The 72,089-nt window shown below is 45.1% G+C and overlaps 2 protein-coding genes across 2 annotated transcripts in view; both read left to right on the top strand.

Annotated features, from left to right (window-relative positions):
• Positions 1–1,353, top strand: part of LOC136579791 (uncharacterized) — an 8,789-nt gene extending 7,436 nt beyond the window's left edge. Inside the window, exons 4-5 of the mRNA XM_066579851.1 lie at positions 528–609; positions 1,168–1,353. Of these exons, the coding sequence (XP_066435948.1) occupies positions 528–589 (62 nt within the window). The 3' untranslated portion in view covers positions 590–609; positions 1,168–1,353. The remainder of the gene's footprint in view (positions 1–527; positions 610–1,167) is intronic.
• Positions 1,354–15,479: 14,126 nt separating this feature from the next.
• Positions 15,480–23,964, top strand: LOC136579789 (uncharacterized). Its single transcript, XM_066579850.1, has 4 exons — positions 15,480–15,596; positions 21,296–21,844; positions 23,263–23,344; positions 23,809–23,964. The coding sequence occupies exons 1-3, from the start codon at positions 15,545–15,547 to the stop codon at positions 23,322–23,324; spliced, it is 663 nt and encodes a 220-aa protein (XP_066435947.1). The 5' UTR covers positions 15,480–15,544; the 3' UTR covers positions 23,325–23,344; positions 23,809–23,964.
• The last annotated feature ends 48,125 nt before the right edge of the window (positions 23,965–72,089 follow it).

Raw genomic sequence — 72,089 nt, 5'->3', positions numbered from 1 at the left:
TTACTGACTTCTATGTAATGCAGTAGGAGACGATATAATGGGGGGCGCTATTCTTGGATAAAGGGATTTCTTTCTTATTTTAGGTACATTTGGCTAATTTATACCATTTATGTTTAATGACGAGTTATTCTACATTGTTTTTCCATTTTCAGGATCTCTACTTGCTGTCAACAAATAGAAGCTTTTCTGTACATCCAGAGGTTTACACCATCCTGATCCTGTCCAGCTGACACAGGTGTGGTGCGTTACAATGTGTCAGAGCTTCCTCTTGGACTTGATCAGGATGAAGTTTAAGCCAGTGCTGACTGTTCAGGGACATTCCCTATGGATAAGGAAAATATTGTGCTTGTAGTCATGTGTTTCCAGGAGAATAACAGAGGAATGGCATAATTCAGGGTTTTAAAAAAAAGAAGTTACTCCAGAATCAGGAGAACTTGCAGGTCTTCTTTAAGGAAGCAAATGAGGCATCCAAGAAATGACTGTGTGGACTCGAGGCCCTGAGGTTGCTTTATGTGATTTCTCCGCAGGTTCCGCTCCGCTCTGCGCTCTAATCCTCCTGGCGCTGCTTCCAGTTTTACTTCTCAAGTGATTCCCAAGTGACGGGCGAGGGTAAGTAGTTAAGACCCAGAATTACACCCGTCTTGTGTCTCCACCGCACAGGAATGCTGCAGGCTATAGTGACCCCGACTTCCTGATGACTGGGGGTTCTGGATGTGAGCGGCGTATACCCTACAAGTAGAGGATGCTGCACCCTGCAGAGCGCTTCTGAACCCCCTGTTACACTTTGTTCCCATCCTCCCTCCTCGGTGTCGCTTCCTGGGTCATAAATACTGAGGCTGATGATGCACCGCCATATTTCGGACACATTTTGCTTCCATCCCGGCCAGAAGGATCTGATGCGCGGAGTTCAGGAGAGCTGCGGTCGGCCAGGATGCTCCTCTCTATTATGGATGGAAAAACATGCTGAGATACGGTGTTCTGTCAACGCCACAAGTGATAGATATAAGAAGGATGGATAATCTACCTCATGTGCAGAGAGCTTTAACCCCTTAATAGCAGGACCATTTTTAGCTATTTTCCACACATTCGGCCTTTGTAGCGTTTCAGGTTTTTAGGCGCTTTTCTCTTCATTGTTTGTGACACTAAGATGTGATTTTCTCTTCTCAGATCACAATGTCCAAAACCGACATCCAGACCTTCATGAGAAGAGGCGCTCCGGATCTCGGATTGTCCCCCTGATTAAAGATGTAGTGACGGGATATATCCACGGATGATGCTTATTCGCCATCCTGCATGCAGTGCCATAATATCTATATATAATAGCTTCAATAAAGATACATCCTGCTCTGCTTTCCTGAAGTTGTACACACGGTCAATGATTAGCGATTACATCCATTGTTGCGGCGTCTACTTGTGTGGTTGCTGATAACAACAGCTGACAGTTCAAAATTACAGGAGAGTCAAACAAGAATGATGATGCATCAGCCCTTTTGGGCTCTAAGAGTGGACTAGGCTCCTTCCCACCTTGCTTTAAGTGTGGTCCGGGGCTCCTCCCCTCTGGGCTCTATGTGTGGTACGGGGGTCCTCCCCTCCAGGCTCTAAGTGTGGTCCAGGGCTCCTCCCCTCCAGGCTGTAAGTATGGTGCAGCACCCGAGGAGCGGGGCTCAGCCTAGGAGACAGCGGGGTGTAGATGTAGGCCTTGTCACGGTGGCTCTACTGTCTCTCACTAGGAGGGTAACCGGTGACATGTCCAAGGGCTGAGGGCAGGTCAATAAACAGGAAACCCAATGCTGGATTACCTTAGCTCTGTTTTGTGTCACACGTGCCGCCATCGTTTCTTCTGCCATGGGCAAATTCCTAGATGGCGGAGTAAACTCACCCTCACGTGGCCTCCGTCAGGGAATTCCTAGTTGTCAGAGTAAATCCACACACACACGGGATTCTTTTAAGACACAACCTCCGGAAACGGACGGACGACTGGTTGCTTAACTTGAAGTAACTTGATTATAACTTTAAAATGCACGCCAGCAGGAAAACAATGTAAGATGTCAAAGTAGTCTGATAGGGAGGACTCACGGATGAACAGGAGAAACCACAGTCCTGTTATCTGTAGGTCCTGATCCCGTCAACACATTCTCTTCTCTCTAGCACTCTACTGGTCAACACTCACATTTGATAACAAAAGGTACACTGCATGGTGGTTCCTCACTCTCTCTCTTCTAGCACTGAAAAAGTCCTTCCATGTCTCCTGGGTACAGTAGACCCAGAGCAGGCTGTAGCCTTCTTTCAGCCTCTTGTCCAGGGCTCCTCCCCTCCGGGTTCTAAGTGTGGTCCGGGGCTCCTCCTCTCCGGGTTCTAAGTGTGGTCCTGGGCTTCTCCCCTCCAGGTTCTAAGCGTGTCCCGGGGCTCCTCCACTTCGGGTTCTAAGTGTGGTCAGGGGCTCCTCCCCTCCGGGCTCTAAGTGTAGTCCGGGGCTCTTAAGTGTGGTCTCTGGCTGCTCCCCTCTGGGCTCTTAAGTGCTGTCCGGGGCTTCTCCCCTCCAGGCTCTAAGTGTGGTCCAAGGCTCCTCACCTCTGGGCTCTGAGTGTGGTCCGGGGCTCTAAGTGCACTCCAGGGCTCCTCCCCTCTAGGCTCTAAGTGCAGTCCGAGGCTCCTCCCTTCTGTGTTCTTTAATGTGGTCCAGGGCTCCGGCCCTTTGGGCTCTAAGTGTGGTCTGTGGCTCCTATCTCCCACAGGAATTACCGCAGTTAGAACATCGGTTACATGCTCAGACCTCCCACATCAGCTCACTGGGGCTTTCCAGAGTCTGACATTTTTTGCACTACAGAGCTTAGTTTGGCATTGCTACATCACAACCTGATGGAATTAAATGTGGACGCGTGGTAAATTGCCACCTCCATCAGGTTTAGATCATCTTCCCCAGGATTCTTAGTGTTCCCTCCTCGACCCGAGACCTCCTCAGTGAGCTATACCTTCCCTCCGGCATTTCACCCACCACCGGCTCGCGCCACATTTCCTTCGCCTGTACACAGAAAAGCAGATTTCTCTCCTGACACTGAATTCCACTGACTCTGCTTCGTCGGACCAGCTGCTCCCTTTCTGCTATGCGTATATCTGGATGTTCCCTGATCGTTGGTGATGCCTATTGGAGTGGATATAAAGAGGTGATGCAGCAGCCTGTATACTAGGGGGGTCAGTACATTTTATTACAATCACTTTGTGACAATTGTGCATGTACACAGAACAGCCGCAGGCCACGTCCTGATATATATAATGGGGCAGACTTACTGGGTTTTTACACACCGGTATGCGTAAACTTCATCCGGCTATGAGAGGCACAAGCCTCTTAAAGGGATATTCCAGGTATTAAAAAATTTTTATAATGCAGGCGCAACTCCTATTGAGTTCAATGCAAAACCAATCCATGGTGATGTACTATGATCTTCCTGCGCTGACCACAATGACAGCAGCCCTGGGTGTAAACGATAGGCGAGGATTGAAGTGAAAAGTCTCTGCCCCACAGGAGAGGTTCAGAAAGAGACAGAACAAAGAACAAGCTATTCTTACGATGGAGGCAAAAAAGTGAGAAAGGGAAGATGTATCGGGGATAAGTAAACTGCTGAGGAAATTTGTAACATGAGCAATTTGCAATGTCTCTGCTCTCTGGTGGTGTTGCAGATTGAGTGGGTGCTGATTTAAGCATCCCAAGTGCTTCAGGAAGCACAGGAGCAAGGCCAAAGAGGCAGCTACCACTGACTCTTGAACAAGCTGCTCTTTATCTCACTGGAGGCTTGGCATCTTTACGTAGTTCCCCTCCAAAATATGTTGAACCTCAGCTCAGAGCAATTGCCCCTTTATACATATATCTATACTCTTGTAGTGTACAGGAGTGTCCATAATAACAATGTGCTTTGATATATTCCTTTGATGTATACATTCCTTTAAGAATGTTTAATTTTATTGTTGTCCAGCACAGGTTTCGGCCTGTATACAGACTGGAATCATGGCCTTGACAATTGAACATCTTACCCTGCCTGACTCCGCAGGGTATTTTTCAGTTGCATACCGTTGTTCCGTTCACAAGGGGACTACTGTGATATCCATCATTTACGCTCTCCAGCCGCTCCATGGTTCGGCTGGTTGCACTCTACTCTGGCTTTATAGGCCAACATATCTGAGCCTGCTGAAGGAAGAATTTTATGTAGAGTGCAGGGAGAACTTTTAATTGCTCCCAAAACAACTCAAGAGGAGTAGATAGAATAGCCGATGAACAATCCATTTGTCAGGTCTCAGCATAACGAGTTATGGAGCAATTAATACCTCAAAGCAGGATTCAGTTTACTAAACTCTGCCCAGGTGAGTTACATATCAGTCCAATTAGTAGCTGCAGTCTTCATCTCAAGCGTCATCTCAAGAGTCATCTCAAGCTTCTTTTCAACCTTACTCTTAACCTTAATCAGAACCATGCTCTCAACCGGAAATCTCAACATTACTCTGCACCTTCATTTCAACCTTAATCTCAACCTTTATCTGAACCTTAATGTCAATAGCAATCAGTACAGAGCTCAAAGCAGGATTGAGTTTAGAAAAACTCTGCCCAGGTGAAGTAGATATCAGTCCGATTAGTAGCTGCAGTCTTCATCTCAAGTGTCATCTCAACCTTAATCGGAACCTTACTCTCAACATAAATCTTAACATTAATATCAAACTTAATCTCAAAAGGAATGTCAATATTAATCTCAACAGAAATTTCAACCTTAAGGCCCATTTACACGGAGCGATGATCACTCAAAAATCACTAAAAAGCGATCGTTTGAGCGGTAATCGTTGCGTCTAAACGCGCGGCCATCATGCACTTTTGGTGCACTGCTAGCTGATCGTTAAATTCAGTCCAACCTAAAAAGCGTCCTTCAGCCTTATCAGCAGTTCTCCATGGGTAGTACTGATAGTATTGTTTCCCTTCGGAGAACAAATGAACTGAAAGCAGATAAGAGCCCCTGGGATATTAACTGCATTCAGCTAAATAATTCATTTGCACACTAAATTGTTATTAAGTAGCTGAGTAGCTACTTAATAGTTTATGCAAAATGATTGCTCAAAGCTTTCACTCAAACTGTAGTTTGAGCAATCTTTGAGCGATCATCGCTCGGTGTAAATGAGCCTTTAATCTCAATATTTTTCTCAACCTTTATCTCAACAAAAATCTCAACCTTAATCTCAACAGTACTCCTGTGGGTACATAGTTGTTTGAACACTGCAAGTCAGAACTTCTGTAGAACAAAGTCACAGAATTTTGGTCTTATAACGTGCAATTTAACAGTTAATTAATAATTATTGAACCTAATGGTCATCACAACCAAAATATGACCTAAATGTGGACACACACCACTCTCTAGAAATTATAACTAAACAGCATCCTGCTCAATCCGAATAGTATAATGGGACTCTTTCATCAGTCCATTTATATAATTGACAGCAATTTTGGCAAATTGGAGTCCCCACACTACTTATAGTTTAATAATATGGCCTTTCTTAGTGGTTCGGGTGCATCACACTCCGGTACACAGCAGGACAAATTAGGGCCATAATAGTTCCAAGTTAAAAATGGCAGTTTTTGACCACTTGGAAGTTATAATTCCATCTTAATTGTTTCAAGTGTGCACACTATACATAGTAACATAGTATGCTAGGCTGAAAAAAGGCAAATGTCCATTCAGTTCAGCCTGTTTCCATCCCCCCTTGTTGATCCAGAGGAAGGCAAAAAAAATAGCTGTCTGTCTATCACGTCACTTAATTCGCTTGGAACCCTAGGGTGTATTCCATCTGGGCCTGTCTATTTGTCAATTTTAATCTTTTTTGGCCAACTCAGTACTTCCTCCTGTGTTAGGCAGGTAATATTTAGTGGGGCGTTCCTTTTATCCCCTTACATATTGTGTACCATTTCTTTTTCTCTCATGAATATACTTGAGAAAAAAAAACTATTTAATAGATTTGCCTTCTTCCTATAATCTTCTATGTTTTTTCCTGTATTATTTGTTAAAGTGCCAGTGCTTTCACTGCAAATCCTTTATACTGTTTATATAATTGAAAAATAGTTTAGGGTTGTTTTACTCTCTTTGGCAATCAGTCTCTCTGCCTCCTCCTTGGCAGTTTTTATTCTATTTTTTCCCCTGTATGCTTTTAGCGCTTCTTCGCTGCCTTCTTGTTTTAGTAATTTAAATTCTTTTTTTTCCCTTATTGCCCCCTTAGTCATGTTGATCCACAATGGTTTCCTTCTCTTTGCAGTTCTTTTATTTTTGAATGGTATGAACTGCTCACTTGAAGTATTTAGGACGTTTTTAAACTTCTCCCATTTGAACCCTGTACTATTATTTTATTACTGTTCTATTATTTTTATTATTTAATGTTGCTGAAAGTAATTCTGAGTTGATCAAATTTTGCTTTACTAAAGTTCAGGTTTTTTTTTCGCTCTCAGATAAGGCTTCCTATTGAATGACAACTGGAAATTAATTATACTGTGGTCACTATTTCCCAAGTGTCCCTCAACGTGCACCACCTGTACCTGTCTGGTCTGTTGGTTAATACTAAGTCCAGAATGGCCCTCCTTCTGGTTGGCTTCTGTACAAGTTGGGTAAGGTAGTTATCTTTAATTGATCTTAAGAACTAATCACCCTTGTGAGATTCGCAGGTTTCATTTTCCCATATTATATCTGGGTAATTAAAGTCTTCCATAATAATTAGTTCATTGCGGTTTGACGCCTCTTCTATTTGTTTTATTAATACAGTTTCAGTTTCTTCAGTTATTTTTGGTGGCCTATAGAAAACTCTTATCAGGATTTCATTAGTCTTACCTTCCTGTATTTCTACCCATAGAGATTCCACGTGTTCATCTCCTACACCTATATCTTCTTGCGGTCTCGGCATTAAGTAGGATTTAACCCTTTCCAATCCAATTTTTTGCCACCTGCATTTTCCCCAGCTCCTATTTATTTTGTGGGCTGGAAACTGCAATCAGTGCTGGATTCTTCATTTACTGAATGCACCGATATTATTGTATCTTGTTACCACCGGAAGCTAGGGGTTTGACAGGGCTCACACCCGTCACACCCCTAGCTCCTAATTGCCTGCATTGCAGAAGGTCCTAGTAGCTGCCCTGCAGGGTTACGGTTCAGTTACAGCTAATAATGTAAAGCTATCAGGAAAAGTAACCGTAACCCTAAGGTCCCCTGCCCATGGCCGTGATGGAATATTGCTAGCAATATTCCGCTGTGGGGGAGCAGGGAGGAGAGCTGTCAGGTCTCTGCGGTGAGCCTATCTGACAGATAGGCTCACCGCGGAGAATTGCTATAATTCTCCACTCGTGGACTCCGCAGCTGTGCTTTCCATAGCAATGAACTATCACCTGTAGACAGGCAGCCTAAACCTTCAGGGCAGCCAAAGCGCAATACTGACGCACCTGCTGTAACAGGGGAGTGCTGATGCAACTGAGCTCAGCTACTCCCCTTCACTGAAGCCTCCCAGCGCTGTGCTCCAGCTGCGGGGGCAGGGCCACTAAAATGGAGTGTGACAGCGGGGAGCATAGCTCAGACAGGACTGGTGCTCACTTACCTCCTGTAGCTGCTGCACCTCTCAACTCTGGCGCTGATTTTCCCCGACACCTAGCCAGGACCAGTGAGCCTGATGAGGAGGAGGCAGCTGCCGGCCAATCAACATCAGGGGGTGTTAACCCTCTGTCAAGCTGGTCTCCACCAGGACTTCCTTGTGGCGACAAGATACAATAATACTGAATGCACCCATGTGAGTTCTTCCCTGCTGTATTGCCAGAGGATATAGAACAGCAGAGCAGGGGAGAAAGAACATCTGGCATTCAGTAAATGAAGAGCTCGGCGGTGATCAGTGCTGTTTCCAGCTCATCAAGTTATGTAAATGTGCTGAGTAGCCTCCGGCAGCAAAGCAGGGGTAGCAGCAGTCCAGAAACAGCATGTCGGGCCTGTCCCAACATCGGAGCTGTAGAGGAAAATGATGATGTCGGGAGGGGCCCGACATTGGAGTGGAAAGGGTTAATAACATACATACCCCTCCCACTTTCCAGTTTTCACGGTCCCTTCCAAATAGGTTGTTACCCTGTAAAATTCACCGCCCAGTTGCATTTATCATCAAGCCATGTTTCTGTTATTCCTACTATATCGTAGTTTTCTTCAGACATTATCGCTTCAAGCTCGGCCACTTTATTGATCAGACTTCTTGCAATTGTTGCCATACAATTTATACGCTTGTTGTTATTATTTGTATTCATTATGCCACCTATAGTCCTATTAGCTGCTTTGTCATGTCTAATTGTACTAACCACCCCTCCCCCACTCGTTCCCCATTTCCATTCTTTAATCCCAGAACTCTGTCTACATTGTCTTCCCCCCTATTTCTCTTGTTGCCCTCCCCCCAGTCCCTAGTTTAAACACTCCTCCAACCTTCTAGTCATCTTCTCCCAGCACAGCTGCACCCTCACCATTGAGATGCAGCCCGTCCCTACTGTAGAGCTTGTAGCCAACAGCAAAGTCAGCCCAGTTCTCCAGGAACCCAAACCCCTCCTTCCTACACGAACTCTGGAGCCACTTGTTTACCTCCCTAATCTCCTGCTGCCTTCTGGTGTGGCTCGTGGTATAGGTAGTATTTCCGAGAAAACTACCTTGGAGGACTTTGCCTTGCGCTTAGATCCTAGATCTCTGAAATCATTTTTAAGGGTCCTCCATCAACCTCTGACTTTGTTTTTGGTGCCAATATGTATTATGACCACTGGATCCTTTCCAGCCCCTCCCAGTAATCTGTTAACCCGATCCATGATGTGTTGAATTTCAGCACCACGAAGACAACAGACCATTCATTGATCCTGGTCTTTGTGGCAGATTGCCCTATCTCTCCCTCTAATAGTTGAGCCCCCCACTACGAGAACCTGCCTAGCCTGCCCTGCGCTCTCCTCCTTACAGGAGTAGTCATCCCTGGTGGTCAAAGGCTATATCATGCTATGTCAGAGGAAGTGCTAACCCTGTAATGGCATTCCCCTTATCTGCCAACTTTGCAAACTTGTTGGAGTGTACCAGTTCAGGACTAGGCTCCCTGGTTCACTTCCTTCTACCACTCCTAACTTTCCCCCCACTTGCTGCCTGATTATCCTGCTCTCCTGAAATACTATCCACCACCACATCTACCCCAGCGAGAGTCTCCTCAGTGAGCAGCAAACTCCTTTTCATATGGTCAATGGATCTCAGTGTTGCCAGCCGCTCATTTAGATCCAGGATCTGGGCTTCCAAATGTACAACGTGGTCACATCTCGTACAGCAGTATACACCCTCGACTGGCTGTTCAAGGATTAAATACATGGCAGAAGATGTACACTAGACAGCATTGTCAATCGTGGAGCACATTCTAGTGGGGATGCACAATTTAACTTAAAAAAGAAACAAAAAACAATTAATTTGCGCTCACTTACGAGCCTCTGCTCATTCACGCTCACTAACTTGCCCCTGCCCATTTGCACTCTCCTCTTTTTTTTTGTATCACACTCACACTGCCTGCTTACTCTCAGTCACACTGGTTCACGTGTCCACCACTCATTCACACTTACTTACACACACTCACTTACAGCACTCGTTCACACTCACAACTCTCGTTCACACTCACAACGCTCGTTCACACTTACTTACACCACTCATTCACACTTACACATACTCACTTGCACCATTCATTCACACTCACACCGCATGTTCACCCACACTTACACCACTCGTTCACACTTACTTAGGCCCCCTGCACATGATCTGAAATTCCACGGCGAGTTTTTTCCGCAGAATTTCTGCCCGTGCCCACCTGCATAGGATTGCATTACAAAACGCGATCCTTTGCAAACGGCCGCAATTTATCCGCGTGAAAATACATGCGGAAAATAAATCGCGGCATGTTCTATTTCTGTGCGGGTCTCGACTCGGCCGTCTGCAGGCGGCCTTACACACACTCATATGCACCACTCGTTCACACTCACTTACACTACTCGTTTAGACTTGCTCACTTAAGAATTATACTTATCTTCCCGACTCAGCAGCAATATTCACTGCTCCTCTTCACCTTGGTTGGGCTGCCAATGATGTCACACACCAGGCGCAGTTTGCTCCTTTCTCTCCCTGGTGTCTCCTCTCCCTGCTGGATGGATCCCTTCAGCAGCTCCTCTTCCATAGCAGATGCTGGTTCACCTGGTGGCTTGGCAGCTTTAATCCATCCCTGCTTCCCGCTCAACTGTTCCCCGCCTAACGTCACTTCCGGCCAGCTGCTACAGTCCTACCAAACAGACCAATTTCTACTTATACTTGTTTAAGTTCAGCTGCTGCATAACCACGATCGGGGTTCTCTGTAGCGTTTGAAGGTCCCTGTGGGTGATGTATGGCGTCACTGTCCCTTTTCTCTCCAGAAGTACTGACCCATCCTCTCCAAAAGCACTGACCTGCTGTTCTAAGCTCTGTTACTGAGTGTTTCTGGATCGCTCTCAGCAGCTTTTGTTCAGTTCAGGTAGCTGTCACCTTCTACTAGCAGGATAGACATGGGGGACCCGCACTCTGTATTCCTGAGCTAGTCCACAACTTACTGTCAGTTCTTTCAGAGCTATGTAAGCTATGATAATTTGTGCATTCTTCACACATCCCACCAGGGTAGCCCCCTTACATAAGGGTACAATGTAACAAAGGTAATTTGACATACACACAGAACTGTTGTAGAAACCAGAAATAGCTTCCCTGGTGCTGGAATCTTCTACCTGGCAAAAGTGCAGCATTTGAGCACAAATACTGAGGCTTTACAGCCAGTCTTACCACAAAACACTAATATTGCACAGGTGCAGTGGAATTCCCCTCAAAACAAACAGAATACCCATCCAATAATACCCACATAGGAGGATCACCCAACATAACAACACTTCCTGAATAAATGGACAAACAATTACACCTTACCAGGGCTATATAGAGACACTCTCAGGATACAGACAGTCAGAGCAAACCAAGGAGACACAGAGACACCTTCAGGAGAAGTAATAGGTACCAAGAACAGGTACAGTAACTTGCAGATGCTATAAAAATGTCCAACACAGCAAAAGCTAAGGATTCTTCTAGATAACTGTCCTAGGGTGACTACCCACTACAGTTTTTTTTCACTACGAAATTCACAGCGTTTTTTTTTTCTGCAGGGGTCTATGGGACATGTAATGTTAAAATCGCGATCACGCAAAATCGCGATTTTGCGGTAAATTGCGATTTTGCGCGATCGCGATTTTAACATTACAAGTCTCATAGACCCCTGCAAGAAAAAAAATGCTGTGAATTTCGCAGTAAAAAAAAAACTGTAGTGGGTAGTCACCCCTAGACAGAAGAAAGTTCTCTTAAAGGGTCGGGTACTCAGGTATTGGTTTAACAACTAAAGGCCCATTTAGACACAAAGATTATCGCTCAAAAGCCATCTTTTGAGCAATACTCGTTGTGTCTAAATGGCCATCATGCACTGTTTGTGCACTTTTTCGTTCATCGTTGACTTTTAGCAAGCTAAAAATAAGAGATGAGCCTTATCAGCTGCTAAGTTCGCAGTGGGATACCGGCTAATAGCATTCTTTCAGCTGGTATCCCGCATGAAGCTCTCAGTGATAGCTCCGAAAACAAAGCAGCTCCTGCTGTTCTCGGCACTATCAGTTCAGCAGGATACCAGCTGACAGCTCTAAGAACAAAGCAGCTGTTTTCATATACAAAACAGCTGCTGTTCTCGAAGTTATCAGCGGTGTCCCGCTCGGCCTGCATTTAACTCTTAAGTAGCTAATTAGCTACTTAAAAGTTTATGCAAAGATGATCGCTCAAAACTGTCACTCAAACTGCAATTTTGAGCCATCATCTTTCAGTGTAAATGGGCCTTAATTCATTGTGTGCTTTCTCTGTTCTAGACAGGAAGACCTAAAGATTAATCTTTTGTGCCTGCTGCCGAAGGGCGATAATGACATTTTTTTCAATAGTTGACATTGTGGGATAAATAATGCAACACTTTGGCCGGCCGCACATAACAGGATTTCAATTGCAGAATCCGCGATCATCACTCGTGCAAGCATTTGCATTACAGAAATGACAGGTACGCAGTGTCGCTGGCCAGGGTCAGAGCTGGATCCCACTACGGGCTCCCGAATGCGGAATCCGACATGTTTATGTGCAGCCAGCTTTAGGCCTCCTGTCCACGGGAGATATCCCATTGCGCTATTCGCAGTGATAATCCGCACATGGGTAACACAATGAATGCATTCCATAGGATAACTATGGAAGGTGCAGCCCGATGTACACGAGCAGAAAAGCACTGCGAAAACCCTCAGAAGGATTTTCCCATGACGTAAAATTACTTTGCAACCGCACCATCCTTCCTGGTTGCTTCTGACTACAGAAACTCACCACTGCGGTCAGTGATTGGCTGCCGAAGTCACAGGTCCAGGTAGGACAGAGTGGTTGCGAGGGAATTATAAGTAATTGCAAAACCCCTTAGTGATGTAGTCAAGTTCCATACTTGAGGACACAACAATTTTTGGGAGATCTTCATCTCTACTTTTCAAAAGCTGTAACTTTTTTTATTTTTTTCTGTAGGGACACGGAGAGCAGGATAGTGGTTATGTCTGCTCTCCATGTTCCTCCATATCCCCTGATGGCCCGGTTAATTACCTGTTTAGGAAAAATGCCTTGGATTTGCATGCAGTGTTGTTCTTAGGATTTTATAGGGTAACCGCAGGGTTAGACTCTGTGGACTGGGGATGCTCTTATCAGGGTGATCATAGGGACTCCTCTAGGGATAGTGTGCTATCAGAACATCACCTTCTATTTAGGCAATTTTTCCCTGGAAAGTCATCTATTAATGTGGTACCATGAATATCAGAGTTTGAATCAACAGACCGTTGACCCTGGGATTACACGCATTATTTATATTTTTGTTTATTACTATTTTGTGTGTATATATTGGAGTTAATAGCATTTTTGAATATTTGAAAATAAAGATTTACATTTTCGCAGTGATACGTGCCTTGTTGTTGGTCAACGCTACTATTTACCATTATTGCAGCGATATTTATAGGAAAGGGGTGTGACTTAAATGTCACATTGTACACTAAAAATTTTACCAAAATTTGGTGCAAAAAATGGTTTAAACTAAGCTAACCAAGGGGATTCTCTCACACGAGTGCATTTGAATTGCGGATTCTGAAATCTGTGTCCGTGCGAGCAATATGTGGTAATATGCAGGCATTGAAATGCATGGACTTTCGCGGGTTTGCTCACACTTGCGGGTAAGAATTGCAGATTCTGCAAGCGGAAGAAAAATGGAGGCAAGTTCTATTTTACTGTGGATTCCGTGAGTATGAGCTTCATTGATATGCGTTCGATCCACTACGCATACATAATTAACATTGCGTATGGACACGGATAACTAATGGTATGAAGAAAGCAGAAATTTGGGGGCCGACAATGCACAACTCTGTTGGTTCTTCTGGGCACTTCCTTCACAAGAAGAAGGGTTTTTAAAAGTGGTTTATTCTAGTTCCAAAATAAGTAGTATAAATCAGCCAAGCCTATAGAGCAGAATCCCATCCTGAAGGCTCTCAGAATCTCTTACCGCAACAACACAAGAGAATGTCACATGGACGATAGAAGGGTGTTTCCAGGGGGTTGTGCAACTTTCTAATGTAATTCCCTATTTGCGATTTTTCTTCCACATGCAACCATATGCAATTAATTTCCGTGATCATTCGCAAGTCTTCCGCTGCAGATATCCGCATAAAGGATCTGAACTGCTCGTGTGAGCCCGGACTTAAGGCCCATTTAGACACAATGATTACCGCTCAAAAGATGTCGCTTAAGCGACTTTTGAGCGATGAACATTGTGTCATTTACAGCACAAGATGATCGCTCTAGATAAGCGATCATCTTGCGCTGCCCGCGGAGGATGCAGAAGACAAGCGGGGTATCCCCACTTGTCTTCTGCGTCCAGCTGTTCCCCGCTCCAAGTGCCCGACTGTGCTGCATTTGATCCATGCTTTATTTTCTTCAGGAGGTCTCTGGCTGGTGGGTTGGGGCGAGGTCAGGTGGAGGTATTTGGTTGGAACTTCGGAGGGGTGGGGATTTGGTTGGGGGTAGGTCTTTAGTCGAGGGAAGGTCTTTAGTCGGGGAGTTGGGAAGATGACTTTGGTTGGAGGGCCACAGGAGATTTGGGGATTGTGTTTATATTTTTGAAAATGTCAATAAAAACACAAATCAAATGGAATCTATCATCTTGAACATCTTGTCCCCTCTGCAGGCAGCATATTATAGAGCTGAAGGAGCTGAGCAGATTGACTAATAGTTTTATGGGGAAGATTTAGTCGAACTTGTATTTTATTCATTTATGTCTCTGCACATTCTGAGCTAAACAGTCAAATGGGTGGAGCTATCAGTGATTGACAGCTATCTATGTAGGATTGTACATGCAGAGGCAGCTATCAATCACTAATAGCTCTGCCCATTGGACTCAACCCAGAATGTGCAGAGACATAAATGAATAAAATACAAGTTCTACTGAATCTTCCCCATAAAACTATATACAATCTGCTCGGCTCCTCCAGCTCTATAACATGATGCTGCAGAGCGGACAGGATCTTCCAGCTGACAGATTCTCTTTAAAGAAAGAAAAGATGCATGGCTGAACTTGGTGTCTGCAGCGCCATCCAACAGCCAAGGTGGGTTTAAAGGGGTTGTCCCGCGGCAGCAAGTGGGTCTATACACTTCTGTATGGCCATGTTAATGCCCTTTGTAATGTACATTGTGCATTAATTATGAGCCATACAGAAGTTATAAAAAGTTTTATACTTACCTGCTCCGTTGCTGGCGTCCTCGTTCCCATGGAGCCGACTAATTTTCGCCCTCCGATGGCCAAATTAGCCGCGCTTGCGCAGTCCGGGTCTTCTGCAGTCTTCTATGGGGCCGCTCGTGCAGAATGCCGTCTCCGTGTAGCTCCGCCCCGTCACGTGCCGATTCCAGCCAATCAGGAGGCTGGAATCGGCAATGGACCGCACAGAAGCCCTGCGGTCCACGGAGACAGAGGATCCCGGCGGCCATCTTCAGCAGGTGAGTATGAAGACGCCGGACCGCCGGGATTCAGGTAAGCGCTGTGCGGGTTGTTTTTTTAACCCCTGCATCGGGGTTGTCTCGCGCCGAACGGGGGGGGGGGGGGGGGGGGGTTAAAAAAATTTAAAAAAACCCGTTTCGGCGCGGGACAACCCCTTTAAGGAATCTAAAGTTATCCAAGACTAGAAATAAATTCCCCTGCTAGTCAAAACCCTCCAGTATCCTGAACATGTGTGGCCTTTGTAGGGTGTCATGTTAGGAGAAGCCCCGCTGACCCCCCCGGAAGATACAAGTGTAAGGACTCTGCTTGCTCTTCTCTTCTTCCAGCACATCTCTTTGCCATCGAGAAGTTCTGCACTGATCCCAGGATCGACTCTGATTGCAGCTGAATGATGGACTGCGGAAGAAAAACCCTCATCGTCCTCACACTCTGTGCACTCGGTAAGAGAAGATTGGTAATGGTGAGACAAATGGTTATCAGTGAGATACAGAATGTCAAAAACAAGTACAACAGCGGTGCCAGGGTGCACCTAAATATATGCGAGACCTCACTGATATAAAACAGGTACAACAACGGTGCCGGGGTGACTCCTAAATATATGAGAGACATCACTGATGTAAAACAGGTACAACAACGGTGTTGGGGTGACTGCTAAATATATGCGAGATGTCACTGATATAAAACAGGTACAACAACGGTGGCGGGGGGACTCCTAAATATATGAGAGATGTCACCGATGTAAAACAAGTACAACAACGGTGCCGGAGGGGCTCCTAATGTATGAGTGAAATCACTGATGTTATTAAGAAATCTGAAATTTACTGAAAATTTGAGAAAATTAGCAAATATCAACACTGGGAATGCTCAGGTTGAAGAAAAGATGTAGCATTTGAAGAGTTAATAATGGCGCTTCCGTCCGTCCACTGGATCTTGGCTTCTTTTTAATGTTCTTTTATGTTTTAGAAAAATTCAGTTTGCTAGCGTAGTGCCCAGAGTTAATGGGGGTCCCCTCCAGAATGTTCTGTTTGTCGAATGTGAGTGGGTAGTTGGTACCGTTCTGGCTTTCCGGTCTGCTGTGGCTGTTGCTGTGGTCTGGGCCAGCGAGAAAGAGAGATTCGGTGTGGGAGTCAGTCAGCCTGTGTGGGAGAACCGGAAGCTTAGGAAGTGGAAGAGTCGGAGAGGTGGTCCATTGTTCCCTGCTGGGCCTAGCCTCCTAGAGAAACTCCTCTTAGCCTCCATCCTTAACAAGAAGCGAATGTACCCTGGACTGGAAAAAACGTGTGGGAACTGCATGAGTACGGAGAGGGAGAAAGAAACCCCTCGCAAGCATGAGAAATGGGAGTGACTGGCAGGAGAGAGAGAGAGAGTTTCCGGGAGAGACAGAACTGTCAGCTAACTAAGACTGCGGTTGAGTAATACCCCGAGAGTCCTCACTGATCCAGCACGGTTCTCACTGATGGGTTATTTAGTTGAGACTGGTGTAATACTGTTTGCTTAAAGAGACTTAAGTAAATGAGCAGAACCGAACGTGCCTGATTTTTGTTCAGAAAAGGGTACTTTGTGTGTACTTTATTTTCTGGGATTGACATTGGAAAGATCCACCGCAGAGGATAGAACATTGGCGTCACGAGTGTAAAGTTGGACTACAGGTAACCACGGTTACTGTTCCCATGTTCTCCCCCAGCAGTAACGAGGTTGGATTCTGAGCTCGCTTTAGGGAAGAGATGATAGAGCACCATGCCAAGGTTATCTCTCTACTACGCTGTCTCCTCAGCTGAGGGCCTGCTCCTTGGATGAGCTTTGGCATCACGAACAGGATGATACCTCCGTGCCTTACTCAAAAAGGTGAAGTGGCGCCTCAGCTATTGCCAGACACAGATGCAAGTGAGTGCCCGTGCCTGAGAAAACGCAAGTCAAACTGTCTACCATATCAAGCCCTCTGAGCTTTCCAAAAAAGTTAAGGACAAGATCCCTCCAACCCTCTGAGTCTTCTAAAAATTTAAGCACAAGATTCCACCAACCCTATGAGCCTACAGGAATTAAAAGGACAAGGTTGCGGATCCTCTGAGCCTAAAGAAAAGTTGGAAAGACAAGGCATTGATGCAGAGAAAAAGTAAGGACTCTTTGTTTGAACAAAGTTTATATGTGTCCCGGATGCATTACCGCTTGAAGAGAAATCGTGTTGTGTTGCTGGACAAAGGGGAATTGTCAAATTTGCATGTAACAGTAAATAAAGAAGACTCTACAGATTCTCAAAATGGCACTCACTCTTCTTCTACAGTGACAGAGGAGCCTGCAAAACTTACCCGCCACAGAGTTCCTGTCACGGCGGTGGGAAAAGTAAGGGGGGGGGGGGACACCCCCTCCGCAGAACAGCAACAGCAGAGGGCTGAAGACCACCCAGGGGAGGAACTACTCATGCTGGTGAGTGAGACAACAGAAACCACCCAGCAGACCACTGAGAGCATCACTGCGCGAGATGGCTACAGGAGTGGTGAAGGGAATATTGGCTGGATACCCACCAACAAGGATACAATTTTACTAGGGTAATGAGGCAGCATTGCTAGACATACTACCCAGGATTTCTCCAACTTCCCCCAAACCGGAGGAGAGGATAGCAGAACTGCAGAATTCTGACCCTGCCATGGAGAGGGAAGAACTGACTGCGTTGGACACTGCTGAGACCTATGTCACAAGGCCATCTTCTATCCTCTGACCCGCACTGAGGGACCCACTGGAAGGTAGACTGGTGTGGAGGAACAGCTCAGCTAACTTTTCCCTCTCCAGGAAGAGGGTTTGGACTTTACAGAAGTACCGGACACATAATGATTTTGTGGAGTCGCATTATCCACCGTGGATTTTGTTCCACCAGGACAATTGTGCAGTGAAGGACTTGTTGCCTGAATTCTTCCAACGGTTCATCATGGAGTATGGGGACACTAACTTCACCTTTGTGTACATGGAAGATGGAGACGTTCCCCCTATGGATTTATCCACACCATGGCGGCAGTCATCTGACTGTTTTGAGCCATGCCCCGTGAGAGAGGACAGCAATGTAAGTGTTGCCATGCGCCCTAGTCCCTCACTTTGTTCCTCCAATGGAATTTGCTCCTGGGAAAGTAATGCAACCCCTACTGGCTATACCACCGGGTCAGAGTTTGACGAGAGCGTGGTTTCATCCATCAGAAAAGTAACATGGTGCTAAGAGACTTTATATGCCCCTTGTTTTTCCAGAACTGTTTTTGGAACTTATTATTTTTCTTTTTGCCCCTTATTGCCCAAAAGGACTCAAAAGTTATTTTATCCCTTAATGCATATTCAATTTGTCTATAATGCATAACCTAATTTCTAAAAAGTTTATATTGCAAAATTTTATTGCATAAATTTAAAGTAATGTTATAATGCTAAAGTGCAGGAGGACATATGAATAGTAAAGTTTCTGCTGATTGTACTTAAGTAAATGTATGCATCTGCATGAGAAGTTTGGGTGATTTAATTGAGTGAGACAAGAGGTCTAGATGCTACACCCTACTATTCATTAATTGTTCCAGAGTCAGCGAAGTGTCTTATCTGTTTCAGGAGACATGGCCTTATTACCATATCTAGTCAGCTCAGTTGGGGATATTGACTTAAGCTATCAGAGGGAAGTGAAGAACATGCCACTTGCTCTTATTTTAAGGAAATCTTTCAGTCACCCTTTTTTTTATATGTGTGTTAGTTAACAGTGATGTATCTCAATTTTAGTCTGTGGGGAGAAGAATTATGAAAGGGCCCCATAGTCATGCTAGTGAATCCTGTGGTTCTGCCCAGCCTAGCATTATTTGTTCTTTTAACTGGCCAGTCCATTTCTCTACATGCTGTCATAAACTACAACTGTACACCAGAAGGGAGATCCCAGGTAGTCTGAGTATGCCAGGATGGGTTAAACTCTGAGTAGAAACCAGAAGGGGGAAAAATAGTGTAACGGTTCTGCCATGCACTCTTCCAGACTGCAATATAGTTCTCTTGTGATAATAAGACAGAGCTCTGAGGAATTCCAATTGCAGATTTTTACACTGTTTTAAGGAGGCGCCAGGGTCAGCTTTTCTTAAGTAGGGGGGAACTGTAGTGGCCCAGATTTAATGGGGTCCCCTCCAGAATGTTCTGTTTGTCTTGTGCACTTTCTTGTTTGTGGAATGCATCAGGTTTATTTATATTGGATGGCTGCAGGCATGAATGGGTTAATGTCTGGGTTATGTCTGGAAAATGCATAATTTTGTCTGGTGTGGTTTAAAAGTATAATGTGTGAGTGGGTAGTTGGTACCTGTTTGGCTGTCTGGTCGAGCGGTCCTGTTGAGTTGGATGGTCTGCCGTGGCTGTTGCTGTAGTCTGGGCCAGTGAGAAAGACAGAGAGAGTCGGTGATGGAGTCAGTCAGCCTGAGTGAGAGAACCAGAGGCTTAGAAAATGGAAGGGTCCAAGAGGTGGTTCATTGTTCCTCCTGGGCCCAGCCTTGTAGAGAAACTGCCCTTAGCCTTCATTCTTAACAAAAAGCAAATGTAGCCCAGATTAGAAAAAAATGCGTGGGAACCGCATGAGTCCAGAGAGGGAGAAAGGAACCACTAGCAAGCAACAGCAATGTGAGTGACTGGCAGGCGAGAAAGAGTTTCTGGGAGAGGCAGAACTGTTAGATAACTGAGACTGCAATTAAGTATTGGTCCGAGAGTCCTCCCTAATCCAGCACTGTTCTCACAGATGGGTTTATTAGTTGAGACTGTTGTATTACTGTTTACCTGAAGAGACTTAAGTGAAGGAGCAGAACCGAACGTTCCTGGTTCTTGTTCAGAAAAGTGTACTTTGTGCGTGGACTACTTTATTTCCTGGAATTGACATTGGAAGGATCCACTGCAGAGGATATTGGCGTCACGAGTGACAAGTTGGACTACAGGTAACCATGGTTACTGTTCCCGTGATCTCCCCCAGTATTAACGAGGTTGGGTTCTGAGCTAACCTTAGAGAGGAGATGGTAGAGCCACGTCACAAGGTTATCTCTCTACCCTTCTGTCTGCTTGGCTGAGGGCCTCCTCCTTGGACGCTGCAGTAGTAGTTTTTCAAGTTTCATAAATGTATTTTTTAGGGGCCAATTCTGTTCTGAAAGGACTTTGAGGGGCCGTTATATTAGAATCCCCCATCAATCACCCCACAATACATGCAGAATGGCTCTTAGGAAATTTTACCCTTTAGGTGTGTTATTGGAGGAGAAATGTAATTTTCCCTTTTTTTTTTTTTGCAGATTTTCAATACTAACCCTTTTTTCTGTCAGTTAGCCGTAGAGAACAGACAATGAAATCTTTGCACTCATCACTGGATCCTGCGGTCTTCAGAAACATCCCATGTGGGCCCAACGTAACTCCCACACCGACCTCAGAGATGAAGGGGAACCTGCTGGATGTCAGGGCCTTTTATTTCTCAGGCGCCATTGCAGGCTGGTAGAGACCACGAGGTGCCAAAACTTAAGGACCCTCTACTTCATTCTCATTTCTATTTTGTAGAAATGGGCTGCGCGGGTTTTATCACATGATCGTTTTATAGTTTGGATCGTTATAGATTTGGCAATACCAGTTTCTTTTTTTCGCTTTCTTATTTTTTCCATGAATAGATGACCTGATGAGGGAGGAAGGCGACTTATCCGACCTTTTTTCTACCACCGACCTCCTGCTGGCTCGTATAACACACTGCAATACTTCTGTACTGGAGTGGATTACACACTGACAGGCCATCTAGCAGACCATGCCTCCAAGTAGCTTACATAGTGGTGACTATGCCTCCAGCTGCTGTAGTACCCTATCAGCATCCAGAGATCCGATCATAGGGGAATGATAGGGTAAAACTTAGGTTCCGTGGTCCCTAGTAACTGTGGCATCTAAGAGGTTAAATTGGCAAAGTTGGAATCCATTGCAACCCCAATCACAAGCTCTCACAGCTGCATGTAGTCACGCCGATTAACCGCATTACATCACGATCTTCCCATCTACACATACTGTCTGGGGACTATTAGTGGGAGCAATAATAATCATTGGGAGAATAGAGTGGGGTTTATCTGTTATCTCTGCACTGCTACAGAAAAGTGTTGCAAGTCAATTTCTTTTCTTTGTTCTGCAGTTGGAGCAAATGAAGCGCAGCCGCTCGTTACCATTCTGGATATTTTAGTCTCCATCCCATCAACCCACATCGGAGATACGGAGATCGTGTGCGCCGTCCTTAATGCAACAGCTGATCACCCATTCAGGTACACAGTCGTAGCCCAGAAGAATCAGACAAAATGCATCAACTCCACCGATCCCCTCTGTCTGTCCTTGATCCAACCGCCTGCACTGGACGTGTCGGTGTCCTCAAAAGCCAGTAACGGTGAAAACGTCCTCTATTCCGTCTTCATTAATGGGTCACTGGAGCTCGCAGTACACATCGGCCCTGAAGTCAGTGTAAGGCCTGAGATGGTGAGCGGTGGAAATGATGTAATTACCATCCTTCTGGATATTACGTATAACCAGAACACCACAATAAAGCGATCATTCACCTCAAAATCAGGACCTCCACCACCCTCAAAGCCACGACCTCGACCACCCTCAAAACCACCACATGTAGAAGTTATCATTAGTGGTGAAATTATCACCACAATCCCAGACGAAGACAACGGAGAGACCGCCCTACGTGAGTCACAACCATTACTTACTTGTTCCCAATGTAGGAGGAGGTGATATAACGGTAGCGGGGATCTCTAGGATTGATGGTCTCTCTTTAGGCCTCATGTCCACTTGAAAAATACAATCCACGCAGAATCTTCCGCAGATTTCCGCAGCGGATTCCGCGTGGATTTGCTTTAAATGTTTTTTTTTTTCATGCAGTTATCCGCACACATTGCTAGCAATGTGATAGCAATGTTGCCGATCCGCACAGAATCCGCGGCAGAATGGAGCATGCCACGTTTTTTCTCCCACGCATTAAAAACGCAATTCTTTTAAAATGCCATCCGCGGGTGCAAAAATCAATTTAATGGACCCGCGGATGGCCAATGATTCCCTATGGGCAAAATCCGTTGCGGATGCCGCAATTCCATTTAGCTAGTGGACATGAGGCCTGAGGTTATCGATATGAAATTATTAATAATAATCTTTATTTGTGTAGTGCCAACTTATTCTGCAGCGCTTTCAAGCATGGGAGAAACAAACAATTAGATGTGATATACTATCAGTCTAAAACAAATGGGGTGGGGGTGGTACAGGAGGTACAAGGGGGGAGGATGAGGGAACGCAAGCAGTACGGGAATTACATGTGGAAATCAGTTATTAGGAAGCAAATGGGGTGGTGGTGGTAAGGAGGTGCAGGGGTAGAGGTTGAATGCGATAAGCAGGGTGGAAGGTGTGGGGAGCCATAAGGAGGGCGGGGGACTAGGTCAGGGGATTTGGTATACCTCCCTGAAGAGGTGAGTTTTTAAGACGCGCCTGAAATTTCGTGCATTGGGAATCATCCGGATGCCTTGTGGTAGAGTGTCCCAGAGGATGGGTGCTGCTCTGGTGAAGTCCTGGAGGCGAGCGTGTGAGGTTCCTATTAGAGGGGTGTTTAGTCTGAGTGTGTTAACGGATTGGAGTGTGCGGGCTGGGTGGTGTACGGACAGGAGGGGGGGGCGATGTATGATTGCGCAGCACCATGGAGAGCTTTGTGGATGAGATTGTCTGCTCTGACTGCAAGCACCCCTGCTGATCAGTAAACAAGGAACTGTGGAGCTCTGCAAGTGCAGAGCCCCCTTCATCATGCCTCCCTACATGTGTATTCCCCATAGGGAAGGCTTCACACTTCGTGATTTTTGTTGCCAAACCACCACCAAATTGTTTTTTTTTGTTTTTTTAATTTGCATTGTTAAAGATTGCACGCGGTTTCTAAAAAGCAACAAAAGACAGCATGTGTGAACACAGCTTTATAGGACAATTTTAAACTCCACCCTAATTCATCCAAGAAAGCTCACAAAGCACCCCAGAGTGCCCATGACTATACAGATTTAACAGGCATCCAAGATAGGATGACGGCCATGGCTGTGTGCTCTGAAGTTTCATTATGTGATTTCTCTGCAGGTTCCGCTCCGCTCTGCGCTCTCCTCCTCCTGGCGCTGCTTCCAGTTTTACTGCTCAAGTAATTCCCAAATGATGAATGAGGGTGAGTAGTGAAGACCCAGAAATCTCCCCACTTGTGTCTCCACCAGACAGGAATGCTGCAAGCTATAGGGACCACGACTTCCTGATGACTGGGGGTCCCGGATGTGAGTGGCATACACACTACATGTAGAGGATGCCGCACCCTGCTGAGCTTCAATGATACGGATGTGCATCCCGGCCAGAAGGACCCGATGCGTGGAGTTCAGGAGAGTTGCGGTTGACCCGGATGCTCATCTCTATTACGGATGGAAAACCTAGCTGAAATATGGTGCTGTGTCACCACTACAAGTGATGGATACAAGAAGAATGGATAATCCGCCTCCTCATGTGCAGAGAGCTTTAACCCCTTAATAGCGGGACCATTCTTAGCTATTTTCCACACGTTCCGCCTCTGTAGCGTTTGGGATTTTCAGCGGCTTTTCCCTCCATTGTTTGAGACACTAAGATGTGATTTTCTCTTTTCAGATCACAACATCCGTAAATGACATCCAGACTGCAGACCTCCATGTGAAGAGGCGCTCCGGACCTCGGATTATTCCCCAATAAAAAAAGCAGTGACTGGATATATCCACCGATGATGCTTATTCGCCCTCCTGCACGCAGCTCAATAATATCTATGTATAATAGCTTCAATAAAAACATATCTGACTCTGATATTGTACAAATGGTCGATGATTATTGACTACGTCCGCTGTCGGGGTGCCCGCTTGTGTGCAGTTGGTGATAAGGACAAAAAAAAACAAACTGTGGCAGCAAACAAGGGTATTAGTGTATCTTGACGCCACCAGGAATTCCTGGTGGAGTAAAGATTGACAAGGGGAGATGCCCCCTGATGCTGATTGGTTGCAAAGGGGTGTTCATCATCAGGTCCTGCAGGCCCACTAAACCTTAATACAAAAGGTATACAGTGGCCGCTGGTGTGCAGACCCACTACAAAGTTCCTTCAGCAGCGGCGGTCCACAAGCAACGGTGGCTGCCGCACAGGCCCAGGACAAATTTCCTTCACCGGCGGCGAGTGCACACAAGCACCAACCCTGAAAACTTTGGCAGCAGGGAGCCGATAACCGAAGTGAGACTGCTGTGGCTGTGACTGAGCTGTATTGCCAGCGGCGCAACGTCGGTGACAGTGGAGGTCCAGGACAGAGCCCTGAGGGTGGAACGGAGAGATGAGCAGACGCGCACCTCTCACTCTTTGCTGAAATGCCGTCCCGCACAGAGAACACATGCTGTAGCGTGGGCATACATGTTTCCCAGTGCTGCTGCCTTGACCTCCGTGTTACTATAGTAGTTAGCCTTATATTATGACATGTAACATGCCAGCATTTACAGTTAACAATGTAAGGCTAACTACTATAGTAACCTGGAGTGTAAGGCTGCAGCAGCGCTGGCAAACATGTATGCAGAGTGCCTGCTAGGACCTTTCTACCTTCACCCTATCGGGAGCTAGGGGTGTGAGAGGGGCGTTCCTCCTGTCAAACGCCTAGCATCCAGTGGCATCAAGGTACACTAATACCGCAAACAAGAATAAAAATGCATCCTTCTTCATCTTAGTGCTGTCTGGGGCTCCTCCCCTCCAGGCTCTAAGTGTGTTCTGGAGTGTTAACTATTTATGTCCTGGAGTGTTAACTATTTCCATTCCAATTTCCCTACCCCCCATATCTTTCCCAACTTCTATTTATTTTGGGTGGGAAAGTGTGTTGTAGATTACTTGGTATAAATAATAACAAAAAAAAAAAAAGAGAAGAGTTACCAAGATGGTGAGCGGTCTGCAAATCATGTCCTATGAGGAACGGTTAAAGGATTTGGGAATGTTTAGCTTGCAAAAAAGAAGGCTGAGAGGAGACTTAATAGCTGTCTACAAATATCTGAAGGGCTGTCACAGTGCAGAGGGATCAGCCCCATTCTCATCTGCACAAGGAAAGACTAGAACCAATGGGATGAAACTGAAAGGGAGGAGACACAGATTAGATATTAGACAGTGAGGGGGACCAATGAGAGGAACAGGTTACCACGGGAGGTGGTGAGTTCTTCTTCAATGGAAGTGTTCAAACAAAGGCTGGACAAATATCTGTCTGGGCCGATTTAGGGAATCGCTTACTGAGCAGGGGCTTGGACCCGATGACCCTGGAGGTCCCTTCCAACTCTACCATTCTATAATGTGTGGTCCTTATAGTGGGCTTATTAGTGGGTAATTCTGATTGTTTTTCTTTGTTTTGGTTCGAGACGCCAGTGCTCTTGGGCACGATTTGTAGTAGTGAGGTGCTGAATAACACACGGAGCCAGATATTATGCTTAAGGCCGCCTGCTGACGGCTAGGTCGGATCCCGCTGCGAGAATTCTCGCAGCGGGATGCAGACCAGTGCCCCTACAGAGGCCTGCGTCTCACTCTCTCCCGGTGTCTTCCGTCTCCTGCTATGCACCGGCTGCTGGCCAGTCGGCGCATGCGCAGAGCTGAGCCGAACTGTCACTACTGACATTTCTGTGTGGACCTCTCCAAGACCCGCACAGAAATAGAACATGCCGCGATTTGTTTTTTCACGCTGACAAATCGCAGCTGTGTGCATAGGATTGCGTTTCGAAATGCAATCCTATGCAGCCGGGCACGGGCGGAAATTGTGTGGGAAATCCCACTGCAGAATTTCCGACCGTGTACAGGGGGCCTAACTTGTAGTAAACAAGGTGTTATTAAGTTTGAAAGGGAGATGGAGCAATTCTCTTCAACACGCACAGTGATTAACTGATATCTCCAGCGCATTATATACAATTTGCAACAATGAAGATACTTGTGTGTAACATGTTTATACACTGGGAGCTAACACTGAATTTCCTTTCTCCATCCCTCTTCATATCTACATCTCTTTATCTCCCTCTCTTCATCTCAGCTCAATCTCTTATCTCTCCTGTCCTCTGTATCTCAGCATCTCCTCTTCTCCTCACTGTGATACCTCTCTCTCCCTGCGACAGCAGACTCTCCTCTACTCACTGTCACAGCTGACTCTCCTCTGCTTTTCTCTGTTTCTCTGCTTCTCCCCTGTTTCTCTCTTTCTTCTCCCTCCTGCGACCGTTATGTGCCCTTATATCTCACCTCTGTTACCTGACCAGTTTGTCTGCAGCCAATCACAACCTATTTGGTTGCTAGGCTACCTGCATCACCTGAGTCTCTAGGCATTTTCTCTATCCTATGCAGCTGAATGAAAACAACTTAAAGGGGTTGTCCCGCGCCGAAACGTTTTTTTTTTTTTTTAACCCCCCATCCCGTTCGGCGCGAGACAACCCCGATGCAGGGGTTAAAAAAAACAAACGGAGAGTGCTTACCTGAATCCTGGCGGTCCGGCGTCTTCATACTTACCTGCTGAAGATGGCCGCCGGGGTCTGCTCCCTCCGTGGACCGCAGCTCTTCTGTGCGGTCCATTGCCGATTCCAGCCTCCTGATTGGCTGGAATCGGCACGTGACGGGGCGGAGCTACACGGAGCCGACATTCTGCACGAGCGGCTCCATTGAAGAGAGCAGAAGACCCGGACTGCGCAAGCGCGGCTAATTTGGCCATCGGAGGGCGAAAATTAGTCCGCACCATGGAGACGAGGACGCTAGCAACGGAGCAGGTAAGTATAAAACTTTTTATAACTTCTGTATGGCTCATAATTAATGCACAATGTACATTACAAAGTGCATTAATATGGCCATACAGAAGTGTATAGACCCACTTGCTGCCGCGGGACAACCCCTTTAAGTGTTTGCTAGGTTACCTGCATCACCTGTGCAAAATGACTAAGATTAAACCCCTAGGCCCGGTTATTATATTACCGATCCCCACAGATAAACAGCGCTATGTAGTGCCCTCTTTCAGGTCACTACATCCGTGGCTTCTCCTCTCTGGGTTCTAAGCATGGTCGGTGGCTCCTCCCCTCTGGGCTCTAAGTGTGGCTCGCTGCTCCTCCTGTATGTTTTATTCTGAAGTGGTGCAGGTTTTCAGAAGACACTGCGGAAATAATTTCGGATCGGGGGTTTGAGTCAAGAGGGCGAAGCCTTGCCAGATGCCACCCTTGTTACAGTCACAATCCTGGGTATAAACAGATGATGGAAGAGACCTCTATTGTCCCCTGATAGATTTATACATAGTAATTAGGTCCCCCCCAGTTACAGTCCTGGGTATAATAGAAGATAAGACAGATTTCTGATAATATATATAATTATTAGCTGTCTATTTTCTAAATTAAATAACCCCAATTTTGATAACCTCTCTGGGTATCGTAGTCCGCCCATTCCATTTATTACTTTAGTTGCCCACCTTTGTACCCGCTCAAGCTCCGATATGTCCTACTTGAGTACCAGTGCCCCAAACTGTCCACAATATTCCATGTGTGGTCTGACCATTGACTAGTAAAGAAGAAGAACAATGTTCTCATCATGTGCCCCTAGACCTCTTCTGATACACCCCATGATCCTATTTGTCTTGGCAGCAGTTGCCTGACACTGGTTGCTCCAGTTAAGTTCACAATTTCAATCCCCAAGTCCCTTTCCATGTCAGTATTTCCCAGTGGTTTCCCATTTATTTTCCTGCCCATGTGAATAAGGCCAGGGGGCACACAAACGGGTTTGCATAGCTAATATAGCGTACCCATCTACTGCCATATTTAACTGTCAGGACACTTCAAAGACATGACTTGTGCCAGGTCCTCCATCACACATGCCCCCAAAGAGAACATCAACATTTATAGGTTCTATTAGAGACACTGATTAACTGGTCTACAACAGAATTCTCTTCTTCCTCCTGCACCAGCCTGCAACTTTTATGAAAAGTGGGCGGGGTTTGCCAACAGATTTATATATAATTTATGCGACAATCTGGCATTGATTACGCCAGAAAGGTAGCCTGGTCAGGACTAGATGTACATTTCTGGGAAGGCGCACGCAGGTGCCCGGGATGCACTGGGGGAAATCAGAGCTTAGTAAATTTTCCCTATGTGCTTAGATCTAGGGCTAATGTAATTAGCACTTAAGATATATATACTAAACACAGAAAAAACATTATTAGGTCTAATGAGGATCAAAGAGCGGGACGAAAGTTTATAGATCACACCAGATGAAAAAGGAAAATACACACATACTATATGTATATAGTACGACGCAGCTAGACGACGAGGAACGTTGGACACAATGACAAGTATGGAGACGTGTTTACAAAATCACAGTTTTATTTTTATTATGTTTGAGGCTGCAGTACGAGAAAATCCCAAAAATCACCAGGAAGAAAACAATGTTATCTACGCTACTAATAAATGACTATTTCTCCAATACACTCTTCATTAACAATGAATATCAGATCTTCAGTATTATATGTCACACAGTAAATGCAAAAAAAAAACCAAAAAACCCCCACAAATTTTCCAAAACTTCCTACCCTGTTTCCCTGAAAATAAGACATAGCATGATTTTCCAGAATTTGAGGATGCAAAATGATTTTTCAGGCTTTTTGAGGATGCTTGAACTATAAGCCCCACTCCAAAATTAAGCCCTGCTAACAGGTAATTAAAAAAGTCAATTTAAATAGTGTCCAGGCAGCTATACATGTAAAAACATTAAACCTTTTTGAACAAAAAATAATATAAGACACTCTTATTTTCAGGGAAACACGGTAGTACCCTCCAGACACTTTTATGCCCACACAACTAGATCAAACCTTATGACCTTGCACAGTCCACAATTCAGATGCCCCTCTTGTAGTACATTTGCACACAATTGCCGGTGTAAGGGGTCAAACAAACAGTTCGGCTAATGCTGTCTGCCTCCCAATTAGTTTCAGGGTTGAGTACTCAAAGACAACTTAGATGGATGACCACACGGGTATGTGGTTAGCCAAAGAAGAAGTGAAGTTTATTCAAAGAATTACAGATGATATATAGAGATGAGCGAACACCAAAATGTTCGGGTGTTCGTTATTCGAAACGAACTTCCCGCGATGTTCGAGGGTTCGTTTCGAATAACGAACCCCATTGAAGTCAATGGGCGACCAGAACATTTTTGTATTTCGCCGATGCTCGCTAAGGTTTTCATGTGTGAAAATCTGGGAAATTCAAGAAAGTGATAGGAACGACACAGCAACGGATAGGGTAGGCGAGGGGCTACATGTTGGGCTGCATCTCAAGTTCACAGGTCCCACTATTAAGCCACAATAGCGGCAAGAGTGGGCCCCCCCCCTCCCAACAACTTTTACTTCTGAAAAGCCATCATTAGCATGGCATACCTTTGCTAAGCACCACACTACCTCCAACAAAGCACAATCACCGCCTGCATGACACTCCACTGCCACTTCTACTGGGTTACATGCTGCCCAACCGCCCCCCCTCCCCCCACAGCGCACACCAAAGTGTCCCTGCGCAGCCTTCAGCTGCCCTCATGCCACACCACCCTCATGTCTATTTAGAAGTGCGTCTGCCATGAGGAGGAACCACAGGCACACACTGCAGAGGTTGGCATGGCTAGGCAGTGACCCTCTTTAAAAGGGGCGGGGCGATAGCCCACAATGCTGTACAGAAGCAATGAGAAATAGAATCCTGTGCCACCGCCATCAGGAGCTGCACACGTGGGCATAGCAATGGGGAACCTATGTGCCACACACTATTCATTCTGTCAAGGTGTCTGCATGCCCCAGTTAGACCGGGCTTTTTAATTCATAGACACAGGCAGGTACAGCTCCCTATTGTGAAGTCCCTGTCGACCGACAGCATGGGTGGCTCCCTGGAACCCACCGGCGGTACACAAAAATATCCCATTGCATTGCCCAACACAGCTGAGGTACTAATGTCGTGCGTAATACAGGTGGGCTTCGGCCCACACTGCATGCCCCAGTCAGACTGGGGTTCTTTAGAAGTGTACAGATGTATTAAAAACTCCGTGTGCACCTACAGCATGGGTGGCTCCCTGGAACCCACCGGCGGTACATAAAAATATCCCATTGCATTGCCCAATACAGCTGAGGTAACGTCAGCTGTAATGCAGGTGGGCTAAAAATTAATTTGATTACACTGTAGGCGAGGGCCCACAAAAATTGCTGTATCAACAGTACTAATGTACATCCCAAAAATTGGCCATGGCCAGCCAAGAGGGCAGGTGAAACCCATTAATCGCTTTGGTTAATGTGGCTTAAGTGGTAACTAGGCCTGGAGGCAGCCCAGTGTAACGAAAAATTGGTTCAAGTTACAGTTCCAACGCTTTTAAGCGCATTGAAACTTTTAAAAATTGTTTAGAAAAATTATTTGAGTGAGCCTTGTGGCCCTAAGAAAAATTGCCCGTTCAGCGTGATTACGTGAGGTTTCAGGAGGAGTAGCAGGAGGAGGAGGAGGAATATTAGACACAGATTGATGAAGCAGAAATGTCCCCGTTTTGGATGGTGAGAGAGAACGTAGCTTCCATCCGCGGGTGCAGCCTACGTATTGCTTACGTATCGCTGCTGTCCGCTGGTGGAGAAGAGAAGTCTGGCGAAATCTAGCCTTTGTTCATCTTGATGAGTGTTAGCCTGTCGGCACTGTCGGTTGACAGGCGGGTACGCTTATCTGTGATGATTCCCCCAGCCGCACTAAACACCCTCTCCGACAAGACGCTAGCCGCAGGACAAGCAAGCACCTCCAGGGCATACAGCGCTAGTTCAGGCCACATGTCCAGCTTCGACACCCAGTAGTTGTAGGGGGCAGAGGCGTCACCAAGGATGGTCGTGCGATCGGCTACGTACTCCCTCACCATCCTTTTACAGTGCTCCCGCCGACTCAGCCTTGACTGGGGAGCGGTGACACAGTCTTGGTGGGGAGCCATAAAGCTGTCCAGGCCCTTAAAGACTGTTGCACTGCCTGGGATGTACATGCTGCTCGATCTCCGCACCTCCCCTGCTACCTTGCCCTCGGTACTGCGCCTTCTGCCACTAGCGCTGTCGGCTGGGAATTTTACCATCAGCTTGTCCGCAAGGGTCCTGTGGTATAGCAACACTCTCGAACCCCTTTCCTCTTCGGGAATGAGAGTGGGAAGGTTCTCCTTATAGCGTGGGTCGAGCAGTGTGTACACCCAGTAATCCGTTGTGGCCAGAATGCGTGCAACGCGAGGGTCACGAGAAAGGCATCCTAACATGAAGTCAGCCATGTGTGCCAGGGTACAAGTACGCAACACATGGCTGTCTTCACTAGGAAGATCACTTTCAGGATCCTCCTCCTCCTCCTCCTCCTCCTGCCATACACGCTGAAAGGATGACAGGCAATCAGCCGGTGTACCGTCAGCAGCGGGCCAAGCTGTCTCTTCCCCCTCCTCCTCATCCTCCTTATGCTCCTCCTCCTCCTCCTGTACGCGCTGAGAAATAGACAGGAGGGTGCCCTGACTATCCAGCGGCATACTGTCTTCCCCCGCCCCCGTTTCCGAGCGCAAAGCAGCTGCCTTTATGCTTTGCAGGGAATTTCTCAAGATGCATAGCAGAGGAATGGTGACGCTAATGATTGTAGCATCGCCGCTCACCACCTGGGTAGACTCCTCAAAATTACCAAGGACTTGGCAGATGTCTGCCAACCAGGCCCACTCTTCTGAAAGGAATTGAGGAGGCTGACTCCCACTGCGCCGCCCATGTTGGAGTTGGTATTCGACTATAGCTCTACGCTGTTCATAGAGCCTGGCCAACATGTGGAGCGTAGAGTTCCACCATGTGGGCACGTCGCACAGCAGTCGGTGCACTGGCAGCTTAAAGTGATGTTGCAGGGTGCGCAGGGTGGCAGCGTCCGTGTGGGACTTGCGGAAATGTGCGCAGAGCCGGCGCGCCTTTACGAGCAGGTCTGACAAGCGTGGGTAGCTTTTCAGAAAGCGCTTAACCACCAAATTAAAGACGTGGGCCAGGCATGGCACGTGCGTGAGGCTGCCGAGCTGCAGAGCCGCCACCAGGTTACGGCCGTTGTCACACACGACCATGCCCGGTTGGAGGCTCAGCGGCGCAAGCCAGCGGTCGGTCTGCTGTGTCAGACCCTGCAGCAGTTCGTGGGCCGTGTGCCTCTTATCGCCTAAGCTGAGTAGTTTCAGCACGGCCTGCTGACGCTTGCCCACCGCTGTGCTGCCACACCGCGCGACACCGACTGCTGGCGACATGCTGCTGCTAACACATCTTGATTGCGAGACAGAGGAGGAGGAGGAGGAGGAGGAGGGTGCTTTAGTGGAGGAAGCATACACCTCCGCAGATACCACCACCGAGCTGGGGCCCGCAATTCTGGGGGTGGGTAGGACGTGAGCGGTCCCCCAGGCTCTGACTCTGTCCCAGCCTCCACTAAATTCACCCAATGTGCCGTCAGGGAGATGTAGTGGCCTTGCCCGCCTGTGCTTGTCCACGTGTCCGTTGTTAAGTGGACCGTGGCAGTAACCGCGTTGGTGAGGGCGCGTACAATGTTGCGGGAGACGTGGTCGTGCAGGGCTGGGACGGCACATCGGGAAAAGTAGTGGCGACTGGGAACTGAGTAGCGCGGGGCCGCCGCCTCCATGATACTTTTGAAGGACTCCGTTTCCACAACCCTATACGGCAGCATCTCAAGGCTGATGAATTTTGCTATGCGGACGGTTAACGTTTGAGCGTGCGGGTGCGTGGCGGCGTACTTGCGCTTGCGCTCCAACAGTTGCGCAAGCGACGGCTGGACGGTGCGCTGAACTACACTGCTGGATGGGGCCGAGGACAGCGGAGATGAGGGTGTGGGTGCAGGCCATGAGGCGGTAGTGCCTGTGTCCTGAGAGGGGGGTTGCATCTCAGTGGCAGGTTGGGGCACAGGGGGAGAGGCAGGGGTGCAAACCGGAGGCGCTGAACGGCCTTCGTCCCACCTTGTGGGGTGCTTGGCCATCATATGTCTGCGCATGGTGGTGGTGGTGAGGCTGTTGGTGTTGGCTCCCCGGCTGAGCTTTGCGCGACAAAGGTTGCACACCACTGTTCGTCGGTCGTCAGGCGTCTCTGTGAAAAACTGCCAGACCTTAGAGCACCTCGGCCTCTGCAGGGTGGCATGGCGCGAGGGGGCGCTTTGGGAAACAGTTGGTGGATTATTTGGTCTGGCCCTGCCTCTACCCCTGGCCACCGCACTGCCTCTTGCAACCTGCCCTGCTGATGCCCTTGACTCCCCCTCTGAAGACCTGTCCTCCTGAGTAAGCGTTGCACACCAGGTGGGGTCAGTCACCTCATCGTCCTGCTGCTCTTCCTCCGAATCCTCTGTGCGCTGCTCCCTCGGACTTACTGCCCTTACTACTACCTCACTGCAAGACAACTGTGTCTGATCGTCATCGTCCTCCTCACCCACAGAAAGTTGTTGAGACAGTTGGCGGAAGTCCCCAGCCTCTTCCCCCGGACCCCGGGAACTTTCGAATGGTTGGGCATCAGTGACGATAAACTCCTCTGGTGGGAGAGGAACCGCTGCTGCCCAATCTAAGCAGGGGCCCGAGAACAGTTCCTGGGAGTGTTCCCGCTCCTGAGCAGGTGTCATTGTAGTGGAGTGAGGAGGCTGGGAGGAAGGAGGAGCAGCAGACAGAGGATTCGGATTTGCAGCAGTGGACGGCGCAGAACTGCGTGTTGACGATAGGTTGCTCGAAGCACTTTCTGCCATCCAGGACAGGACCTGCTCACACTGCTCATTTTCTAATAACCGTCTCCCGCGTGGACCCATTAATTGGGCGATGAATGTGGGGACGCCAGAAACGTGCCTCTCTCCTAATCGCGCAGCAGTCGGCTGCGACACACCTGGATCAGGAGCTCGGCCTGTGCCCACACCCTGACTTGGCTCTCCGCGTCCTCGGCCGCGTCCACGTCCTCTAGGCCTACCCCTACCCCTCAGCATGCTGTATTACCAGTGATTTGATTTCACAGGCAGGAAATAAATTGGCGCAAGACTGCAGGCCAAATATAATTTTTTCCCTTTTTTGAAAACGAAAGGCCCCACTGCCTCTAGTGAATGAATAATCTAAGTTTAATAACTGTGCTCTGGCCCTGCTAATGTGTCACAGAACGTGAGGGTAGCAGAGTTATTAACTCTGGCAGAGCAGGTATTTTTTTTCCCAATTAAGGAAAGCAAATGGCGAAGCCAGCAGTAAACCGTAGCTGGGTGCGTCTGATTTTTAACCGTTGCACACGCAGCCGACACGTGTCCACCGCCCTTAGGACAGACAGAGGCAGGACAAATAGAATTCTTTTCAGTTTTTTTCCACCAAAAGGCAGCACTGCGTATATTCAATGAACATGAGAAGTTTAATAACTGTGCTGTGGCCCTGCTAATGTGGCACAGAACGTGAGGGTAGCAGAGTTATTAACTCTGGCAGAGCAGGTATTTTTTTTCCCAATTAAGGAAAGCAAATGGCGAAGCCAGCAGTAAACCGTAGCTGGGTGCGTCTGATTTTTAAACGTTGCACACGCAGCCGACACGTGTCCACCGCCCTTAGGACGGACAGAGGCAGGACAAATAGAAATATTTTCAGTTTTTTTCCACCAAAAGGCAGCACTGCGTATATTCAATGAACATGAGAAGTTTAATAACTGTGCTGTGGCCCTGCTAATGTGGCACAGAACTTGAGGGTAGCAGAGTTATTATAACTCTGGCAGAGCAGGTATTTTTTTTCCAAATTAAGGAAAGCAAATGGCGAAGCCAGGAGTAAAACATAGCTGGGTGCGTCTGATTTTAAAACGTTGCACACGCAGCCGACACGTGTCCACAGCCCTTAGGACGGACAGAGGCAGGTCAAATAGAATTTTTTTCACTTGTTTTACAAGCAAAAGGCCGCACTGCGTATATTCAATGAATAATAACTGTGTTGTGGCCCTGCCTACACAATTCTTTCCCTGCAGTATCAATGGAGGGTGCAATGCTCTGCAGAGGCGATTTTGAGAAGAAAAAAAAAATATGCAGCACAGCTAACAGCAGCCAGCACAGTACTGCACACGGTTAAATATGGCCCTAGAAAGGACCGTTGAGGTTCTTGAAGGCTACACTCACTCCTAACACTCTCCCTGCCTATGCAACACTTCTGTCCCTAATGCCGGGTGCAACGCTCTGCAGAGCCGATTTTGAGAAGAAAAAAAAATTGCCACTGCTAACAGCAGCCAACACACAGCTATCAGTGGCCCTAATAAGGACCTTTGGGGGTCTTGAAGCCTACACTAACTACCAATTCTTTCCCTACAGCAGCTCCGGTACAAACAGCACTGTCCCTCATCTAACTCACAAGGCATCTGAGGCGAGCCGCGGGAGGGGCCGACTTTTATATTCGGCGGACACCTGATCTCCCCAGCCACTCACAGCAGGGGGGTGGTATAGGGCTTGAACGACGTAGGGGGAAGATGTAATGCCTTCCCTGTCTTTCAATTGGCCAGAAAAGCGCGCTAACGTCTCAGGGAAGGAAGTGAAAGTAACCCGAACACCGCATGGTGTTCGTTACGAATAACGAACATCCCGAACACCCTAATATCCGCACGGATATCAAGTTCGGACGAACACGTTCGCTCATCTCTAATGATATAGAAAAGGTTTGCTGACGTATTGATTTGATTACTGCGCATGCCCCAGGTATGCCCAAGGCTACATAACATCTGCAGATTTTTAATTGACAATACACATCTTTCAAAGAAGTCTCCTACATGAGCAATATATCAACGTCCGGTGACAACTGTAACAAAAACAAAATGTTCCTGGACGCTTCTACTAGAAGGAAGTGAGCTTTCTCAAGGGAAAGGAGACATGAGAGAGAAGCTGATAAGGCATATGTGAACATATCCAAGGTCATTATTATAATTGGAATCTAACATCTTTCTAGGTAAAAGGTGAAATTAATACAGATACATGTATTGAAGCAAAACAAGCAAAGAGATACAAAATGGAGTCGCTGTAGTCTATTATTAAAGCGTCGGCCCTTACACGTATAAGCTTAAACCTTTAGCAAAAGAAGATGCAAATTATAAACACATAAGTATTCTGTGAAATACACTTATCAATTTAAAAGGCATAAACGTAAATTAACCCCTCACACCGGAGACCGGTCTCTCTTGGCTGCAGAAGTTTTCACAAGCTAGTTGGGGAGCCCAACCCATTCCCTAACATCCGGGGGGTGGGGGTGTCACCAGAAGCTCTCAAATTTGTATCAGATGCCTCCGTTATGTAGCAGCAATAGAGTTCCAGCTCCCACAGTTCTCAGCCGTGGACCCTGTAGTGTTTCACATCAACACTCAAAGGTCCCAGGACAATAGCACCTCAAGTTAACCGAAATACTAGAAGCCCGCAGCACTCAGTGATTACAAAAAAACTCCCATCAGGGAGGAACCTCCTCAGTACAAGGAATGCAATAGCCACAAAAGGTTGTGAACTAGCAACCTAGATGTCAACCAGAATATGTATGTGTGGCAGCACTGGCAGCATATATGAGTGCAATCAGTTATTCAAAAAAAAGAAAGAACTTTATTGATCCATGTAGCCAATTCAGGCAACCTTTCGGCCACACATCGGCCTTTATCAAGCCTAAAAACTATAATAGCAATGTAGTTAAAAAAATATACTCAGACAATGAAATATCTAATTGTATGACTATTAAAAACACATCCAAGAAAACATCATATAAACATAACAAATACATACTTTCAACAGGTAAATTACATACCATCTGACCAGGCAAAGAGTCCATGCTGAAAATGGCCCACAATCACATCTCTTCCTATATATAGGGTGTGGGGCTCCCGCCCCATCCTAGACCTCACCCATTATTAGGTATAGGCAAAAAGGAGTGGATCCATCTGCTGACAATCTTAGTGGAATGGCCCCCGGTCATATCCTCCCATGCTATCTAATTGGTAAATAGGGCTTTCTCATCCTGTGTCAAAGTGAAGACCAGAACCGGAACTAATAGATCATGGCCCTCCCTATAGTACACCTCGCTACCTCGTCACGTGGCCCGCGTCACCTGATGACGCGTTGTCACATGATCCATATCTCCGCGTGTGACTAAGTGTCACATAATCACACTGTGCATGGAGTGCCCTATAGATTGCTATCAACTGAGACACCATATTCAATAGAGTCCATGCGTCACAGCATCACGTGACTCGCGTCATCATATGTCGCGATGTCACGTACCTTGGATCGTAGCACGTGACCAAACATCACTCATATGCACCTCCCATTGATTCTAATACCATAGATAGGTTTAATAGCGTTTCGATAGAATATCAAGTGATCAAATATTCCTACTGTTTATATGCATATTTTACATAACCCATAATCTTAGACAAGGACATTTATAAAAAAGTGTAGTGGACAGAACTCTAGATATAACCATGTTGATGTGTGTTAGCCCAATCCAGTTCCAACTTCTAATATAAGACCATATCTGGAAAAAATGAAAAAATTGTCTATTCAAAATAGAACGTCATCCTATTAAATAAAAATCAAGATGAGAAAAATGATGATTATCAACAAATTCTTTATTATGCAGAAAAAAATTTTTTGCAGAAAAAAAAATTAAAAAAAAAAAATTTTTTTTCAAAAAAAGGGAAACATAATACAACATATATAAATCAAGGAAAATCAAACAAAAAAATCTTGTGAGATATGATGATCAGGACAAAAAACCATTTTTGGGAAGAAAAATTTTTTCTTAGGAGATCATGTTCTTCATCCACCAGGCTAGAGAAGCTTTGCTGGCTTTTGGCCTTTCCTTAGACCCTGAAACTGGAGAAAAAGAGTCTATTAACCCAAATCCATTAATTTCATCCAGATAGAGACTGCTCTCGTAACCTCGAAACAATGGAACTCTTGATGTTGAGGAGCTTAAGAATCTGTGACATTAGTGGGAAGGTAAATTTCTTGATTGATAGTTAGCTCCGTTGAGAGTTTTGGAAGAAAATATGGAGTCCTAAGGCTGGATTAAGACGAACCTATATCGGCTCGGTTTTCACGCCGAGCCGATATACGTTGTCCTTGTGTACAGGTGGGGGGGAGGATGGAAGAGCCAGGAGCAGGAACTGAGCTCCCGCCCCCTCTCTGCCTCCTCTCCGCCCCTCTGCACTATTTGCAATGGGGAGAGGCGGGGACGGGGGTGGGGCTAATTCTCAGAACCCCCCGTCCCCGCCTCTCCCCATTGCAAGTAGTGCAGAGGGGCAGAGAGGAGGCAGAGAGGGGGCAGGAGCTCAGTTCCTGCTCCTGGCTCTTCCATCCTCCCCCCCCCCCCCCCCTGCACACAAGGACAACGTATATCGGCTCGGCGTGAAAACCGAGCCGATATACGTTCGTGGGAATGCACCCTAAGAGAAAGGTTATCCGGTCTAAACCTTGTATAAGGGTCCCTACAGGACAGGGAGCTCTGAAACTCTTTTTGCTGAGGTAATTGCAACAAGATAAGAATTTTAAGTCTATGTCAGCTGCCTTTTCTTTGCATCTTTGGTTTTAAGGAACATTTAAGGAGAACTCACCACCTCCAACGGCAACCAGTTCCACTCATTGATCACCTTCACTGTCTAATATCTAATCTGTGTCTCCTCCCTTTCAGTTTCATCCCATTGTTTCTAGTCTATCACGGTATTTTACAGCGTGTCATTTATGTCTAATCTTCACCTTTTTGCTAAGAAGAGCATGTCATATAGTTCCTACATGATAATCTTTCAAATTATCATCATCTAATAAATAATCCCAGTAGGCTGGTAACCAAATTTTCTGGCGTCATTCTTGCGTTTTTCAAACTATGATACCATTTTTTTTTCTTTTTAATCCTAGCAATTCCGTGACATTCCTCTTTAGCTGTAATCTCGGACGATGTGATGCTGTGATCGCGCTGAATGCACTCTGCATCTGCACCATACGGACACCTTTGGAGTGCTATTGCGCAAATGCTGTAACAAGATGATGCATGCGGAGTTATAGGTACGTAAAGCGCATGCGCAACCGTCACGAGATTTTGATAACTAAACGCGAGATTTAGCCAGACATACTGCAGCACCTCCTTCTGTTACCTGATTGGTGCAAGGATGTACGAGCCCCCTGGTAAGTAGGTGGACCTTTCACTACTTAAGTGTAGGCGTCTCCTATGCTTATCAAGTCTGTCAGTTTTAACTGAGTCATTGAGCTTGGTGATTGTGTGTGTGTATGGCTGCCTTTAAAGCACTTAAAGGGGTTGTCCCGCGCCGAAACGTTTATTTTATTTTTTTAACCCCCCCCCCCCCCCGTTCGGCGCGAGACAACCCCGATGCAGGGGTTAAAAAAACAAACCGCTCAGCGCTTACCTGAATCCCGGCTGTCCGGCGTCTTCATACTTACCTGCTGAAGATGGCCGCCGGGGTCTGCTCCCTCCGTGGACCGCAGCTCTTCTGTGCGGTCCATTGCCGATTCCAGCCTCCTGATTGGCTGGAATCGGCACGTGACGGGGCGGAGCTACACAGAGCCGGCATTCTGCACGAGCGGCTCCATTGAAGAGAGCAGAAGACCCGGACTGCGCAAGCGCGGCTAATTTGGCCATCGGAGGGCGAAAATTAGTCGGCTCCATGGGAACGAGGACGCTAGCAACGGAGCAGGTAAGTAAAAAACTTTTTATAACTTCTGTATGGCTCATAATTAATGCACAATGTACATTACAAAGTGCATTAATATGGCCATACAGAAGTGTATAGACCCACTTGCTGCCGCGGGACAACCCCTTTAATTAAATATCAGAGTGTTGAGTGCTTTTATAGCTAGTTTTGGACTGATAGCCCAGTGACCTTATTTATGGCCATGGAACAGTATTATGTCTGACACTTTAGTCTTTATGTTTGCGGTTGCAAACAAGTATCTGGTTCATTATTAGGCTATTGTACAGATGGTCTGAGATATTAAACGTATTAATGGTGTATGAATTCAGGAGTCTGACAGTTGTATAATTAAGTCTACAATAAGGCACCTGGCCAAACATCAAGGCTTGCAGTGCCTCTGTAGCAGCATCCAGACACTTGGTTCATTAACCCTTAGGCCTCATGTCCACGGGCGTAAAATCCGCTGCGTTTTTCCCGCACGCGGATCCGCGCGTCCATAGAGATGCATTGGACACCCGCAGGTAGTTAAATACCTGCGGATGTCATTTTTCCTGTCAGGCGCGGATCCGCGTGCGGGAAAAAAAATGGACATGCTCTATTTTTGTGCGGGTCTCCCGCAGGCTTCTATTGAAGCCTATGGAAGCCGTCCAGATCCGCGGGAGACCTGTACCAGAATTAAACTCACCTGCTCCGGACAATGCGGTTCTTCCCTTCTTTGCGGCCGGATCTTCTTTCTTCGGCCCGGCGGATGTACCCGGCGCATGCGCGCGGCACGCTGCCGGTGTGCCGAGCACATTCGCCGAGCCGAAGAAAGAAGATCCGGCCGCGAAGGAAGGAAGATCCGCATCGTCCGGAGCTGGTGAGTTTATTCTTCTTTTTAGGCCTCATGTCCGCGGGGCAGGAGGGACCTGCTGCGGATTCTACATGAAGAATCCGCGGCAGGCCTGATTTTCCCCGTGGACATGAGGCCTTAAAGTTTCCATTGTGCAACAACAGACCCAGTGATATTACCCTAACACAGTGATGGGCAACCTTTTTGGCTTGGTGTGTCAAAATTCGCGGAAAAACCGAGCATAACTCGAGTGGTGTGTCACTTCGAGAAAAAAAACCCTAATTTGTGATATTTATAGTTTAAATAACAAAAATGTATACTTGTAACATATAACTGTATTGAATAAACCAAAAACTAATTATTTTAACTTACCTGCTTAGTGACTTCTTTGTTCTTCCGTCAGTCGGTTTCTTTTGTTGGTCTTGATATTATTTAACAGTCCAATATTAAACCTTAAACTTCTGTGGGATGCTGTGAACTGAGATAAGTGAGGGGAGGGGGAATTCTTTATCTAACCTGCCTATTAGTGACCTTTTTGTTGCTGAATTTCATTGGCATAAGTAGTTTCATCAAGAGAGATTTACAATTACTTATGTCTCTCTTTAATTGATTTTGTACGTTTGTGTTCAGTCTCATTATTCGGTCTTTTATGATATTTCTACTGAGCGGTAACTCAGATATCCTCTTTATAATTGCATCTTCTGCATATCGTGACATAGAACTGGCGCGCATCGTAGGAGAGTGTCTTTAATAAATTCTCCCTCACTGAGTGCTTGTCCATGCTGAGCTATGGAGTGAGCGATGGTCAGACTTGCAGACTAGAGATGAGCGAGCATACTCACTAAGGCTAACTACTCGAGCGAGTAGTGCCTTAGTCAAGTATCTGCCCGCTCGTCTCTAAAGATTCGGGGGCCGGCAAGGGTGACAGGTGAGAGAGGGATCTCCCCTCCGTTGCTCCCCGCTCTCCCCCGCCGCTCCCCGCCAGCAGCCGAATCTTTAGAGACGAGCGGGCAGATACTTGACTAAGGCACTACTCGCTCGAGTAGTTAGCCTGAGCGAGTATAATCGCTCATCTCTATTGCAGACAGTAAATTTGTAGAGCCTTTTACAAATTTAAGGATGGAATTAGATTGGCTTTTATAAAGGTGTAGCTGCCTGGAAATGTATTCCTTCCTTTCATCCTCACTTTTTTTCAAGAGCTGGGAATGATTAGTTTCAAAATGTCTATTTATATTCCATGTTCTGCTTACTACTGTGTCAGTACATAGAACACAAAATGATCTGCCATTTTTTTCTATAATGCCATACATCTAGGTCCACATCTCTTGAAAGAGTCGACTACTGCTACTACTTTCACTCTCTTTACTTAACCTTGGGTTTTTATGTTTTGGGTTCTCCATCACGGCCACAATGACAGAAGATAGATAGAATGACAGAAGATAGATAGAATTATTCTGCTGGTAATGGTGCTGGTGCTTGCCGCTATGTAAAATGTCTGCCGCACAGGCCCTCCCCTCACCTATCTGGCAGGGTGATGCGGGTGGTTGCTGGTGCCTGCTGGTAATGGTGCTTGTCGCTATTTAAAATGGCTGGCGCACAGGCCCTCCCCTCACTTATCTGGCAGGGTGATGCTGGTGCCTGCTGGTAATGGTGCTGGTGCTTGCCGCTATTTAAACTGGCTGCTGCACAGACCCTCCCCTCACTTATCTGGCAGGGTGATGCTGGTCCCGGTGGATGCTGCTAGTTGCTGGTGCCTGCTGGTAAGATGGCCACCAGAGATGCCTTCCCCTGCGCACTCCGCTGCTAGAAGGTTCGCCGTCCGGAAGTGAGATCAGCGGTCTAACTGGAAGATCCGGCACTACTAGACGCTCTGTGCCAGAGATCTGTGGTTTTGGCCTACAGACCTCCGGCGCAAAGTGTCTGCCCACTGCAATGTTTAATCCTTGGCTACTGCACCTGGCCTGCAGGAGCCGACGATGGCACATCCCGATCCTCTGCATGTGGCCTCATACTCCTCTGTATGCGGCCGCATATCAGCGAACATGGCCACGCATGTCATAGGTTCGCCATCACGGCCCTCGCATCTGCAGTTATAGACAGGTGCTGACATGAACATCAAGACTTTAAGTAGTAATACAGACAGTATGAAATTCTAGTTTATCTAATCCTAGCAGTAAAGTATAAGCTACAGCTCTACACAGCCAACACTCTTGGTAAAGCTATTATCAAGGCTTTATACAGACTTCAGTCATCCTGAGTATTAAGAGAAAATGAATGTGACGGTTTTATATGGATATCTATCACCCGCAGTAAAGCAACCATCATTACTTTACATCGGTTTTAGTCATCCTGATGAATCAGCTGCAATTATATAGTAGCTGAAGAAACGCGTTGATGCAATAAGAACTATTGAGTGGCAGTAAATAAGACATCGCCATCAGTCATCTGACATAAGGAGATCGCTTTAAATGTAAAGAGACCTAGTGTGCGACAGTAAAGAAAACACCATTCTCAGATACCTGCCCTAGGACATCTCTTTAGTGACAGTCAACATAATGTCATCATTAGCAATTCAAAGCAGATACTGAAGCTCAAATACAGAAGGCAGACACCATATTTATATTCAAGGGCATTTTATTTTTATTGCTAATAGGCAGATGATTATCGTTCCTGTCATAATAGGGATTATGCCGTTAGGAATTTTCAAAGGTGGGGTTACATCACTTTAGGTCTGGGTAAAACCAATAGAAAATATTATTCTGCTGCTAGGTTAGCTATGAGTATTTTATTATATTTCCAGTAGAAGACACTTGACTCCATTGTCTCACACTTCTCTGTATTATATATGTGGTAACCTGATTAAGTACATTAGTACTCCCTGCTGGCATAGCAGTTACAGACTTTAGGTTTCCTAGTAGCTTCTCTAGTGTTAACCATAGTAATAATACTATTTCATCTGGTTCTTCTATATCATTCCAGGTGTTTTTTTTTGTTGCTCTTTATTCTTTATGTTTTGTTATTTGTTTATCTATATATTCGTCTATAACTTTAGTAGTGGACCCTACTTTTTAGAAATAATCAATAAAAGGTAAATTTTAATAAGCAATAGTGAATATTAAGTTCCCTCAGTGACTTTTTGGTATAGATTTGGAACCTATCTGTCTCAGTGATTATGCATCACACTGTTGACTCATGTTCAGTCTGTGATCTATTAGTATACCCAAGTCTCTTTCACATGTGCCTCTGCTTAGCCCATTTCCTCTCTTCTGTTTGTGCTTCTTTAATTTGTCTTACCCAGATGCACGACTGTATTTCTCTCTGTTAAATACCATTCTGTTAGTCGCTGCCCACTGTTGAAGCTTGTTTAGATCTTTTTTTTTATAACAATAATTTTTAATTGAGTTTTCAATTATACATACAAAAGCACAGCATTATGGAAAGATTTCCAGACCTTATACAAGAATGTAGGTACGAGCCTTGTATCTTCTAAAGAGGAGTATACAACAGAGTAATAGCAATCAAGTGTTATCTTAGTTCACAACTTTCAGTGCTACTGTCAGGAAGAACACTATACAATAAGTAGCAATGGCCTGGCCAGGGCTAAATGGTATTTCAAGAGGGAAAAGGGGAAAGGTTGGATGGTGGGGTGGGGTGGGGGAGTATTCCCTCTCTCTCAGGGCTCCCGCCCTCAAGGGCCAAGCCACCAGGAAACCGCAGTTAGGTTAGTAGATTCATCCCCAGCGTAGAGAGAGCATAATTTATCCATGGGGTCCATATACTAAGAAATTTATCATTTTTATCTTCTGCAATAGCGGTTAACCTTTCATTTATCAGGTACCAATTCATCAGGAAAGAAATCAATTTTCTGGAACTTGGGGATATATTCTTAATCTTTTTGTTCAACAGAGCCTCCCATGGATTTTTGCACAGATTATGGTATGTTACTGAATAAATTAGGGAGTATGTTCTAATCCAAAGTCTTTTGACTCTAGGGCAAGACCAGCATATGTGGAGCATGTCTCCTGGGGAAGAACAACCTGAAAAACATTCTTTAGAATAGGCTGGGACCACGTGTGCGATTCGAGTGGGGACCAAATACTAACATAGAAGAATTTAATATGAGGTTTCCAACATTAAGCCTTTGCAATCCAATTTTGGATTCAGGGTTTCCTAGGGGTCTTTCTCTTTCTGCCATTATACAATGGCGCCATCTGCTGGCTAGAGCCAGTACTGCAGTATAGGACATGCTGGAGGGGCCCCCAACAACAGAGGGGCCAGTAATGTACAGTAAGAATACCCTGCCGGACGTCTTCCGACATCAGAGCTGTACAGCCTTCAATCAGGATGTCTTCAGACGTCAGACAATGGATTGGAAAGGGTTAATATGTTACGGACCCCTTAATTTGTAGAACTCCAGATCTGGGACCACTCCTCCTCACTTAGAACGTCCCCTAGGTCCCGTTCCCATTTGGTTACATATGATAATTGCGTGGGGTATGTAGTGTGAACAAGGTTCGAGTATATTTGAGAAATGAGACCTTTTGCCTGCGGGTGCTTAAGGCAGAAGGATTCAAAGGGGGTAAAGATGTGTTGAGATTTTGTATATTTCAGTAAAGAGGACAGACAGTTTTTTAACTGTAAATAGCGGAATATTTCCGAGGATGGCATGTCCTTGTTTTTCTGTAGGATGGGGAACGTAGTCATACCTTCCCGAGCGAGTAGATGGTGAACTTTAGTAATGCCTCTATGTGTCCAATTCTGAAAAGCTAAAGGGGAGTCATGACCTGGTGGAAATAACGGATTACGTAGCAAGGAAAGAATGTGTGAGGGCAGAGTAAGATTAAAAGTTTTGGATTTTGTTTCATTAATTTTCAAGCTGGAGATTAACCCGAACCTGGACAGCTACGCTATCAGATTCGGAATTGTAGTGTAGGGGGATGATATTATAGCAAGTATGTTGTCTGCAAACATGCTAATTTTATGATGGACCCCAGCAATTTCAATTCCTCCAATGTCAGGATTATTACGGATTTTTATAGCTAGTGGTTCTAAGGCGGGGAGGAGCGGGGAAAGCGGGCAGCCCGGCCTTGTGCCCCGCCGGATCGTAAAGTTATCAGATCAAAAGCCCTTGTAACGAACAAAAGCCTTAGGGGAGTTATATAGAACTTGCAACCAAGTTAGAAACTCGGCAGGGAATTTCCAATGTTGTAGCACCGAGAACAGGTATGACCAGCTCAAGGTATCAAAGGCTTTATAGACATCCAAGGAGAGCAACATTGCAGGGATGCCCCTGGTTTGACAGATATGTGTGAGGTGTGATATCCGACGGATGCTATCTGGAGCTTGGCGGCCTGGGACAAAACCTACTTGGTCCTTTCCAATAATAGATGGTAAAGCCGTATTTAACAGCGAGGCTAGAATTTTAGTGAGGAGTTTTATATCAACATTGATTAAAGAGATAGGTCGGTAACTTTGTTTTTCCAACGGATCTCTCTCAGGCTTGGGGATCATGGAAATGGCAGCCGTAAGCGATGTTTGTCCAACATGTTAACCGTCCCGCATCGCTTTAAAATAGTTAGCAAGGTGGGTATGAAGTAATGGGGAAAATGTTTTTATAGTAAGGAGCAGAGAAGCCTTTCAGCCCTGGGCGCTTATTTACTTCAATGTTTTTATCGCATCTGTAACCTCATCTGGGGTAATTTTTGCAGCCAAATGTTCCAAAAATGTCTCGGGGAGTGTGGGGAGGGTGGTGTCTCGAAGGTATGCAATCTGTAAATCTGTTGGCATGTTTTGTTGTTGAGAATATTATTTGGCTAAGAACTGTCTGAACTCGGCTGTTATAGTCAATGGGTTTGCCGTTACTGTGCCATGCTTTGTACGGAGCCTAAAAAAGGGACTCGCTATAGGGTGATCACGGAGTCTGCGAGCTAGTGGTGTTGTCGGTTTATTATTTAGTATGTAATATCGTTGGTGGGACCAATGTAATTTTCTTTCGACTAGATCTGTAATACATACACTACCATTCAAAAGTTTGGGGTAACATTGAAATGTCCTTATTTTTGAAGGAAAAGCACTGTACTTTTCAATGAAGATAACTTTAAACTAGTCCTAACTTTAAACAAATGCACTCTATACATTGCTAATGTGGTAAATGACTATTCTAGCTGCAAATGCCTGTTTTTTTGTGCAAAATCTACAAAGGTGAATAGAGGCCCATTTCCAGCAACTATCACTCCAGTGTTCTAATGGTACAATGTGTTTGCTCATTGGCTCAGAAGGCTAATTGATGATTAGAAAACCCATGTGCAATCATGTTCACACAACTGAAAACAGTCTAGCTCGTTACAGAAGCTACAAAACTGACCTTCCTGTGAGCAGATTGAGTTTCTGGAGCATCACATTTGTGAGGTCAATTAAACGCTCAAAATGGCCAGAAAAAGAGAACTTTCATCTGAAACTCGACAGTCTATTCTTGTTCTTAGAAATGAAGGCTATTCCATGCGAGAAATTGCTAAGAAATTGAAGATTTCCTACAACGGTGTGTACTACTCCCTTCAGAGGACAGCACAAACAGGCTCTAACCAGAGTAGAAAAAGAAGTGGGAGGCCGCGTTGCACAACTAAGCAAGAAGATAAGCACATTAGAGTCTCTAGTTTGAGAAACAGACGCCTCACAGGTACCCAACTGGCATCTTCATTAAATAGTACCCGCAAAACACCAGTGTCAACATTTACAGTGAAGAGGCGGCTGCGGGATTTTGGGCTTCAGGGCAGAGTGGCAAAGAAAAAGCCATATCTGAGACTGGCCAATAAAAGAAAAAGATTAAGATGGGCAAAAGAACACAGACATTGGACAGAGAAAGACTGGAAAAAAGTGTTGTGGACGGATGAATCCAAGTTTCAGGTGTTTGGATCACAAAGAAGAACGTTTGTGAGACGCAGAACAAATGAAAAGATGCTGGAAGAATGCCTGACGCCATCTGTTAAGCATGGTGGAGGTAATGTGATGGTCTGGGGTTGCTTTGGTGCTGGTAAGGTGGGAGATTTGTACAGGGTAAAAGGGATTCTGAGTAAGGAAGGCTATCACTCCATTTTGCAACGCCATGCCATACCCAGTGGACAGCGCTTCATTGGAACCAATTTCATCCTACAACAGGACAATGACCCTAAACACACCTCCAAATTGTGCAAGAACTATTTACAGCAGAAGCAGGCAGCTGGTATTCTATCGGTAATGGAGTGGCCAGCGCAGTCACCAGATCTGAACCCCATTGAGCTGTTGTGGGAGCAGCTTGACCGTATGGTACGCCAGAAGTGCCCATCCAACCAATCCAACTTGTGGGAGATGCTTCTAGAAGCGTGGGGTGCAATTTCACAAGCTTACCTCAACAAATTAACAGCTAGAATGTCAAAGGTGTGCAATGCTGTAATTGCTGCAAAAGGAGGATTCTTTGACGAAAGCAAAGTTTGATGTAAAAACAATGTTATTTCAAATACAAATCATTATTTCTAACCTTGTCAATGTCTTGACTCTATTTTCTATTCATTTCACAACGCATGGTGGTGAATAAGTGTGACTTTTCATGGAAAACACAAAATTGTTTGGGTGACCCCAAACTTTTGAACGGTAGTGTATATCTAGCTCTGTCTTAGCTTGCATGAGCACCCTCATATTTTCACGAGATGGACATTTTTTAGCAGTTTCTTCCAACTGTAGAACTTTCTGTGCTAGATCTAATTGTCTTTGCAAGCGTTCTCTTTTCTTCCGAGAAGATGTTTGGATCAGGATACCACGGAGTACCACTTTTCTGGGCTTCCCATAAGGAGATAGGGGATGAAGCAGAAGGGCTATTGATAGCAAAATATTCCTCAAGTTGAGGTGTTATTGTAGACACTATATCAGGAAGCGCTAGTAGAGAATTATTAATGGTCCAAGAGGTATTAGTAGGCTTTGACATTATGTAGTCGCAGTTTATGGATACTGGGCTATGGTCAGACCAGGGAACAGAAAGGATGTAAGAGTGTGAAATTTGTGGCAGAAATGAAGCCGGTACTAGTATGTGGTCTATACTCCTGTACAGAGAATGTGGGGCAGAGAAGTGTGTGAAGTCCTTGACAGTGGGATTAATCTCCCACGAGGAATCAACAAGATGGTATTGGGAGAGAAGTCTTTTAAAGTTGTGTGAGATGGAATGTTGTTGTTGTATATGGGGCGTTGGGAGGGAAATCGCGTTTCTGTCCAGGCTCGGGTCCAAGATACAGTTAGAATCTCCGCACAAGATAACTGAACCACTTTTATTAGCTTCTACAGTTTCAAATAGCTTTGTAAGAAAATTATTTGTCTGGAATTTGGGGCATAATATGCTACGATGGTAAGCGGGACGTCTTGAATTACACCAGTTAGAATTAGAAAGCAACCTTTAGGATCTGATATCATTGATGTATGAGTGAAAGGAACAGAGCGACCAAAACAGATAGTCACCCCTTTTGTTTTAGATGGTCCTGTTGCCGAAAAGAAGGTGGGATAATGAGGCGATATCGTGGGGAGGAGTGGTCAGAGAAGTGGGTCTCCTGTAGGCATACAATATCGGCATGAATACTTTTATAGTAGTGGAAGGCTTTGGATCGTTTATTGGGAGAGTTGAAGCCCTGCACATTGTGTGAAATGATTTTTAAATCCATGGGGGCGTGTTTAAGAAGTTATGAAAAATGAAGGAATTTCTGAGACCCCAGTCCCGAGAGAGAGGCAGGGAGGGGGGGAGGGGTTAGGGGCAGGGGGGGGATGGAAGGAATGGCCAACAAAATAAGATAGCATTGTCAATAAGACAAGTAACTTGTACCAGAGAGGCTGCCGTGGTAGACATGGCAGAAACTGCTAACAGTAACGGCATACTGCGAAGGTGCCAAAGAGGAACTAAGAATTATCATAAGAAGATGCAAGTAAAAAGACCCCTAATTTGAGGGAACGACAGAAGAAAAGGGAAAGAGGATATTAGGAGGGAGGGATAGATGGGAGAAAGAAAATGGAGAGAAGAAGAAAAAGGAAAAAAGAAAATTATTGCCTACAGCAGTGGTTAACATATGATAGTCTACAATCAGTGAAAGCCAACATCTAACTTTCTGCTACAAGCTAGTAGTGAGGCCTACAACTGAAATTGAACAACAGTTGTCTTTCGCGGGAGACCCGATATCGAACCTTATTTGGGTCAAGTACAATCATAACCGTAGCAGAGTATACTTGCAGGACAGTAGATGAGTTTTGCAAGAGTCAATGTGATCCACGTAGTGGCGATTGTCCTGTATAAAAGAAGGGGCATCATATACCCCTGCTAGTGCAGCGTTTTATGGGACTAATGGGAGAACCCCATACTTGTTCGATGACCAAGTCCCGCCACGAGTCCCTGTAAAGGAAGAAGGGTTAGGCATTGTATACATTTTCGTAAAGGTTTGTCAGGGAACTTAGGACGGCTCTAGTTTTCACCAGGAAAGTATTAGGAGGAGAATTGTAAAGGAGAAGGTACGATGCATCCTGAGCAAGGGTAAATCTTGCTTTTATTCGTGGTTCTCATTCGTTCTCATCCATTCTCCTGGGTGATCGGAGGGGCTGCGAATTAGTTGTAGAGTCCGACTCTTGAGCAGGTTGCGGAAATCGTAGATCCTCGAATCAGCGTTGCGCACCCTCCTTGGATAGAATAGCGTGAGCTCAGTCGTGGAAGGTGAATGTTAGTCGGAATGGGAACCCCCACCTGTATTGTATTCTTTTCTGCTGCAGGATCTCTAAGTAAAGCTTGAGGGCTCTTCTTTTTGCTAGTGTTGAGGGCACTAGGTCAGGGAAGATTTGGTATTCATGTCCTTGAAAAAGCAATTTAGAAGTGGAACACGCTGCCCGCAGAAGTTGTTCTTTGGTGCGATGAAAGTGCATTTTAAGAACTATGTCCCTCGGGGGACCTCCTGGTTTACAAGCTCGCAGTGCCGTATGGACCCTATCCATGTCCAGCCTCTCTATAGGGATGTTGGGACAGAGTTCCTGGAACAAGGCTGTTGTGGTTGACTGGAGGTCTTGGATGGATTCAGGAAGACCGCAAATTCATAGGTTGTCCCTACGGGCTCTATTTTCAGCATCCTCCAATTTGTCGTGGAGGATCAAAATTTCCTCGTATAGCTGCTCCACCTCTTTCTCATGGGACTCGAGGACAGTTGTTGCATTATCCATGCGGTCTTCCAATGCTGCCGTTCGGTAGCCGAGGTCTCGAATCTCTTTAGTAAGCTTAGACATAATGTCGTCTGAGATTTGTAAGAGCTCTTTTTTTACCGTAGTATAGATTGTATTTGGGGCAGAAGAGAGTCAGATATAGCTGTGATAGTATCTGGATTGGTTAGGTCTGCAAGTGTGGAGATCTGGGCAGCCGAAGTGCCTTTCATTGATGAACGAGACGACTCATCTGAAGCTGCCAGGGACGGCATATGTTTTGAAGACCGCTTGGACATTGTTTGAGATTGATCGCTCTTTCCCTGTTTTGTATAAGAAGGGCGCATAATTTTGGTGAAATTTAACAGGAAGCAAGTAGCTAGAAAAGGCTGGGGAGAGGTGGGGATCTCCTTAGGTTATTATCCTCTATCAGGCACTGGACCGTGTTGTCACCCATGCGGCCAAATGTCGGCTGTAGTAGATTCAGGGGGCGGCGGAGCCTAGGCCACCAGTGTATGTGGTGGATACAGATCTGTAGATAATGTCCTGTAATAGTTGGTCAGTTAAAGTGAGTCAAGAGGATATGTCGCGTGTTTATTCACTTGAACGTAGTAGGCTCTCGATTTCACTGATCATCTAGTTGATAATAGATTATGATAGGCCAAAAGAAGATATCGGTCTAACAGGTGACGGGCAGGCGATTGATAGTCATATCCCGTACTGAACAGCTTGTTGAGTTCACTGTCAGATCCAATGAGACAAATTCTGTAGGTAAAGCTCTACTGTAGTATTACTAATTTCGCCACTGGGTGGTATCCGATAGCAGCTGAACCTAGGTCGCTGGAGTATATGACAGGTATGTAACTTGTTGAGTTAATTGTTAGGTCCAGCAACATGAAATTATGCACTGCAGTTGAAGCTTTACTGTGGCATAACAGCAAAAGTATGTTTGAATATAACTGTAGCCACAAGGTGGCAGCAGAGTGGCACAAAAACAGGGGACTGAGAAGCAACTGCAGGGAAGCAGCCCTGTTATATAAATGCCAAAATGGAGGCTCTGGAATGTCCACTCCACAATGGAATTGATAAAGCTGCCTGCACTTGGGGAGAGAGGAGGGCAGTAGATGTAGTGTGGCTTGGGTGTTAGGAAGCCTTTGCTTCTTCTGCTGTGTTCCTCCTATGTACTCACAGCTCTCCTCTGCAGCTGCAGGGGAGAGCCAGCTTATCAGCGTTCTCTGTCAATATGGCGGATGCCTCGTGTTCAGGGAACCCACTCACCCCAATCAGCGGCAATTCCCAGGCGGCTGAAACAGTCTCTGATGAGGGGGGGAGGCAGTGCTGTACTCACTGCGGTCCCCGGTGTTCTTAAGGAAGTGTCTAGCAGCAGCTCACAGCGCGGGGAAACCTCCTTCCTGGCGTTGGCTGTCAGCGGCGCCGCTGGCTGGAGCTCAAACACAGCGGAGGCCTCGGGTGACTCTGTAGAGTTCCTCTCACTCCAGCGCAGAGGAGCAGGAGCGGTGTCTGCCGCAGAAACGTATGTGGGGCGGCTTGGAGGCTACTGGCTCGCGCAGGAGGGCTAAGGCTACAGGTAGGATACTCCTAGGCCCCAGCACCTCGGAGCGGGCCGCAGGTAGTAGCTGTTGGGCAGCCAAAGATACGGACACCCACCTGGCAAGGGAGGGCTAGAGTGGCCTGCGGTGGCGTTTTTTGGCATCAGCAGTGGCAGTTATTGGCCTTTTTTTGCCTCAGGTAGCGGGAGCGATGGAGCCCTGCTTCTGCTCTTCTTGGCTGCTAGACCACGCCGCCAGCTTGCTTAGATCTTTTGGAATCCTTTCTGTCTTCTCTAGTGTTAGCCATTCCTCCTAGCTTTCTGTCGTCGTCAAAGTTAGTCAGTTTCTTTTCAATTCCCTCCTCCAGATCATTTATAAAAATGTTGAACATCACTTGGCCTAGAACAGAGCCTTGTGATTCCCCACTTGATACATTCTTCCACTTGGATGTGTAGCCATTTATGACCACTCTTTGAGTACGATCACTCAGCCAGTTGTGAATCCACCTAACAGTTGCCTTGTCCCTCTGTAGGTAGTGGGATCCTTATGCATACAATGTATATATATGTTCTTGGGAGTGAAGGGGTTAATATGATGGATAGATTTTTGGGATGGTACTGGAATTTTTACAGGTGATATCAAATTACAAAGTGCTCTGAAAAACCTTCTAACAATGGTTGCTTAGCTAATGACTCATCTAGAAGAGTGATGATTGCTGAAAAATGTACTAGGCTTATTAGGTCAGAATCGCTTTGGAAAACCTTCTTGAAGACACTGGAGGATATCTGGCACGGGTGGCTCTAAGATGTTGTTCTTGGCACTCCAGTCATTAAAAATTCTCCAGACTCTTGAGTAAGCTTTAGGCTGAGTCCATACGGGGCGGATTTGCTGTGGAAATTCCGTCCGGAATTTTGCCGCAGAAAATCCGCCTGTGGCCGCTAATCCTGGGTTTAGCTAGCCAAGTGGATGAGATTTCTCAGAAATCTCATCCACACGGGACGGCGAATCCGCCGCGGAAAAGTCGGCAGAAGCTGGCACTACAGGACATGTTCATTTTTTTTCTTCTTCCGCTGCAGCCGGGCTCTCCTCTATGGGAGCGCCGGCCGCAGCGGAAGAGCAAGCGGAAATCTCGCGGTTTATCCCTGCGGCCAAACCGCGAGATTTCCGCCGGGAATCCGGCATGTGAGAACCCAGCCTTAGTTGTTGAGGGTTACGTGAAGCCAGAAGTGTTTGTATTACGGCGTCAGACGAACCTTTGTCTGTTAACCTTAACTAGTCTTCTTCCAGGCCGTGAGGTGCAGATGGCACAGGTCTGCTTGAAGAAGGAAGTCTGATCTGGGAGGAGAGCCCAATAATTTCCCCTGGCAGGGTTCGGATTAGAGGTAGTCAAACCCTGTGTGGCCAATAAGGCATTATTGCAATCGCCTATACCTTCCAGTTCATTTTCTTGAGAACCCAAGGTGTCAGTAGGATTGGGTGAAGACATACACAAAGATTTTGGACCAACTAAACGATAGGCCATCTATTTTCTCTGGGTGACCCTTTGGACTTAGTGAACAATACCTACTGAGTTTGTTGTTTTGGGCTGAGGCCATTACCTCCATCTCCATAGTTCCCCACAGGGCAGTGATCTGAAGCAAGGTGTTTACAGTTGCATAAAGAGATGGGAGACGTGTGTGTCCCTAGGTAACACCTATGCAGAAAATGACTAATAACTGTGCCAAGTTTCCTTGTTCTTATCCAACAGGAAATAGGTTATCAGAAATCTTTAATGAACGTCCCTCATAGGAGGAAGTATTAAAATAGTGATATTCTTCTATATAGGAGGCAATATTATAGTAGTTATATTCTTGTACCTGGGGGCAGTATTATAGTACAGGTGCTCCCCGACTTGCGAACAGGTTCCGTTCCAGGAACCTGTTCGCAAGTCCGTTTTGTTCGCAAGTCGAACAAATGGTAATATGGAGCGGGATCGCGGGTGGATCCCGCTCCATACAACGCCGGGTGCCGGCTGTTCTTACAGCGGGCACCCGGCGGCAGCAGTTCCGACGAGCCGCGCCGCTTGTCGGAACTGTTAACACTTTAAATACCGATCTGACAGCGGTATTTAGAGTGTTAACAGTTCTGACAAGCGGCGCGGCTCGTCAGAACTGCTGCCGCCGGGTGCCCGCTGTAAGAAACAGCCGGCACCCGACGTTCAGGGGGCCCGTACAGCGTCCCACGATGAGATCGCGGGACGCTGTGTGGTTGCTAGGCAGCCGGGGACCTCCTGAAAGGCCCCAGGGCTGCCTATGCAGAGAGCCCATCAAGCGCGCGGCTTGCTAGGCGCTCTGCATAGACAGCCCTAGGGCCTTTCAGGAGGTCCCCGGCTGCCTAGCAACCGCGATCTGACCGGACAGGCTTCTATCAGGCTTGATAGAAGCCTGTCCGGTCCCTGCACAGTATGATGTAATGCCATAGCATAGCATCAAACTGTGCAGGACAGATAGTTCGTATCTAGCGAAATTCGTAAGTCGAATGTTCGCAAGTCGGGGACTATCTGTACTTATATTCTTGTACATAGTGGGCAGTATTATAGTAGTTATATTCTTGTACATGGGAAGCAGTATTATAGTAGTTATATTTTTGTATATAGGGAGCCGTATTATAGTAGTTATATTCTTGTTCATAGGGGCAGTATTATAGTAGTTATATTCTTGTACATAGTGGACAGTATTAAAGTAGTTATATTCTTGAACATAGGAGGCAGTATTATAGTAGTTATATTCTTGTACATAGGAGACAGTATTATAGTAGTTATATTCTTGTACACAGGGAGCAGTATTATAGTAGTTATATTCTTGTACATAGTGAGCCGTATTATAGCAGTTATTTTCTTGTACATGGGGGGCACTATTATAGCAGTTATTTTCTTGTACATAGGGGGCAGTATTATAGTAGTTATATTCTTGTACATAGGGGGCAGTATTATAGTAGTTATATTCTTGTACATAGGGGGCAGTATTATAGTAGTTATAGTCTTGTACATAGGGGGCAGTATTATAGTAGTTATAGTCTTGTACATAGGGGGCAGTATTATAGTAGTTATATTCTTGTATATAGGGAGCCGAATTATAGTAGTTATATTCTTGTACATAGGGGGCAGTATTATAGTAGTTATATTCTTGTACATAAGGGGCAGTGTTATAGTTGTTATATTCTTGTACATAGTGGGCAGTATTATAGTAGTTATATCCTTGTACATGGGAAGCAGTATTATAGTAGTTATATTTTTGTATATAGGGAGCCGTATTATAGTAGTTATATTCTTGTTCATAGGGGCAGTATTATAGTAGTTATATTCTTGTACATAGTGGACAGTATTAAAGTAGTTATATTCTTGAACATAGGAGGCAGTATTATAGTAGTTATATTCTTGTACATAGGAGACAGTATTATAGTAGTTAGATTCTTGTACACAGGGAGCAGTATTATAGTAGTTATATTCTTGTACATAGTGAGCCGTATTATAGCAGTTATTTTCTTGTACATGGGGGGCACTATTATAGCAGTTATTTTCTTGTACATAGGGGGCAGTATTATAGTAGTTATATTCTTGTACATAGGGGGCAGTATTATAGTAGTTATATTCTTGTACATAGGGGGCAGTATTATAGTAGTTATAGTCTTGTACATAGGGGGCAGTATTATAGTAGTTATATTTTTGTACATAGGGGGCAGTATTATAGTAGTTATATTCTTGTATATAGGGAGCCGAATTATAGTAGTTATATTCTTGTACATAGGGGGCAGTATTATAGTAGTTATATTCTTGTACATAAGGGGCAGTGTTATAGTTGTTATATTCTTGTACATAGGGGGCAGTATTATAGTACTTATATTCTTGTACATAGTGGGCAGTATTATAGTAGTTATATTCTTGTACATAGGGGGCAGTATTATAGTAGTTATATTCTTGTACATGGGAAGCAGTATTATAGTAGTTATATTTTTGTATATACGGAGCCGTTTTATAGTAGTTATATTCTTGTACAACGCTGGCACTATTATAGTAGTTATATTCTTGTACATAGTGAGCCATATTATAGTAGTTATATTCTTGTACATAGGGGGCAGTATTATAGTAGTTATATTCTTGTACATAGTGAGCCGTATTATAGCAGTTATATTCTTGTACATGGGGGCACTATTATAGTAGTTATATTCTTGTACATAGGGGGCAGTATTATAGTAGTTCTATTCTTCTACATAGGGGGCAGTATTATAGTAGTTATATTCTTGTACATAGGCGGCAGTATTATAGTAGTTATATTCTTGTATATAGGGAGCCGAATTATAGTAGTTATATTCTTGTACATAGTGAGCAGTATTATAGTAGTTATATTCTTGTACATAGGGGGCAGTATTATAGTAGTTATATCCTTGCACATAGGGGGCAGTATTATAGTAGTTATATTCTTGTACATAGGGGGCAGTATTATAGTAGTTATATTCTTGTACATAGGGGGCAGTATTATAGTAGTTATATTCTTGTACAATACTGGCAGTATTGTAGTAGTTAGATTCTTGTACATAGGAGGCAGTATTATAGTTGTTATATTCTTGTACATAGGGAGCAATATTATAGTAGTTATATTCTTGTACATAGTGAGCAATATTATATTAGTTATATTCTTGTACATAGGGGCAATATTATAGTAGTTATATTCTTGTTCATAGGGGCAGTATTATAGTAGTTATATTCTTGTACATATGAGCCGTATTATAGTAGTTATATTCTTGTACATAGGGCGCAGTATTATAGTAGTTATATTCTTGTACATAGCGGCAGTATTATAGTAGTTATATTGTTGTACATAGGGGCAGTATTATAGTAGTTATATTTTTGTACACAGGGGGCAGTATTATAGTAGTTCTATTCCTGTACGTAGGGGGCAGTATTATAGTGGTTATATTCTTGTTCATAGGGGGCAGTATTATAGTAGTTATATTCTTGTATATAGGGAGCCGAATTATAGTAGTTATATTCTTGTACATAGGGGGCAGTATTACAGTAGTTATATTCTTGTACATAAGGGGCAGTGTTATAGTTGTTATATTCTTGTACATAGGGGGCAGTATTATAGTAGTTATATTCTTGTACATAGGGGGCAGTATTATAGTAGTTCTATTCTTGTACATAGGGGACAGTAATATAGTAGCTATATTCTTGTACCTGGGGGCAGTATTATAGTACTTATATTCTTGTACATAGTGGGCAGTATTATAGTAGTTATATTCTTGTACATAGGGGGCAGTATTATAGTAGTTATATTCTTGTACATGGGAAGCAGTATTATAGTAGTTATATTTTTGTATATACGGAGCCGTTTTATAGTAGTTATATTCTTGTACAACGCTGGCACTATTATAGTAGTTATATTCTTGTACATAGTGAGCCATATTATAGTAGTTATATTCTTGTACATAGGGGGCAGTATTATAGTAGTTATATTCTTGTACATAGTGAGCCGTATTATAGCAGTTATATTCTTGTACATGGGGGCACTATTATAGTAGTTATATTCTTGTTCATAGGGGCAGTATTATAGTAGCTATATTCTTGTACATATGAGCCGTATTATAGTAGTTATATTCTTGTACATAGGGCGCAGTATTATAGTAGTTATATTCTTGTACATAGCGGCAGTATTATAGTAGTTATATTGTTGTACATAGGGGCAGTATTATAGTAGTTATATTTTTGTACACAGGGGGCAGTATTATAGTAGTTCTATTCCTGTACGTAGGGGGCAGTATTATAGTGGTTATATTCTTGTTCATAGGGGGCAGTATTATAGTAGTTATATTCTTGTATATAGGGAGCCGAATTATAGTAGTTATATTCTTGTACATAGGGGGCAGTATTATAGTAGTTATATTCTTGTACATAAGGGGCAGTGTTATAGTTGTTATATTCTTGTACATAGGGGGCAGTATTATAGTAGTTATATTCTTGTACATAGGGGGCAGTATTATAGTAGTTCTATTCTTGTACATAGGGGACAGTAATATAGTAGCTATATTCTTGTACCTGGGGGCAGTATTATAGTACTTATATTCTTGTACATAGTGGGCAGTATTATAGTAGTTATATTCTTGTACATAGGGGGCAGTATTATAGTAGTTATATTCTTGTACATGGGAAGCAGTATTATAGTAGTTATATTTTTGTATATACGGAGCCGTTTTATAGTAGTTATATTCTTGTACAACGCTGGCACTATTATAGTAGTTATATTCTTGTACATAGTGAGCCATATTATAGTAGTTATATTCTTGTACATAGGGGGCAGTATTATAGTAGTTATATTCTTGTACATAGTGAGCCGTATTATAGCAGTTATATTCTTGTACATGGGGGCACTATTATAGTAGTTATATTCTTGTACATAGGGGGCAGTATTATAGTAGTTCTATTCTTCTACATAGGGGGCAGTATTATAGTAGTTATATTCTTGTACATAGGCGGCAGTATTATAGTAGTTATATTCTTGTATATAGGGAGCCGAATTATAGTAGTTATATTCTTGTACATAGTGAGCAGTATTATAGTAGTTATATTCTTGTACATAGGGGGCAGTATTATAGTAGTTATATTCTTGTACATAAGGGGCAGTATTATAGTTTTTATATTCTTGTACATAGGGGGCAGTATTATAGTAGTTATATCCTTGCACATAGGGGGCAGTATTATAGTAGTTTTATTCTTGTACATAGGGGGCAGTATTATAGTAGTTATATTCTTGTACATAGGGGGCAGTATTATAGTAGTTATATTCTTGTACAATACTGGCAGTATTGTAGTAGTTAGATTCTTGTACATAGGAGGCAGTATTATAGTTGTTATATTCTTGTACATAGGGAGCAATATTATAGTAGTTATATTCTTGTACATAGTGAGCAATATTATATTAGTTATATTCTTGTACATAGGGGCAATATTATAGTAGTTATATTCTTGTTCATAGGGGCAGTATTATAGTAGTTATATTCTTGTACATATGAGCCGTATTATAGTAGTTATATTCTTGTACATAGGGCGCAGTATTATAGTAGTTATATTCTTGTACATAGCGGCAGTATTATAGTAGTTATATTGTTGTACATAGGGGCAGTATTATAGTAGTTATATTTTTGTACACAGGGGGCAGTATTATAGTAGTTCTATTCCTGTACGTAGGGGGCAGTATTATAGTGGTTATATTCTTGTACATAGGGGGCAGTATTATAGTAGTTATATTCTTGTACATAGGGGGCAGTATTATAGTAGTTATATTCTTGTACATGGGAAGCAGTATTATAGTAGTTATATTCTTGTATATAGGGAGCCGTATTATAGTAGTTATATTCTTGTACATAGTGAGCAGTATTATAGTAGTTATATTCTTGTACATAGGGGGCAGTATTATAGTAGTTATATTCTTGCACATAGGGGGCAGTATTATAGTAGTTATATTCTTGTACAACGCTGGCAGTATTATAGTAGCTATATTCTTCTACATAGGGGGCAATCTTATAGTAGTTATATTCTTGTACATAGTGAGCCGTATTATAGTAGTTATATTCTTCTACATAGGGGCATTATTATAGTAGTTATATTCTTGTTCATAGAGGGCAGTATTATAGTACTTATATTCTTGTACATAGGGGGCAGTATTATAGTACTTATATTCCTGCACATAGGGGGCAGTATTATCGTAGTTATATTCTTGTACATAGGGGGCAGTATTATAGTAGTTATATTCTTGTACATAGGGGGCTGTATTATAATAGTTATATTCTTGTACATAGGGAGCAATATTATAGTAGTTATATTCTTGTACATAGTGAGCAGTATTATAGTAGTTATATTGTTGTACATACGGGCAATATTATAGTAGTTATATTTTTGTACACAGGGGGCAGTATTATAGTAGTTCTATTCCTGTACATAGGAGGCAGTATTATAGTAGTTATATTCTTCAGCATAGGGGGCAGTATTATAGTAGTTATATTCTTGTACATAGGAGCCGTATGATAGTAGTTATATTCTTGTACATAGGAGCAGTATTAGGCCTCCTTCCCACGAACGGATTTACGCCGCGTAAATTCGCGGCAAAAATCCGCTGCGTGGCCCCCTGCTATTAGGTTCTATTGAACCTAATAGCACAATGCTCACGATGCGTAATTCCACCTCGGAATTACGCACCGCGATTTCTCCCATCCTCACCCGCAGCATGCGGGTGAGGACGGGCTGTACGCGCTGACGGCTTCCATTGCAGTCAATGGAAGCCGTCCGTTCACGCTATCTCCCGCTGTAACCAGCGGGAGATAGCGTGAAAAAACGCTTCCCCACCTACCGCCGCAGCGTCATTTGACGCGGCCGGCCGCGTCACGTGACGCGGTGGGCGTGTCACACGACGCGACGGCGGTGGGCGGGGAAGCGTTTTCACGCTATCTCCCGCAGGTAAGTATAGGGGCTCTGGGGGGCGCCGTGACGGGCTTCACTGCGTAATATTACGCGGCGGAGCCCGTCACGCTCGTGGGAAGGAGGCCTTATAGTGGTTATATTCTTGTACATAGGGGGCAGTAATATAGTAGTTATATTCTTGTACATTGGGGGCAGTATTATAGTAGTTATATGCTTATACATAGAGGGCAGTATTATAGTAGTTATATTCTTGTACATGGGGAGCAGTACCATAGTAGTTATATTCTTGTACATGGGGGCAGTATCATAGTAGTTATATTGTTGTACATAGTGAGCAGTATTGTACTAGTTATATTCTTGTACATAGGGGCAGTATTATAGTAGTTATATTGTTGTACATAGAGGGCAGTATTATAGTAGTTATATTCTTTTACATAGGTAGCAGTATTATAGTAGTTATATTCTTGTACAACGTTTGCAGTATTATAGTAGTTATATTTTTGTACATAGTGAGCCATGTTATAGTAGTTGTATTCTTGTACATAGTGTGCAGTATTATAGTAGTTATATTCTTGTACATAGTGGGCAGTAGTATAGTAGTTATATTCTTGTACATAGGGGGCAGTATTATAGTAATTATATTCTTGTACATGGGAAGCAGTATTATAGTCGTTATATTCTTGTACATAGTGAGCCGTATTACAGTAGTTATATTCTTGTACATGGGAAGCCGTATTATAGTAGTTATATTCTTGCACATAGGGGGCAGTATTATAGTAGTTATATTCTTGTACATAGGGGGCAGTATTATAGTAGTTATATTCTTGTACAACGCTGGCAGTATTATAGTAGCTATATTCTTCTACATAGGGGGCAATCTTAAAGTAGTTATATTCTTGTACATAGTGAGCCGTATTATAGTAGTTATATTCTTCTACATAGGGGCATTATTATAGTAGTTATATTCTTGTTCATAGAGGGCAGTATTATAGTACTTATATTCTTGTGCATAGGGGGCAGTATTATAGTAGTTATGTTCTTGTACATAGAGGGCAGTATTATAATAGTTATATTCTTGCACATAGGGGGCAGTAATATAGTAGTTATATACTTGTACAAAGGGAACAGTGGTATAGTAGTTATATTCTTGTACATGGGCGCAGTATTATAGTAGTTATATTGTTGTACATGAGGGGCAGTATTATAGTAGTTATATTTTTGTACACAGGGGGCAGTATTATAGTAGTTCTATTCCTGTACATAGGGGGCAGTATTATAGTAGTTATACTCTTGTTCATAGGGAGCAGTATTATAGTAGTCATATTTTTGTACATAAGAGCCGTATTATAGTGGTTATATTCTTGTACATAGGGGGCAGTATTATAGTAGCTATATTCTTGTACAATGCTGGCAGTATTATAGTAGTTATATTCTTGTACATAGAGGGCAGTATTATAATAGTAATATTCTTGCACATAGGGGGCAATATTATAGTAGTTATATTGCTGTATATACGGGCAATATTATAGTAGTTCTATTCATGTACATAGGGGGCAGTATTATAGTAGTTATATTCTTGTACATAGGGGCAGTATTATAGTACTTATATTTTTGTACACAGTGGGCACTATTATAGTAGTTATATTCTTGTACATAGGGGCAGTATTATAGTAGTTATATTCTTGTACATAGGGGGCAGTATTGTAGTAGTTATATTCTTGTACATAGGGGGCAGTATTATATTAGTTATATTCTTGTACATAGAAGGCAGTATTATAGTAGTTATATTCTTGTACATAGGGGGCAGTATTATAGTAGTTATATTCTTGTTGGTGCCTTGGAAATTGCCACATAAGTTTTCTCCACAGGATGTGCAATTATCATTGGTCAGGGGACCTGACATCTGGAGTTGGTAAACGCTGTTCTACAGGAATCACTACTTCCTCTGTTGGTGGCTCAACTCCCTCATCGTGTAACACAACACTATGTCGCTGTCATATAGAAACAACTGTGACAACAACACACAAAAATGGGAGGAAAGACATTGGTGGCTGCCAACAATCATCCGATGGAAGAGGTAGTCGGGCGAGGAAAGTGCCCTGGGGGGCCAGGAGAGCATTGTGGAGCAAGAGACAGAAGTGTGGTGGGGCGAGGGAAAGGAATGCTGTGGGGTGAAGGGCAGTAGCGCTGTGGGGCGGGGAGCAGGAGCATTGCGGGGTGAGGAAAGTTCTATGGGACTAGGGACAGGGGCAATGTGGGGCGAGGAAAATGTTATGTGTCGAGTGGCAAGGGAGCAGTGGGGCGAGGAGCAGGTGTACTATGGGGCAAGAAGCAGGTGCTCTATGGGGCAAAGAGCGCACTGTGGGACGAGGGGCAGGTGCGCTGTGGGGTGAAGAGAGTGCTATGGGCAGAGGCGTAACTATACGGGATGCACTCGGGCCTATTAGGCCTCTCTTCTCCCCATATTTAGCCCAGCATTAAGAATAAAGCATTATGGTTGGGGCCCTTTTATACATTATGCATTGGGGCCCAGAAGCTTCAACTCTGGCTATGTCAGGAATGCTGAGGGTAAGGGGCGCTGTGGGGAAAGAGGCAGGAGCACTGTGGGGTGAGGAAAGTGCTGTGGGGCGAGGGGCAGAAGTGCTGTGGGGTGAGGGGCAGAAGCAGTGTTAGGCAAGGGGCAGAAGCGCTGTGGGGCAAGAAAAGTGCTGTGCTGCAAGGGGCAGATGCGTTGTGGTGTGAGAACTAGGGGGACTGTGGGGCAAGGAGAGCACTGTTGGGTGAGGAGCAGGAGCGCTGTAGGGCAAGAAGCAGCATTGTGGGTCAAGGAGAGTGCTGTGGGATGAGGGTCAGATGCGCTATGGGATGTGGAGCAGGAGTTCTGTGGCGCAATAGGCAGGAGTGCTGTGGGGAAAGGGGCAGGAGCTCTGTGGGGCAAGGGGTAGGAGCGCTGTGGGGCCAGGGGTAAGAGTGATGTGGGGCTAGGAGCAGGAGGCTGTGGGCTGAGAAGCAGAAGCAAAAGCACTGTGGTGCCAGTGACAGGAGTGCTGTGGGTGAGGAGCAGGAGCGCTGTGGGGTGAGGAGAGTGCTGTGAGGGGTAGACGTCCGGTGGGGCAAGGGACAGGAGCACTCTGGGGTGAGGAGCAGGAGGCTGTAGACAAGTGGTAGGGGCATTGTGGGGCAAGGAGCAGGTGCACTATACACTGAGGAGCAGGAGGCTGTAGGCAAGGGTCAGGAGCGTTGTGGGGTGTAGGACAGAAGCATTGTGGGGCGAAGGGCAAGAGCAATGTAGTGCGAGGGACAAGAATGCTGTGGAGCGAGGAGCGAGAGCAAGAGCGCTGTGGGGAGAGTGGCAGGAGTGCTGTGTGGCATGGAGCAGGAGCACTGTGCGCTCAGGAGCAGGAGGCTGTTAGTGTTGGGCAGGAGTGCTGCGCGGCAAGGAGAGTGCTGTGAGGTGAGGGGTAGGCGTCCAGTGGGGCAAAGGGCAAGAGCTCTGTGGCGTAAGGAGCAGGAACGCTGTAGGATGAGGAGCAGGAGGCTGTGGACGAGTGGTAGGAGCACTGTGGGGTGTAGAGGAGAGTTCTGTTGGGTGAGGGACAGATGTCCTGTGGGAAGATGGGCAAGAGCACTGTGGTGCAAGGGACAGGAAAACTGTGGAGCGAGAAGTGGGAGCACTGTGGGTCAAGGAGAGCACTGTTGGACAAGGGGCAGGTGTGCTGTGGGTTGAGGAGAGTGCTGTGATGTGAGGGGCAGGAGCACTGTGGGGAAGGGAAAAAAGTGCTGTGGGACAAGGGGCAGGAGTGCTGTGGGGCAAGGAGAGTGCTGTGGGGCAAGGGGCAGTAGTGTTGTGAGGTAAGGGGCAGGAGCACTATGTCGCAAGGACAGCACTGCCGGGCGAGGGGCAGGAGCCCTGTGGGGGAGGAGGGTGCTGTCAGGAAAGGGGAAGGAGCACTATGTGATGAGGAAAGCACTGCAGGGCAAGAGGCAGGTGCCCTGTGGGGCGAGGGGAGTGCTGTAGATCGAGGGGCAGGAGTACTGTGGGGCGAGGAGAGAGGTGTGGGGCAGGAGCACTGTGGGGCGAGAAGCAAGAGCCCTGTTGGGCTAGGGGCAGAAGCTGTATTGGGTGAGAAAAGTGCTGTTTGGCGAGGGGCAGTAGTATTGTGGGGAGAGGGGCAGGAGTACTGTGGGGCAAGGAGAGCAGTGTAGGTTTAGGGGCAGGAGTATTGTGGGGTTAGGAGAGCGCTGTGGGCAGAGGAATAGGAGCGCTTTGGGGCGAGGGGCAGAAGCGCTGAGGGGTAGGAGCGTTGTGGGGGCAGGAGTAGGAGTGCTGTGGGGTGAGAAGAGTGCTGTGGAGCGAGGGGCAGGAGTGCAGGCTGCTATTTACCTTCAGTGAGTGTCAGCATTTATTACTTACTTTCAGTTAGTGAGGACATGCTGCTTTGATTGGCCGGCGCTAACCATGTGAGTTGTGTATAGTGTCTTCGGGCCTGTTTACACGGCCATATTTGCGTTGTGTATTACGCACCCAAAATTTACACACTTAATACGCAGTGAGTAGAAGCCACATGAGTGCATTTTTTGACAATTGTATGAAGGTCAATGGGTTCTATAATCTGCATTTTGCACATGCAAATACGCCTGTGGGAAGCCGCGTTTTACTTTTGTTTTCAGCTTTTAGCACTCCTCGCTATTGATAAGGAGCATTAAACACCCAAAAATAGAACATGCACCACTCGAAAATCACAGTGCTGAAAAGCGCTAAGGCGAACGCAGTGCCCATAGAAAAGATAGGAGGCCCATCTAACACAATTACAATTGCATTTAGGGCACTGCGTTCGCGTTACCAGGCGCTGCATTGTTTGCAAGTTGCCACGGAGACCGTTGGTCCCTCAGCAGCAACTTGAAATGCTGAGTAGAGATGAGCGAGTATACTCGCTAAGGCACATTACTCGAGCGAGTAGTGCCTTAGCCGAGTATCTCCCCACTCGTCTCTAAAGATTCGGGGGCCGGCAGGGGAGAGCGGGGAGGAACGGAGGGGAGATCTCTCTCCCCCCGCTCCCCACCGCAACTCACCTGTCACCCGCGCCGGCCCCCAAATCTTTAGAAACGAGCAGGGAGATACTCAGCTAAGGCACTACTCGCTCGAGTAATGTGCCTTAGCGAGAATACTCGCTCATCTCTAATGCTGAGTTTTCTTTATGGAGCTCTAATCAGAAGGTTGTAGAGGAGACCTGGAACCTCAAAAAAAAAAAAAGAGGAATGTTAGATGAAATACCAGAACTTTCTTTGTTCTTAAAAATGCCACCCCCGGGTCGTTTAGGAGACAATCCTTTTAAAATATGGAGGGAAATATGTAATCCCTACTCCAATATGTACCAGCTTGGTAGAAAATATCTTTCTGTAGTTGCTACTTCAGTTCCTGCAGAAAGAATGTTTTCAAAAGCCGGTGAAATTCTGTCTGCTGGAAGGAGCATTGTGAAGGGAGAGCATGCCAGCAAATTAATATTAGATAACGATTATTGGGGCCAATGATAAAAAAAACTTCTTTTCATACACCTAATTTTAATTATATGTTTCATCTGTAATTTTTTATATTCATTTGTAACTTTAATATATCTTCATGTTATTAATAGTTAGAAGTTAATAATAAATTCAACAGTTTAAAGTTTCAAAAGAAAACTATAATTTTTTTTGTTGCTTGTGTTGCTTTATTAACCCTAGATCTGTTTTTTTTAATACAGCATTTAAAAAAGTCGATATATCGAAATATCGATAGTTTTCCACTAATATTTTACAATAATCGATAGTTTGTTCAGCAATAGTCGATACTATCGACTATCGATATTTTTGTGTCTATGTCCCAACCTTACTCTTCCAAGTGTGCAGGAAGCCTTAATAGCCTGTGCGTCTCATCAGTCCTGTAATAGACTTTCATTCCAAAAATCTGTTTTACCCCGCTAAGTGCCGCCCTGCTGCAATCCACTGTTTGTCGTCAGGCAATCAGCTTCTGTCGCAACTGGGATGTTAAAATAGCTGTGGGTTGTATCTGCACAGGCTTCTCCCTTCACTCACACAGCTGTCAGACCTGCAGTCAGTGTGTACAAAGTCTGCCTCTCCCGATATTATATAACCTGCTATGTGCATTTATTTTTATGGTGTAGCCGTTATATGTGTTTCCAGTTTGCTGTGGGCAAAGCAGCAGAATTCTTATTGGACAGATCTTTATTAGCTGCTTTTACTATCTCTTGTGTGTTTGTATGGTCACAGTATATATACAGATCACAGAAAAATATTTAATGAAAGAAAGTCTATTACAAGACTGATGTGTGTTTTGTAAAAATTTTTATAGATTAGACTGCGCAGGTTTTTTTACATGATAACTTTATAGTTCACTACATTATAGACACAGCGATATCAGTGTTTTTTTTACTTTTTTCTTTTCATTTTATTTCAATAATAGATGAGCTGATGAGGGAAAAACGCAAATTAGCTTATTGTTTTTTTAAAATATATTTCTTTTAAATTTTCTTTTTAGTGTCGCTGGAGAACATCTGACCTTCTGACTGCTCACATGACACACTGCGATACTTCTGTACTGTCACGTGCCCTCTAGGTGGCTTCTATAGATGGTGGACATGAACATCACTGTTAGACCACCAGTTGCCATAGCAACCTATTAGCATCCTGCAATCCCATTATAGGGGAACAATAGGGTACCTCGGGGGCGGAGCTTACTGATTTTAGCCTTTTTTTTTACATTCTCATTAGATATTTCTCACTGGCCATAATGTTACTCATCTTGTTTGTTCTTCGTTGTGTTTTAAATAGACCTGAGATACTTAGAATTGTATAGGCACTATTAAATTTTACCATTTTAATAATTTATTTAGGAGCGTCACTTGTGTTCCATTTGTGTAGAAGACCTCTGCTGTGTTTTAATAGACTTGAGATAATCATAAACTGTATAGGCATGATGAAATTTTATTATTTTAATAATCCATTGAAGTAGATGCCATTTTATTTCTAAATATTATTGGTTAGTATTCTTCCTTGATTCTCTTCTGAGTGCGTCCAGTGAGAGTACCCTGAGGGCTACATGTGTTCCACCTATTTAGAATTTGGAACACAGCGTGCGCTTCACTGGTCGACGGTGGAATGCATTATGCGGTCCACTGAGTATAGGCGTCGTAATGACGCACACCGCACGAGTCAGTCACGTGAACGCAGTGGTGACGTAGTATGGCGACGTCCCTGTCTCAACCCCCACAATGGCGCCGTGGTGGAAGTGACGCAATTACCGTCCTGCTGGATATCACGCACAACGAGGACAACACAGAAAGGCGTTCACTCAGCTCAAGACGACGACCTACAGTATTCAGCATCAACGCCACATTTATCACCAGAATCGCAGAAGAAGGCGACGGCAAACAGACAGGACACGGGAACGGGGAGCCCGCCCTGCGTAAGTCACAACCCTTACTTATTCTATGTAATGCAGTAGGAGACGATATAATCGATCTCCGGGACTGATCATCTATTCTCGGGGGGGTGAGGGAGCTGTTCTTGGATCAAGGGATTTATTTCTTATTTTAGGTACATTTGGCTAATTTATACCATTTATGTTTAATGAGGAGTTATTCTACATTGTTTTTCCATTTTCAGGATCTCTACTTGCTGTCAACAAATAGAAGCTTTTCTGTACATCCAGAGGTTTAAACCATCCTGATCCTGTCCAGCTGACACAGGTGTGGTGCGTTACAATGTGTCAGAGCTTCCTCTTGGACTTGATCAGGATGGAGTTTCAGCCAGTGCTTACTGTTCAGGGACATTCCCTATTGATAAGGAGAATATTGTGCTTGTAGTCATGTGTTTCCAGGAGAATAACAGAGGAATGGCATAATTCAGGGTTTTAAAAAAAGAAGTTACTCCAGAATCAGGAGAACTCGCAGGTCTTCTTTAAGGATGCAAATGAGGCATCCAAGAAATGACTGTGTGGACTCGAGGCCCTGAGGTTTCATTATGTGATTTCTCCGCAGGTTCCGCTCCGCTCTGCGCTCTAATCCTCCTGGCGCTGCTTCCAGTTTTACTTCTCAAGTGATTCCCAAGTGACGGATGAGGGTGAGTAGGGAACACCCAGAATTCCCCCCATCTTGTGTCTCCACCGGACAGGAATGTTGTAGGCTATAGTAACCCCGACTTCCTGATGACTGGAGGTCCCGGATGTGAGCGGAGTACACCCTACAAGTAGAGGATGCTCCACCCTGCAGAGCGCTTCTGAACTCCCTCTTACAATTTGCTCCCTGTCCTCCCTCCTTGGTGTCGCTTCCTGGGTCATAAATACTGAGGCTGATGACGCGCCGCCATATTTCGGACACATTTTGCATCCATGATACGGATGTGCGTCCCGGCCAGAAGGATCCGATGCGCGGAGTTCAGGAGAGCTGCGGTTGGCCCGGATGCTCATCTCTATTACGGATGGAAAATAGCTCTGAAATACGGTGTTGTGTCACCGCTACAAGTGATGGATACAAGAAGGATGGATAATCCGCCTCCTCATGTGCAGAGAGCTTTAACCCCTTAATAGCGGGACCATTTTTAGCTAATTTCCACACATTTGGCCTTTGTAGCGTTTCAGGTTTTTAGGGGCTTTTCACTTCATTGTTTGTGACAATAAGATGTGATTTTCTCTTCTCCGATCACAACGTCCGTAAACGGAATCCAGACCTCCATGTGAAGAGGCGCTCCGGACCTCAGATTGTCCCCCCGATTAAAGATGTAGTGACGGGATACATCCACGGATTATGCTGATTCACTATTTTGCACGCAGCTCAATAATATCTATATATAATAGCTTCAATAAAGATACAACCTGCTCTGCTTTCCTGACATTGTACCCACAGTCAATGATTAGCGATTACATCCATTGTTGCGGTGTCCACTTGTGTGTGGTTGCCGATAACAACAGCTTACAATTCAAAATTACAGGAGAGGCAAACAAGAATGAGGATGCATCAACCCTTTCGGGCTCTAAGAGTAGACTAGGCTCCTCCCCACCTTGCTCTAAGTGTGGCCCAGGGCTCCTCCCCTCCGGGTTCTAAGTGTGGTCTCGGACTTCTCCCCTCCGGGTTCTAAGTGTGGTCCGGTGCTCTTCCCTGCTGGGCTGTAAGTGTGGTCCCGGGCTCCTCCCATCCGGGCTCTCAAGTGTGGTCCTGGGCTCCTCCCCTCTGGGCTCTCAAGTGTGATTTGGGGCTCCTGCCCTCTGGGCTCTAAGTGCGGTCTGTGGCTCCTATCCCCCACAGGAATTACTGCAGTTAGAACATTGGTTACATGCTCAAATCTCCATCATCCGCTAATTGGGGCTTTCCAGACTCTGACATTGTTTGCACTACAGAGCACAGTATGGTGGTGCTACATCACAACCTGATGAAAGTAATTGTGGACGCGCAGTAAGCTGCCACCTCCATCAGCTTTGGATTTCCAATGAATGACCAACACACCCCAACAACTCCACCATGCCATTATACATCCAGACCGAACATCACACCTACAGAAGACTCGGTAATGTTCCTGGATTTCGCTCATCTTCTCATACATTTCTATACCTCCCCAGGATTCCTAGTTTTCCCTCCTCACCCTCAGACCTCCACAGTGAGCTATACCTTCCCTCCGGTATTTCACTCGCTGCCGGCTCGCACCACATTTTCTTCCCCTCTACACAGATAAGCAGATTTCTCTCCTGACACTGAATGCCACTGACTCTGCTACATCGGACCAGCTGCTCCCTTCCCGCTATGCATGTATCTGGACTAGCTGATATACCTGGCTTCGCCCAAGTTAATTTGGTACTGGTGTTTATCTGGTGTTCAAATCTTATGAAGTCGTGGTTACTTTAGAGATACTGAGGAAAAAAATATGTTCACCATTTTGCATGGTTCTTTGCGTTACCCAGGAAACACCACGTGGAGGCAACCATGCAAAGTTTCCTTTGTATAAAATGGAAGTGAGAGAATTAGATTACGTACGTAAAATTTGGATGCTAATTTTTTTGTGCTTAGAATTGAATAATCAAGTTAGAACCCATTAACGTTTCCTATTTATGACATAATTAATGCCTGTGCCAAATTTCAAGATTCTATGACATCAGGAAGAGAGAGAATTAGATTACGTACATAAAATTTGGACGCTAATTCTTTTGCTCTTAGAATTGAATAATCGAGTTGGGACCCATTAACTTTTCCTATTTATGACATAATCGTGCCAAATTTCATGTTTCTATGACATCAGGAAGTGAGAGAATTAGATTACGTATGTAAAATTTGGACGCTAATTATTTTGCGATAGAATTGAATAATCGAGTTGGGACCCTTTAGCTTTTTCTATTTATCACATAATCAATGCTTGTACCAAATTTCATGTTTCTACGACATCGGGAAGTTGGAGAATTAGTGGCGAGTCAGTCAGTGAGTAAGTCAGTGAGCGAGTCAGTGAGGGCTTTCGTCTTTATATATATAGATGTTCGCTGGTGCGGCCTATTGGAGTGGATATAAAGAGGTGATGCAGCAGCCGGTATACGAGGGGGGGCAGTACATTTTATTATAAATACTTTGTGACAATTGTGCATGTACACAGAACAGCCGCAGGCCGCGTCGCAATATGTATAATGGGGCAGATTTACTGGTGTAAGCTGATCGGCGAGGATCGAAGTGGCAGGTCTCTGCCCCACAAAAAAGGTTTAGAAAGAGGCAGAACAAAAAACAAGGTATTGTTACTGTGGAGACAAAAGAGGAAGAAGGGGAAGACGTATCGGGGGATGAGTAAACTGCTGTGGAAATTTGTAACATACAGCAATTTGCAATGTCTCTGCTCTCTGATGGTGCTGCAGATTGAGTGGGTGCTTATTAGTCTGCCTGTTCACGGGCGATTTTTCACTGGTTTCCCGCGGTGATAATTTGGCCTCGGGAAACGCAGTGAACTCTTTCCATAGACTACTAATCATAGCGATTCTCTGCTCATGGGTTTTAAATTGCAGCATGCTGTGATTAGCCGCGATTCTCCACAGCGAGCCTGTCTGTCAGATAGGATCAGTACAGAGAGACGTCAGCTCTACCCTGCTCCCAGACGGCGGATCCGGATATCGCTACACCCGTGGACAGGAGCCCTTAAGCACCCCAAGTGCTTCAGGAAGCACA

This window comes from Eleutherodactylus coqui, chromosome 10 (genome assembly GCF_035609145.1).
Source record: "Eleutherodactylus coqui strain aEleCoq1 chromosome 10, aEleCoq1.hap1, whole genome shotgun sequence".
Taxonomy (NCBI): Eukaryota; Metazoa; Chordata; class Amphibia; order Anura; family Eleutherodactylidae; genus Eleutherodactylus; species Eleutherodactylus coqui.
This window is presented reverse-complemented; position numbering and strand designations above follow the sequence as displayed.

Bases quoted from the DNA above. Each gene is read 5' to 3' on its own strand.
- LOC136579789 (XM_066579850.1), top strand. From the start codon at position 15,545: ATGATGGACTGCGGAAGAAAAACCCTCATCGTCCTCACACTCTGTGCA. The intron at 15,597-21,295 runs GTAAGAGAAGAT...TTTGTTCTGCAG, and splicing joins CCTCACACTCTGTGCACTCG to TTGGAGCAAATGAAGCGCAG. The intron at 21,845-23,262 runs GTGAGTCACAAC...ATTTCTCTGCAG, and splicing joins CAACGGAGAGACCGCCCTAC to GTTCCGCTCCGCTCTGCGCT.